Source organism: Telmatherina bonti (genome assembly GCF_933228915.1).
Source record: "Telmatherina bonti genome assembly, chromosome: 13".
NCBI classification, from domain to species: domain Eukaryota; kingdom Metazoa; phylum Chordata; class Actinopteri; order Atheriniformes; family Telmatherinidae; genus Telmatherina; species Telmatherina bonti.
The window spans coordinates 35931295-36003383 of NC_136611.1; the positions used below are offsets into that span (position 1 = coordinate 35931295).

General features: G+C 44.4%; 3 protein-coding genes across 5 annotated transcripts in view; all 3 read left to right on the forward strand.

Annotated features, from left to right (window-relative positions):
• The first annotated feature begins 1615 nt into the window (after positions 1–1615).
• LOC306764030 (far upstream element-binding protein 3-like) lies at positions 1616–37133 on the forward strand. Of its 3 annotated transcripts, XM_079251038.1 has the most exons (19): positions 1616–1741; positions 7790–7898; positions 9779–9812; positions 10022–10068; positions 11984–12055; positions 12158–12215; positions 12363–12525; positions 12627–12725; positions 12920–13021; positions 13094–13196; positions 13304–13404; positions 13505–13643; positions 26601–26761; positions 26858–26928; positions 27071–27156; positions 31758–31826; positions 31989–32060; positions 33303–33400; positions 33488–37133. In XM_079251038.1, the coding sequence occupies exons 1-19, from the start codon at positions 1652–1654 to the stop codon at positions 33494–33496; spliced, it is 1683 nt and encodes a 560-aa protein (XP_079107164.1). In that variant the 5' UTR covers positions 1616–1651; the 3' UTR covers positions 33497–37133. The 3 variants fall into 3 exon arrangements, with proteins under 3 accessions (XP_079107164.1, XP_079107165.1, XP_079107166.1); XM_079251039.1 differs by lacking the exon at positions 31758–31826; XM_079251040.1 differs by lacking the exon at positions 31758–31826 and having other exon boundaries at positions 9782–9812.
• A 13255-nt stretch (positions 37134–50388) lies between these two features.
• On the forward strand, positions 50389–59488 carry prdm12b (PR domain containing 12b; the record flags this gene model as incomplete). Its single annotated transcript, XM_079251576.1, has 6 exons — positions 50389–50623; positions 52005–52070; positions 52168–52292; positions 53983–54138; positions 56202–56316; positions 58995–59488. 6 exons carry the CDS (start codon positions 50389–50391, stop codon positions 59486–59488), a joined length of 1191 nt encoding a protein of 396 aa, XP_079107702.1.
• A 4050-nt stretch (positions 59489–63538) lies between these two features.
• The window catches only part of c5 (complement component 5), a gene marked incomplete at both ends in the record, with an annotated part of 64871 nt that continues 56320 nt past the window's right edge, over positions 63539–72089 (forward strand). The window contains one exon of the mRNA XM_079251745.1: positions 63539–63606. Within this exon, the coding sequence (XP_079107871.1) occupies positions 63539–63606 (68 nt within the window). The remainder of the gene's footprint in view (positions 63607–72089) is intronic.

A 72089-nucleotide genomic window follows, 5' to 3' on the forward strand; every position in this document is an offset into this window, starting at 1 on the left:
TTCAAACTATACAAATATGAAAAATATTGATTTTAACTTAATTATTTCTCTTTTTTAACTTTGTTTACAAATATTCACTTTTATTTTTAAATATCTTAGTGAGTTGTTTTAGATATTTTATTTTCTTTTTTTTTTTTTATTTGACCTTGTGGATATGGGAAAGCAGGAAGTTCCTGTCCTCCATGAGTTTGGGGGGAAAATAAAAAGAGATTCAAGATGGAAAATAGATCAAATCTCACAAAAATATAAAATAGAAAAATAGATGATAAATACATAAATCAAATTGCAGAAAATGTCTTTATTTTACTTTAGAAACATAATCTTAAAATTAAACAAATATTCAGAACATTTCATGTGTAATTGATTACTTAAATAAATTTATCTGCTTTATATTGATTAATTGTTTATTTACAGCTCTACATATTGATCAATATGCTTATTTTGAACAGAAAATGTTATTAACCCAGGGGAGCCTAACAAAGGTCAAAGGTCACTGACAAACAAACAAACATGGCGGAGGTCAGGAGCATAGACTGTATATAGAGATATATGTATACAGAGTATGTATTTATGGATATAGAGTATGTATATATGTCTATAGAGGTCAGGAGCCACTTCTTCTGCTCCAACTTCAGGTCCTCCACCTGTGGAGCTGGCCCAATCACGTGACTCAACGCGGAAGCGGAAACAGAGCAGCCAACAGCTGAACAGCGACAGAGATCCTCATTGACATGATGACTCACTCTGAGCTTCAACCTGCAACGCCATTTGATTTAAAACTAAAGTTGTGCTTTTATAAGAAATGTTTGTCTTTATTTTTACACTTTACCTGATTTATATTGTTATTTGTTAAACAATATGAAAACAAGTCATAAAGTAATTCAAGAATAAATTTCAAGAAATACAAACCAAAAAATGTTTAAGCTAAATTTGTTTAAAAAAAAAACAAAACAAAAAAAACACACACACACACAAAAAAAAATTTCTCATAACACATTAACCAGTTAATAAAGGATGTTCTATTTTAACTAAGGAACAACTTGTCTTTTGTTGAGATTTTAATAATTTTCTCAACAATTTGACCGATCTTTTACTTAATAACATTTTGCTCTGATAACGACAACAAATGTTTAATGTCATCAAATATAAAATATATCACTTTGTTTATGGTTTTGCTTGAAAACTGTTTTTATTTTTAACACTTTTTTTTTTTTTTTTTACAGTTTATCTTCAACATTTGATTACTTGGCTGTTTTCAGGTTTCCTTTCTGCTCTTTTCTCAGTGGGTCCATATTCATCCTTTAAGTGACTAGGCATGACCCTAATTTTGTTGCTTGAACTGAGCTCAGTATAGTTGTAATATCTGGGCCTTAAATCAGGCCCAGTTGTATTTTCTTTTAAACTGTGTTTGTTTTGCACCTTTCCTGTAACTAAACACATTTATACTGTTATTGTTAGTGTCATCGTTAAGATAAAATCTGTATTTTTATTTTCCCGTTCTACATCTGCCTGATCAGAGGGTAACACGTGTAAAAGCGACCGCTCAGCGTTGGTTTCCGGAGAAGCCATCGGAGTGAGACCTCTGTCCGTCAGCACAGCTTCAACAGTTAGCAGCGGAGCCGAAGCGGCTAGCGGCTAACGGCTAGCTGTGATGGCGGAGCTGGTGCAGGGACAGGCCTCGATCAACCAGCCGGGGCTGAAGTCAGACGGCCTGGCCGATGTTTTACAGAGGGCCCGCCAGGTAACAACTGCGACAGGGCTCAGCACACACCCGTTCCGGGCCGAGCCGGGCTGTTTAGATTAATTAAAAGCACTTTTTTGTGGATTCTCCGCGTTGTGCTGCTGCTGCTCTGAACTTCTGCGCTCCGTCAACTCAGCGCAGCAGCAGCGAGCTAACCCGCTCGGAAAGCGGTTCTTATCGGACTTCTGGCCGGTTCGGTCCACTTGGGCTGGCCTGACACGGTGCGGGGGGCAGTTTGGAGGGAGTTTGTGGAGCTGTCACCCGGAGGGGAGTGTGTGGGAACCGGGAGGAAAGTGAAGGGGGAGCAGGACACAAGTTTGGCCGCACGTGTCACCGAGGCAGCGGGCAACCTGTTGTGTCCGCGCGGCGGAAACACGGTGGAAAAGCCCGGATCAGGACCCGGGGTCACCGCTCTGTTCTGACCCGGGAACTGTCCCGCACAGGCCGGGAGGTTCCACCGTGTTCCTGCACTTCACATGAGAACAGGACCCCCCTTCCCCCCTCCCCGCAGCTGTTTACTGTAAGTTGGTTAGAAACTAGGCTGGCGTTACGCAACAGTCTGAGAGCCTCATGCAGCCAGCAGAGGTGGGTCCTGGGGGGGGGGGGGGGGGCTCTGCCACCTGTCCACACCCAGACTGCCTGGAGGGGGGGGGGCTCTGCCACCTGTCCACACCCAGACTGCCTGGGGGGGGGAGGGTCTGCCACCTGTACACACCCAGACTGCCTGGGGGGGGGGGGGAGGGTCTGCCACCTGTCCACACCCAGACTGCCTGGGGGGGGGGGGGGGGGGTCTGCCACCTGTACACACCCAGACTGCCTGGAGGGGGGGGAGGGTCTGCCACCTGTCCACACCCAGACTGCCTGGGGGGGGGGGGGGGTGGTCTGCCACCTGTACACACCCAGACTGCCTGGAGGGGGGGGGGGCTCTGCCACCTGTCCACACCCAGACTGCCTGGGGGGGGGGGGGGGAATGGTCTGCCACCTGTACACACCCAGACTGCCTGGGGGGGGGGAGGGTCTGCCACCTGTCCACACCCAGACTGCCTGGGGGGGGGGTCTGCCACCTGTCCACACCCAGACTGCCTGGGGGGGATGGTCTGCCACCTGTACACACCCAGACTGCCTGGAGGGGGGGGGGGGGGGGTCTGCCACCTGTCCACACCCAGACTGCCTGGAGGGGGGGGGGTCTGCCACCTGTCCACACCCAGACTGCCTGTGGGGGGGGGAGGGTCTGCCACCTGTCCACACCCAGACTGCCTGTGGGGGGGGGAGGGTCTGCCACCTGTCCACACCCAGACTGCCTGTGGGGGGGGGAGGGTCTGCCACCTGTCCACACCCAGACTGCCTGGGGGGGGGGGGGGTCTGCCACCTGTCCACACCCAGACTGCCTGGGGGGGGAGGGTCTGCCACCTGTCCACACCCAGACTGCCTGGGGGGGGAGGGTCTGCCACCTGTACACACCCAGACTGCCTGGGGGGCGGGGTCTGCCTTTAATTCCTGTTGTGCACCCACAGGCCAAGACCACTATGGTGACCTCAGGTGCAGATCCTGACCTCAAATCCATTTTAGGTTTAATAGGTCAGGTTTACCTTCATGACAACTGTGGGGGGAGTGATTTTTTTTTCTAACTCGCCCGTTTAAAAGTAATTTAATCTTGAAGTCTGACATATTTAAGGGCGTGTCCTTTTGATTGACAGGTACCCGATCTCCCGCTTCAAGTAAGAAGAACGTAGAACAACCGCGGTTTTTAGCCGGTTAACAACGTGACTTAGCTTTAGCCCGCTTACCTCCGTTAGCTGGTTAGCTCCTGTTATCTCCGTGTTTAGCTCGGTTAGCTCTTAGCTACAGAAAGCTCAGAGTTCGCTCGATGTCAGTCATCCACCATGACGCTCACAGCCCCCCTCTCAGCTCCACCTTTTTGCCCATATTTGTATTTTCCGGGCGAGACGACACGTATGACCCTGCCAAGATGGTGATGGTAGGAACCGCCCACCGAGCTTCAATTCAGCTCTTCAGAAACCTACGGAGACGTCACGGAGGCTCCGCCCACCTTTTATATACAGTCTATGTGTAGGAATTATGTCAAAACATGGTGGTGGATCAGATCTTAGCGGTCTGGGCTTGTTCAGGGTTCCATCAAAACATCTGGTTTAATTTACCCACAATTCCCTGGGTTGTGGTCCATTGCCCTTTTTAAGTTCACTTGAGGCAAACATCCGTCCATCTGTTCGTCCGTCTGTCTATAGTAGAAACACGTTTCCTGTATGGAGTTATTGCAGTAGTATATCTGCATCATGTCCTCAACAGCAACCCTTGCTGCACGGGATGGAAACTAGTCAGGTCCAGCGTCTGTTGGTTCAGCGATCAATCAGCTGACTGTAATACCTTCCAGGGTTCTGCTGGTTCACAATGAAGAACTCGTTCAAAGTTTGGTTTGACAAAGATTAACTTTAACTGAACCTGTTTATCTTCATTCTGCTGCTTTAAGAGCTCCTCATGTTTATCCTCTATATATAGATTATAAACCGGAACCTGGTCCTGCCTGTCTGGGGGGCGGACCCAGTCCAGCATTTACCTGTTTATCTATCTATTACAGAGATACTCAGAATGGACTGATAGTTATTGACCCGGCGGTTTAACATAAACCATCAGTTTAATGAGTGAGTTACATGAGCTGATGCAGGTGAGGATGGATTGGTCAGGCTGTAGCGAAATGTTGACACGAAATTTTGCAAAATAAGATAATGACAAAGTTAAATCGAAAATCACACAAAATAAAGATCACAATAAGGGTGCATTCACATCAGGATATTCCACTGGACTCGGTCCGCTTGGGGACTGGGCTCAGTTATAGGGGGGTGTATCCATGCGGACCGAGATCGTGCTCAGGCTGCACTTTGGTCAAACCAGCCAAACCATTAGAATAATATATCCCCATTCCCACCAGAGGTGGCGCTGCACACTGATATCATATATACGTAGACGACTCATTGAGCGCTTGAGAGTAAACCAGTGTCGCCGCCATATTGGATGGGTCTCTGCTTTCGACTCTTGCTGCAGAATCAACATAGTTTCCCCACATAACTGTTTTCTGTGGAACAAGGCGTATATATTACACACAAACAAAACACTTTTCTACATAACTGGTTTATAAATAATGTTAACACAGTGAATAATCTACTAAATGCAAATGATAAATTTTACTCCTATGAGGTGTTTATGGTAAAATATGATATTGATGTTTCACTCAGAGTTTTACATGGTAGCATAATTACCTCCACCAAGGAGGTTATGTTTTTACCGCTTTATCTGTTTGTCTGTTTGTGTTCAAGATAATTTGAAAAGTTCTGGATGGAGATTTATGAAATTTTCAGGACTTGTTGGAAACGTGAAAAGGAAGAACTGATTTAATTTTAGTGGTGATCCGGATCACCGTTTGGATCCAGGAACTTTTTAAAGGCCTTGGTGGAGGTTTATGTTCTGAGTGTTTTTCTGGGTAACTTCTGAATTGCACAGTTTTGATACAATACTTTATTTTCAGACTTTGTACAACTGTATCTCTATATTTATAAATTAATAAATGTTAATAAAAGTAAGAGTCCACCGTAGTCAAGAGAAAGCAGCAACTATTCCCATATTTTGTTCAGCATACAGTTGCAATAACCGGCAAAATATTGAAAGCAGATTGTGTGGAATTACATTTCACAATGTTGAATAAGAATTTATTTAACCAGATAAAAATAGATAAATCCAAATGTATCAATAAACAAAAGAACATGTTGGTATCAATTCATTTATACATTTATTTAAATTGTAGCTGCCTTATTAGCATTATAAAAATATTTTAGCATAAAAGCTCGTTTTTAATGTTTTACAGTGATCTTAATCATTACAATATATCTGTCTTTTGTAACAAACCAAACTGAGAAAAATCAAGTAAAAATTGGTGAAGTTGTTGTGATTGGGGCAATAAATGTATTGGAGGCGCATGGAGACCCATCCAAGAAGAGACATCAGCTTATACAGGCAGCGTGATGTTATGCGGCATCTATGTAGATATGTCTATGGCGCTGCACTAGTATTTAGCAGAAGAGAGGACCAGACCGGTGTGAAGAAGAAAACTCTGTTTCCTCCACCTGCCAGTTAAACATGGAGACCAAACTATGGCTGTTTTGGGTTTTTATTGTGTCTTATGCAAGTATCCTGCAGAAATCCACTGCAACAATGGACGCAGTATGAACACCAGACGAGGCAGAGGACCCTTAACGCCATCGCTATGGATTTACCCACAATGCAACGCTACGCCACATGCAGGAAAGGTAGTGGTCCAATGGGCTGAGACCTGTTTGTAGGCGGGCCGAGTCCACCCCTTTGGTCTGAATCAGAATTTGTTTGGTGCGTTCACTTTTATCCAAATGAAGCAACTTTCCGAGCAAACGGATCAGGATTTGAAACAAAATGGCTGAAGTGAACTTGCCCTAAAGTCCAGGCTGGGACTGAGAAGGGGGCCAACAGCCACATGTAAACAAACACAACCCCACCTGCTTGAACCAGTGGAAAACGGGCACACAGAAGCTTGACAGGACTGTTGCTGAAAACATTTTAAGTTTGCGTTTACTCTACAGTTTGTAGACAATAGCTGTCCGAGTTCAGAGCCTTGAATTAATGCAGTTATTCCATAATGTTAAAGTCTAATCCAATATTTATTTAACTCTCCAGTAAACCTCCATCATGACTCTGTAAAGATCTGAGACTGTACTACAGAGCGGGATTAACATAGTCCCGGGTGATACCTGGTTAACTTATCCAGATCCTGAATGTTAGCGGTTCTACAAAGCCGGGTATCAACTCCGTAATCCCACCCGGGTTTTCCATCCAGATCAGAGCGTGCTCACATAAAAGGGGCGGGGTTTGCGGCCCCTGATCAGTGGCGAACATGGAGAAACCCTGCAGCGTGTCCTACCTCCCCACGGAGGAGCTGATGTTCCGAAACATGAAGAATTTAAACATCATCCAGGGCAAAAGCAGCACTGTTACCGTAGCAACAGCCAGGAAGGATTGCCAAAGAACATGGCCGACTCTGTTGATGCCTAAATTCAACAGATGATATTAATTTATTGGACAACATAGATGGACAGTACTCTGATTACTTTGTTACAGCCCAGACGTTTCATCAGAACGTCCTCAGTTTCTTCTTTTATTAGCCCCCACCCCACCCCCCCTGTGAGCACATTTTGTGTTGGAGAAATAATTCCTGGCTGTGACGACAGGAGTCGCCGGTTGTTCCATGAACTCCTGGTCCTGCAGTTCTGAATTATTGTTATAAAGTTCATTATTCCAGACGCAGCCTGGTGGAGCTGGGCGTACTGGTAAGAAGTCAAGAAGAAGAAAATCATTCTTCAAATCTCTCTGGCAAGACTTTATTTCTTCATTAAAAGGATGTTTCTATACCTGAAAACTCTTTCTCTCCTGAACGTCCCTCTTACGATCTGCACACCGACGTCGTAAGAGACGGGCAATTTGGAAGAGAGCTGATTGGTCAGGAGGCGGGGCTGATGTCTTATCCAGAACATAACCTGGTCCGGAGCAGGTCAGCGTACGTTACCACGGTGATCTACTCCAGTGAGAGGTGAAGCAGCGTCGTACAGAAAACCATGAAGTTACCTCCATAAGAGGAAACCCAGCTTTGTAGTGACGGCCTCTGGTAGGAACCTTGATTCTGACTGGATGTTGGAGGCAAACTAGATCAGGTTTATGGGTTTGACTTGAACCATCATGGTGTGAGATGTATATATCATCATGGTGAGATATATATATAAAATATCCTCGTCTCTGTGTAAAGTATGACTTAGGACCTGCTGGCCTGGATCTGTCAGATCTGTATCCGCTTCAGAGATGAACTTGCTGAACGTCACTGACGGTGTTTCAGGCTGAGATGTTCGGTGCTCTGCTGATCAGGACTCATGGTTTCATTTGAACCTGTCTCTGAGGATCAGTTCCTGGTTTGTTGAGAGATCAGGATCTTAAAGCTGTTCTTCCTGTTTTCAGATGGTGGGTAAGATGGGCGGGGAAGCCATGTCCCACCTCAACAGCTCCTCAGGAAGCGTCGAGCCCTCACTGTACTATCCCGGACAGAAACGACCTGGAGAGGACGGAGGTGAGGACCAGAAATCTCTAAACTGATCAGGAGTTAGAACATTTTAAACTGAACTTAGACTGAAACTGGTCTGAGCTGCAGCTTCCTGATCCGGGACATGTTACCCTGTTTAAATTCACCCTGAACCACGTCTCCGACCTTTAAATATCAAGTTCTTTCCATGTAACTTCAACCGTCCTTCTGATCAGGAAGCTTTCAGTCTGACCTGGACCCAGTGATGGGAACCAGAACTTCACCAGACCCGGCATCTTCCAGACAAAAAGTCTGTACATCCGACCCGCTTTTAGACGTAACATTTACAGAAACATGTTCAACCTTACAACTGCTTCACCATCTTCAGCCCTGTTTCCACCAGCGGGCCCATCCCAGTATGGATCCTGGTCCAGGTGTCCAGTACCAGTCTGTACAGGAAGGATGCCAGGTTATTCCAACCAACCTCACTTTTCACACCCTAGAGGGTGGAGCTTGACTCTGCAGTCGTCTGATTGGTGGAAAGAATCATGATTTTTGTGACTCGGTTGTTGTTGGAGTATAAAGAAGATGTTACTCCACGATGACGTCATGCGGTTACGTACCGATGCATGGGGATGGGGGTACGCTTGGCTCTGGAAAAGAAACAGGGATTACTAATTTTCTACAGTCTGGGACTGTTTAGTTTGGTAAACTCGGATACCGGTCACATTTCCATAGCAACCATACCTTTGCCTGGTAGACGGTGTATTAGTCATGTACCCTACATCAGCTGCATAGTAGTGTGACATTTTAAGCTTGTAACATATCGCACAAGAAACAGGAAGATGCACAAGTGACGTATGAATAAATTTATAAGAGGTCTATTCACCTGGCGACCATGCCCACTTTAAATGTCCGACCAATCAGACACGGTTTCATGCAGCAACCAGAAGCAGCTTCTGCTGGGCGGATGCATCAAGATCAAGCTGTAAGATATCCCTAACTGGATCCACGTGGACAACATGATGTCATTTTGTTGCCTCAAGAAGAAGAAAATTAGTTCTGGCTTCTGGCAGCGTATGCAACAGGTGTGTAAGGCAGAATGACGTCTACCTGGACTTCTAAGGAAGAAGGAGACGCCCATCTAGAACCAATGGAGGACATCCAGCTAGTTGTTGTCTTTCTTCTTGGTGTTAAACAGTAAAATGTCTTCAGTCACACAGAAAGTCACGAATCTTTCCACCAATCAGAGAACAGCATCAGACCGGTAAGACTGGGACCCCAATGGAAAGGTCCCAGAAAAGTGGGATGTGTGGGATACTCTGGCCGAGCGATCCCGAGCTGGACCTGTTGGTGGAAATGAGACTTTACAGTTTTAGACTTCATATTCTTTATATCCAACCACAAAAACGTGAAAGTTTCCAGATCAGCTAAAACCCTCCGCCTGATCTGCGATTATCCAACGGAACCAGAAAAGCTTCTTTGTCTGAACTGGTCCGAGTGAGGGACCAGGATGTGTCGTCTCATAGCCATCTGAGTTAATCTGATCCAAATCATATCAAAGTGGGATGTGTGATTCAGTACTGTGATCAAAGTTCCTGCAGACCCAGAAAGTTCTGTTGGAGTTGGACCAGGTTCAGTAGGTCTGATCTTTACCAAACCCACAGTCCTGCCTCAGGTGGATCATATTCCTGAACCTCTCCTACAGCCTGCAGAATACTTGGGTTGATCCAAAACCTTGAATTCAGATCCTTTTGAGGTTGGTCAGAACCTTTCCTCACCTGGGCCGAGTTGTTTTCGTGGATCAGGTTCTGCATCTGATCAAGTGAACGGATCGAAAGTGGACTAGTTTGTGTTTAAGAAGACGCAGTCTGAGGTCAGCACCTCCACCAGGTCCGTTCTTTCTAATCCCTGTCTCCGTCTCCCAGTAGGTAACCAGCTTCCTGCCATGGGCCATCAGAGGTACGAGGAGCAGCTTGTATTGATTAACACACACACACACACACACGGTCAGCAGGGCTCAGCATGTTTGCAAATAGAGAACATGAGTGTTATAGATCTGTCCTCCTGCGTCTGCATCAACATAATCATTTATCGACTTCCAGACATCACACTGTGCAGGAGGTTGGTCATGTGATCGGGACGTTGATGTGTGTGTTGTGTGTCAACAGGGTAATCACAGAGGATTACAAGGTCCCTGACAGGATGGTGGGCTTCAGTGAGTATGCGTCTTCCTCTGATCCAGAACCCTCAACCCAACCACTTAATGATCCATGTGAAACAAGTCTGACTAAGGCTGCGTGGTGTTAGGAACACGTGATATTTTATATATGTATGCATTTTAAATTGGCTGATTCCAGTTTACTAATGACTTCCAAAGTAGAGTGATGTAATAAATGTCAGTAAATATCCACAGTTAAAATCTAGATTAACAGCTAAACTGTGATTGTCCTGGTGTTTGGTACCAGAAGCTCATGGCCCATCTCAAAGGTGTCAAAAGACAGCTTCCCTAGTTCCTTTAGTCTGCAACAGTGTATGACCTTCTGCATGCACGATCACTAATATACACTAGAACCTTTAATCTGAACTATACAATTTAATCTGCACTAGAACCTTAAATCTGCACTGGAACCTTAAATCTGCACTGGAACCTTAAATCTGCACTAGAACCTTAAATCTGCACTGGAACCTTAAATCTGCACTGGAACCTTAAATCTGCACTGGAACCTTTAATCTGCACTGGAACCTTTAATCTGCACTGGAACCTTAAATCTGCACTGGAACCTTAAATCTGCACTGGAACCTTAAATCTGCACTGGAACCTTTAATCTGCACTGGAACCTTTAATCTGCGCTGGAACCTTAAATCTGCACTGGAACCTTAAATCTGCACTGGAACCTTAAATCTGCACTGGAACCTTTAATCTGCACTGGAACCTTTAATCTGCACTGGAACATTCAATCTGAACTAGAACATGTCTAAACCACTACATTAAAATGGTCTAGAACATGTAATCTGCTCCATAATTTTTAATCTGCATAGAAACATTTAATCTGAATTAGAACATTTAATCGGCACTAGAACATTTAATCTACACTAGATCATATCGAAACTACATTAGAATGTTCTAGAAAATCTGCTTGAGAACAATAAATCTGCACTGGGTCCTTTAATATGAGCTAGAACCTTTAATCTGCCCTACAACCTTTAATCTGCACTAGAAACTGAAATCTGAACTAGAACATTTATTCTACCCTAGAACCTTTAATCTGACCTAGAACCATTAGCACTGGAACGTTTAATCTGAACTAGAACAATTTATCTACACCAGAACATTTTATCCACAGTAGAACATTAAATGTACACTAGATCATATCGAAACTACATTAGAATGCTCTAGAAAATCTGCTTGAGAACAATAACTCTGCACTGGGTCCTTTTAATCTGCATTAGAACCTTTAATCTGCCCTACAACCTTCAATCTGCCCTAGAACTTTTAATTTGAACTGCAGCCTTTAATCTGAACCACAGCTGTCTGAATTACAACATTAAAATGCTCTAGAACCTGTTGTCTGTACTAAACCTTTAATCTGAACTAGAACCTTTAATCTGCCCTAGAACTTTAAATCTAAACTAGAACATCTTATTCACACTAGAACATTTAATCTGCACCAGATCATATTGGAACTACAACATTAGATTGCTCTAGAAAATCTCATTGAGAACAATGCATCTGCACTACATCCTTTAATCTGCACTAGAACCTTTAGTCTGAATTACAACATTTATTCTGCCCAAGAACTTTTAATCTGAACTACAACCTTTAATCTGAACTAGAACATTTTATCAACACTATAACATTCAATCTACACTAGATCATATCAGAACTACAACATTAGAATGCTCTGTAAAATCTGCTCTTCTAAATCTTCATTTGGACCTTTAATCTGAATTAGAACATTTAATCTGAATTAGAACATTTAATCTGAAGTAGAACATTTAATCTACACTAGATCTTTATAAAATCTGTTATTTTCAGTTAGGTTAAAATGACCCTGAAAAAACGGACTTTACAGATGTGAAGAAGCTTCCTCAGATCATCTGTGTTCTCCTTCATCCCCTTTCTGTTCCAGTTATCGGTAGAGGAGGAGAGCAGATCACCAGGATCCAGCTGGAGTCAGGCTGTAAGATCCAGATTGCTGCAGGTAAGTGGTCTATAACGTGGTCTATAATGTGCTGGTTCCTCCATGTCTGGTTCTTATGTTCTTGCAGGAGTTGTGGAGGTGATGCTTGTGTTGTGTTTGCAGACAGTGGAGGTCTGATGGAGCGGCCATGTTCTCTGACAGGAACTCCAGAAAACATTGAGTGAGCTCTCAACTTTCTGCTCTACTTTGATGCTGCAGCTCAACGTTTAGAAGGATTCAGTTCGGATTTCACGTCGTGAAAAATTTTAAATCTCACATTTGGAACATTTGAGGTGGTTTTTTTCTAAAAACGTGCTGCTGTTTTCAGGCAGGCGAAGCGACTGCTGATCCAGATTGTGGATCGCTGTAGAAACGGCCCAGGTTTCCACGGCGACGGTGAAGGCGGGACCTCGGTCCAGGAGATGCTCATCCCGGCCAGCAAAGTGGGTTTGGTGATTGGCCGAGGAGGAGATACTATCAAACAACTGCAGGTTGGCTGGCTCAGATTCACCAGTCTGGTTGTGGCATAATGTTTGATTTCTGACTGGACAAACTCCACATGTGCATGTTCTTGTTTTGTTCTGTTTTCCAGGAGCGAGCAGGGGTGAAGATGATGATGATCCAGGATGGCCCGATGCCAACAGGAGCTGACAAACCTCTTCGCATCTCCGGAGACCCGTATAAAGTCCAGGTACTCAAGTTTTTCTCGGGTTCATGTGTCTTCCCAGCACCGATGCTTTTCTTCTGCCTCCAGTCCGAAACGACAACACCAGCATAAATTAAATATATCTTCACAACTAAAAGGGTTCTATCTAGAATCAGGGGGAGGGTGGGGATGGGGAGCGAGCGCCATTAAGCTGTTCTGGATTCTGATTGGTCCACCAGGCAGCGAGGGAGCTGGTCCTGGAGGTGATCAGGGAGAAGGACGGCGACTTCAGGCCAGGACGTAGCGATTTCGGCAGCCGGCTGGGAGGACCCAGTCTGGACGTAAGAACACATCGAACACGCTTCCGCTTTCAGGTTGTACGTCAGGGATTAACACGCAACGCCTCTACCCAGGTTCCGGTTCCCAGGTTCGCTGTTGGCATTGTGATCGGACGAAATGGAGAAATGATCAAGAAGATCCAGAATGATGCGGGGGTCCGAATCCAGTTCAAGACAGGTCTGTGTGCATCAGGTTCCAGATAAAACTAAAATCCATCATAAACCCAGTCCTACCAGTACAATCCAGTTTAAACCAGATTAGAGCTCTGACTTCCCTGCATCCAGATGATGGGATCAGTCCAGAGCGTGTCGCCATGGTGATGGGTCAGCCAGATCGCTGCCAGCACGCAGTCCACTTGATCAACGAGCTTATCCAGACTGCCCAGGTAACACACACACACACACACACACACACGTAGGCCTAAACCATGAACCGTGTCAGAGCCTTTAGATGGACCCTGATGGTGCTCGTTGGTCTGTTTTTAGGAACGTGATGGTTTTGGCTCATCCCTGCGTGGTGGCCGGGTCAGAGGTCGTGGTGATTGGACCGTGGGTTCTCCTGGTCCTCTACAGGAAGTCACCTACACCATCCCGGCTGACAAGTGCGGCCTGGTCATCGGCAAAGGTAGGACATGTTGGACCTCCTCAGAATAATGACTTCTCTGGTCTTGGGTGCATTGATTTTGTACTTGTTGCCATGGCAACAGAAAAGTATGTTTCACAGCACACTGTGAACATCCATGTATTTAATGATGGTGTTGTATGAGGAGAGGAACCTTGTGGGGGTCCCTGAGCTGGATTGGTTTCTGGTTTCTGGATGTTTGTGGACCCAGAAAAAGTTCACACCCACATCTGAGTAAATTTCATGTTTCCAGTTTCATTGTCATGTTTCCATCCATGTTTTCCTCATTGTGGGGATCATCATGTCCTACTGATGCCAGGATAAGCTAGCACAACCTCCTGAGGGAGTTAACCTCTCGCACATGAACTGATTTTTCTTTTTTTATCACAATGTTCTTGTCAACATGTAAAACCAAAGGATAAAAGTCAAACCCCTTCACCTAACCAATGTTAGACCATGTGCGCCCAAGTCCGGTCCTTGAGATCCACTGTCCTGCAGTTTTAACCCTCTGGGCACCTTTGGTACCAAACATGTACTCTTTTAAATATTAAATTGAATATCTCGTTCAATGTAAATGCTAATTCTATCAAACTTGGCAAGTTTGTTTTTTTTATATTATGTTGAAATAGGATCATTTTTTCAAGATGTATAGAGCAGGAGTTGCGCACAATGTAAGCGTTTGTGACCTTCAGGACCGATTTGGTCCCATTGGCTCCCATTATAACCACATATTTTGGATATACTGTTAACTTGACACGTGATTATGTTTTTGTCAAAAATACCTCATAAATCTACACTTTTAATCAAAATAGAGGGAAAACGTGTTGGGTCAGGTAAATAGATTGGCTCAAAATCTACTGCAGGAAGAGTGGATTGTATCAAGGCGGACCGAATGGTGCGGTATTTTACCCAGTCCAGTTGCATCCCCACCTTCTGTACAGTGAAACACAGCGCGTTTAAAGCTGAACCATTGGCCCATGTTACAAACCTCAGAGCTGAAGGTATTTAACGACGTAGTGCCAAAACTGTACAGCTGAGAAAGACTGCTGTGAATTAAAAAACTCACCAACTACTATGCATTTCTGATGGAGTCACACCATAGAGCCTTAAATCAGCCTCATGATTCATTGTATTACTGATGAGTAGAAACTGTCCGGTGTTATTTTTTATTTAAAAGATGCCCAGTGTACTGCAGGTGTTTCTCCCCAACATATCTGCAGCCGCAACTTTAGATATGAGGTGTTCAGTGACATTGTTCCACTACAGAACAAAAGCCTCTTCTGTGTACTTCAAATAGTTTTATTTTGAATATTTTATTTTCATCTTCTGTAAGACCTAAAAGGTTTAGTGTTTAGTAACTTTTGCAGTATTTTGGATTACATAACCTTTTCACTGTTTCTGTTATTTGTCTTATAAAAAATTATCTTGCTGATTATAATCACTTTTTTCTACTATTGAAAAGTTGGGAAATAGTTTTATATTGTTGAAACAGTTTGCAAAATTTTGCACCAAAAATACAGGGTTTTATTATAAGTGATGCTTTCTGCAAATATGTTTTAGCTCTAAACATAGACAATATATATACTGTTACTGTGAAGGGATTCAATATATACCAAAATAGGAATTTAAAATCATTAAAATGTGGCTGTAGCATGATTATAGCAAGACTTTAAAGTGGTTGTAGTGTGTCTGTAACATAGCTATAATGTGGCTGTTACGTGGTTGTAGTGTGTCTGTAACATAGCTATAATGTGGCTGTTACGTGGTTGTAGTGTGGCTGTAACATAGCTATAATGTGGCTGTTACGTGGTTGTAGTGTGGCTGTAACATGGCTATAATGTGGCTGTTACATGGTTAAAGTGTGGCTGTAACATGGCTATAATGTGGCTGTAACATGGCTATAATGTGGCTGTTATGTGGCTATAGTATGGCTGTACCATGGCTATAAAGTTGCTGTTACATGGCTATAGTGTGGCTGTATCATGGCTATAAAGCTGCTGTTATGTGGCTATAGTGTGGCTGTAACATGGCTATAATGTGGCTGTAACGTGGTTATAGTGTGGCTGTAACATGGCTATAGTGTGACTGTAACATGGCTATAGTGTGGCTGTTACATGGCTATAGTGTGGGTGTAACATGGCCATAATGTGGCTGTAACATGACTATAATGTGGCTGTTACATGACTATAATGTGGCTGTTACATGACTATAATGTGGCTGTTACATGGCTATAATGTGGCTGTTACATGGCTATAATGTGGCTGTTACATGGCTATAATGTGGCTGTTACATGGCTATAGTGTGGCTGTAACATGGCTATAGTGTGGCTGTTACATGACTATAATGTGGCTGTTACATGACTATAATGTGGCTGTTACATGGCTATAATGTGGCTGTTACATGGCTATAGTGTGGCTGTAACATGGCTATAATGTGGCTGTTACGTGGTTATAGTGTGTCTGTAACATGGCTATAATGTGGCTGTTACATGACTATAATGTGGCTGTTACATGGCTATAATGTGGCTGTTACATGGCTATAGTGTCGCTGTAACATGGCTATAAAGTTGCTGTTACATGTCTATAGTTTGGCTGTAACATTGCTATAGTGTGGCTGTAACATGGCTATAATGTGGCTATTACATGGCTATAATGTGGCTGTTACATGGCTATAGTGTGGCTGTAACATGGCTATAATGTGGCTGTTACGTGGTTATAGTGTGTCTGTAACATGGCTATAATGTGGCTGTTACGTGGTTGTAGTGTGGCTGTAACATGGCTATAAAGTTGCTGTTACATGTCTATAGTTTGGCTGTTACATGGCCATAGTTTGGCTGTGACATGGTTATAATGTGGCTGTTATATGCCTATAGTGTGTCTGTAACATGGCTACATTGTGGCTGTTACATGGCTATAGTGTCGCTGTAACATGGCTATAAAGTTGCTGTTACATGTCTATAGTTTGGCTGTAACATTGCTATAGTGTGGCTGTAACATGGCTATAATGTGGCTATTACATGGCTATAATGTGGCTGTAACATGGCTATTATGTGGCTGTCAAGTGGTTGTAGTGTGTCTGTAACATGGCTATAATGTGGCTGTTAGATGGCTATAATTTGGCTGTAATGTGGCTATAAAGTTGCTGTTACATGGCTATAGTGTGGATATTACATGACTATAGTGTGGGTGTAACATGGCTATAATGTGGCTGTTACATGGCTATAGTGTGGGTGTAACATGGCTATAAAGTTGCTGTTACATGGCTTGAGTGTAACTTTAACATGGCTATAATGTGGCTGTAACATGGCTATTATGTGGCTGTCTCGTGGTTGTAGTGTGTCTGTAACATGGCTATAATGTGGCTGTTACATGGCTATAATTTGGCTGTAATGTGGATATAAAGTTGCTGTTACATGGCTATAGTGTGGCTATTACATGACTATAGTGTGGGTGTAACATGGCTATAATGTGGCTGTTACATGGCTATAGTGTGGGTGTTACATGGCTCTAAAGTTGCTGTTAGATGGCTTGAGTGTAACTTTAACATGGCTATAATGTGGCTGTAACATGGCTATTATGTGGCTGTTACGTGGTTGTAGTGTGTCTGTAACATGGCTATAATGTGGCTGTTACATGGCTATAATTTGGCTGTAATGTGCCTATAAAGTTGCTGTTACATGGCTATAGTGTGGCTGTAACATGGCTATAATGTGGGTGTAACATGGCTATAATGTGGCTGTTACATGGCTATAGTGTGGGTGTAACATGGCTATAAAGTTGCTGTTACACATTATAGCCATGGCTGTAACATGGCTATAATGTGGCTCTTACATGGTTGTAGTGTGGCTGTAACATGGTTATAGTGTATCTGTAACATGGCTATAATGTGGCTTTTACGTGGTTGTAGTTTGGCTATAATGTGGCTGTTACATGGCTATAATGTGGCTGTTACATGGCTATAATGTGGCTGTTACATGGCTATAGTGTGGCTGTAACACGGCTTGAGAGTGGCTTTAACATGGCTATAATGTGGCTGTAACATGGCTATAATGTGGCTGTAACATGGCTATTATGTGGCTTTTACGTGGTTGTAGTGTGTCTGAAACATGGCTATAATGTGGCTGTTACATGGCTATAGTTTGGCTGTAACATGGCTATAAAGTTGCCGTTACATGGCTATAGTGTGGCTGTAACATGGCTATTATGTGGCTGTCACGTGGTTGTAGTGTGTCTGTAACATGGCTATAATGTGGCTGTTACATGGCTATAATTTGGCTGTAATGTGGCTATAAAGTTGCTGTTACATGGCTATAGTGTGGCTATTACATGATTATAGTGTGGGTGTAACATGGCTATAATGTGGCTGTTACATGGCTATAATTTGGCTGTAATGTGGCTATAAAGTTGCTGTTACATGGCTATAGTGTGGCTATTACATGATTATAGTGTGGGTGTAACATGGCTATAATGTGGCTGTTACATGGCTATAATTTGGCTGTTACATGGCTATAGTGTGGCTGTAACATGGCTTGAGAGTGGCTTTAACATGGCTATAGTGTGGCTGTAACATGGCTTGAGTGTGGCTGCAACATGGCTTGAGTGTTGCTGTAACATGGCTATAATGTGGCTGTAACATGGCTATAATGTGGCTGTAACTTGGCTATAATGTGGCTGTAACATGGCTATAATGTGGCTGTTACATGGTTGTAGTGTGTCTGTAACATGGCTATAATGTGGCAGTTACATGGCTATAGTGTGGCTGTAACATGGCTATAAAGTTGCTTTTACATGGCTTGAGTGTGGGTGTAACATAGCTATAGTGTGGCTGTAACATGGCTTGAGTGTGGCTGCAACATGGCTATAATGTGGCTGTAACATGGCTATAATGTGGCTGTAACATGGCTATAATGTGGCTGTTATGTGGTTGTAGTGTGGCTGTAACATGGCTATAATGTGGCTGTAACATGGCTATAGTGTGGCTGTTATGTGGTTGTAGTGTGGCTGTAACATGGCTATATTGTGGCTGTTACATGGCTATAGTATGGCTGTACCATGGCTGTAAAGTTGCTGTTACATGGTTATAGTGTGGCTGTAACATGGCTATAATGTGGCTCTTACGTGGTTGTAGTGTGGCTGTAACATGGCTATAATGTGGCTGTAACGTGGTTATAGTGTGGCTGTAACATGGTTATAGTGTGGCTGTAACATGGCTATAATGTGGCTGTTACGTGGTTGTAGTGTGGCTGTAACATGGCTATAATGTGGCTGTTACGTGGTTGTAGTGTGGCTGTAACATGGCTATAATGAAGCTGTTATGTGGTTGTAGTGTGTCTGTAACATGGCTATAATGTGGCTGTTACATGGCTATAGTATGGCTGTACCATGGCTATGAAGTTGCTGTTACATGGCTATAGTGTGGCTGTAAGATGGCTATAAAGTTGCTGTTACGTGGCTATAGTGTGGCTGTAACATGGCTATAATGTGGCTGTTACATGGCTATAGTATGGCTGTACCATTGCTCTAAAGTTGCTGTTACATGGCTATAGTGTGGCTGTGAGATGGCTATAAAGTTGCTGTTACGTGGTTATAGTATGGCTGTAACATGGTTATAGTGTGTCTGTAACATGGCTATAATGTGGCTGTTACGTGGTTGTAGTGTGGCATTAACATGGCCATAATGTGGCTGTAACATGGCTATAGTGTGGCTGTAACATGGCTTGAGTGTGGCTGTAACATGGCTATAATGTGGCTGTAACGTGGTTATAGTGTGTCTTTAACATGGCTATAATGTGGCTGTTACGTGGTTGTAGTGTGGCTGTAACATGGCCATAATGTGGCTGTTACATGGCTATAATGTGGCTGTTATATGGCTATAGTGTGGCTGTTAAATGGCTATAATGTGGCTGTTACGTGGTTATAGTTTGTCTGTGACATGGCTATAATGTGGCTGTTACGTGGTTGTAGTGTGGCCATAACATGGCTATAATGTGGCTGTTACATGGCTATAGTGTGGCTGTAACATGGCTATAATGTGGCTGTAACATGGCTATAATGTGGCTGTTACATGGCTTGAGTGTAACTTTAACATGGCTATTATGTGGATGTAACATGGCAATAATGTGTCTGTTAATGGCTATAATTTGGCTGTAATGTGGCTATAAAGTTGCTGTTACATGGCTATAGTGTGGCTGTAACATGGCTATAATGTGGCTGTTACATGGCTATAGTGTGGGTGTAACATGGCTATAAAGTTGCTGTTACACATTATAGCCATGGCTGTAACATGGCTATAATGTGGCTCTTACATGGTTGTAGTGTGGCTGTAACATGGCTATAATGTGGCTGTCACGTGGTTATAGTGTATCTGTAACATGGCTATAATGTGGCTTTTACGTGGTTGTAGTTTGGCTATAATGTGGCTTTTACATGGCTATAGTGTGGCTGTAACACGGCTTGAGAGTGGCTTTAACATGGCTATAATGTGGCTGTAACATGGCTATAATGTGGCTGTAACATGGCTATTATGTGGCTTTTACGTGGTTGTAGTGTGTCTGAAACATGGCTATAATGTGGCTGTTACATGGCTATAGTTTGGCTGTAACATGGCTATAATGTGGCTGTTACATGGCTATAGTTTGGCTGTAACATGGCTATAAAGTTGCCGTTACATGGCTATAGTGTGGCTGTAACATGGCTATAATGTGGCTGTTACATGGCTATAGTGTGGCTGTAACATGGCTATAAAGTTGCCGTTACATGGCTATAGTGTGGCTGTAACATGGCTATAATGTGGCTGTTACATGGCTATAGTGTGGCTGTAACATGGCTATAAAGTTGCCGTTACATGGCTATAGTGTGGCTGTAACATGGCTATAATGTGGCTGTTACATGGCTATAGTGTGGCTGTAACATGGCTATAAAGTTGCCGTTACATGGCTATAGTGTGGCTGTAACATGGCTATAATGTGGCTGTTACATGGCTATAGTGTGGCTGTAACATGGCTATAAAGTTGCCGTTACATGGCTATAGTGTGGCTGTAACATGGCTATAATGTGGCTGTTACATGGCTATAGTGTGGCTGTAACATGGCTATAAAGTTGCTGTTACATGGCCATAGTGTGGCTGTAACATGGCTATAATGTGGCGGTTACATGGTTGCAGTGTGGTGGTAGTGTGGCTATAATGTGGTTGTAGTGTGGCTGTGATATGGCTATAATGTAGGGCTGCTCGATTATGACAAAAATTATGATCACGTTACTTTTTTTTTTTTTTTTAACTAAAATTGAGATCTGGATTATTTAACACAATTGTCCAGTAATTCTAAACAACGCTGCGCGTCGTGGTGTTCTAGACTCCGTGTCGTGCATTTTAACCGTCTAATGTACGGTTCTGAGTTGTTTAATCCGCTTTTACCACTTATATAGGAACTATTTTACGTTGGCCTGGATGTACGTTTTATACCAAACAACCGCTGTCAGGCTGCAGCGCGTTTCTCTCATTCACCTGTTAAAAGACGGCTGATCTGAACCAGCTGGTTAACGCGTTGCTATGGTAACGCCCCGTAACGGAGGTATATTACAGTGTTTAACTGGCCAAACTATGTATAGGAAAATAATGCAGCCATTTGTCACTGACAATGGTATAAACTATGTTTAGGTGAACTTCCACAACCTACTGCAGTTATTCTACATTGACCTGCAGCCGGAGCCGACTGAGACCGGCCGCCTGGGAGTGCTTTAGGACGGGAGAGGCTCCCGCTGCTCCTTCCTTACAGTAACTGCAGAACAATATGTGCCTTCAAGTCAGTCGCCAAAACACCTGTAAAGGTTCTAATAACTCCAGTAAAAGCTGCTAGATTTGTTGCTTTTAACAAAAAAAATCTCCAGATTTAGCGAGAAAGTCTCCAAGTTGGCAACAGTGTCTGAATGAAAGCAAAGCGGCTGTGGGAGGAGTTTACAGCACAGCGCTGCAACGCCAGAGACGCTCGATTAGCAGCTGAAGACAGCAGGAGAGGAAACTGCAGAGAGGAAAATAATCACACCCTTTTAGTTTTATCATCGTTGGAAACCCAGATCGTACTGAGATTAAAATCTGAGTAATCACCCAGGCCTACTGCCTGTGTGGCTGTTACATGGTTGTAGTGTGGTTGTAACATGACTATAATGTGGCTTTAACATGGTTGTAGCGTGACTGTAACTTTCTGGTTTGACAAAGAATTTGACATAATGTGTCTGAATCTTAATGCAGGATGTGAATACTTATACGTTAAATCTGAACAATGAGCTCTTACCAGAAGTTTTGAAGATTTTGTGACATTAACACCAAAGCAGTTTGAATTTTAGGCCACGTTCACATTGCAGCTCAATTCCTGTTGTTTTACGTATGTGTGATTTCATGTTGGATTTTTTAACAGTCTGAGCTGCATAAATCTGTTTTTGTGTTTTGTATGTGGTCCAACATAGATACATTTCCAATCTAATGTCACCTCAGTCTGAACAGAAATACTGCATTTTACATGACAGAAGTGAGACAAACGTCATAATTCTGCACAAGTGGAAGCAGAATGCAGCAAGATCTGATCATTTCATTCATCATTTTGGTATAGTTCTGTGAGTCCTGTCTGTGCACACATGAAACATCCATTTCATCTTCTGTAAATACTTTAACACTGTGCGACAGGGTGTTTTTCTCTGCACGTGTGTCACTTCGGGGCCATGTACGGTTCACACGGTACGGTGTGATGAAGGTCACGTCCAATAATAAGAACCATGCATTAAAATAGCTTTTGGTAAAAGAAAAAAAAATCTGATTTGAGCATTAAGACCTTCAGTGTGAATATAGATCATCAGTATAAACCAGATATTTATTTAATTAGAGGTGCACGTTTCTGGGTTCTAGTTTCTTATTCAGCCTCTTTCTTAGCAGATCCTGCACGGAAACATTTAAAGTTGGAAGAAAACAAACAATTAGAGGCTGAATCATCGAACATGAACAACAAACATGAAGCGCTTAGAGGACCAGAGCTCCAGCAGCCCAATTCCCTTTCTAAAAAGCCCTTAAAAAGCCATTAACCATTCAGCAGGCTGAGTGCGTGAAGGTCAAGAGGGTCGAGCAGCAGCAGCTCCCCAAATAAAAGAAGTAGGAAAAAAGAAATGTCAAGTAGTCTGTTTAGACACCATATGGCCTGTTTGTGTGAGAGTGGTGCTCTGCTGCTGGTCCGGACTCACACATAATGAGCTTTTGCCTGAATTCAGAGGACATCGCCGCTGGGTTTCCGTCCACATCAAGAGGAACGTCGTGTTTTCATTTTAACTGTCTAAAATAACATAAACAGACATGTTTACCTCCAACCTCACATGATCATGTGTGTCAGGATCATTGTGAAGAGCTGTATCTGTCCCTGATGTTCCCACTGGAATGAATTCGGTCTCAGTGTGGTCCAGTCGGAGTCCAGACTTCATCCTGACTGCAGGAACCAGACGGGCCGGTACAGGTGTCCAATCTTAGGTTCCTTAATATACTATTTCAATCAAGGTGCTACGATTCAATAATTAAACTATTGTAAGGATTTTGATGCATCTTTTTTTTAAAGTATTTTGTGTAGTCGCTCAGTGGCTCGCCTCATACAACTTTATACTCCATGCTCCATCCATTTAACCCAGTAAACAAAAAATGATCTCCATTGTCTCATTTATAAAGAGCCATGAATAAATCCAGCACATATCAAACATAATCATCATATTATCTTTAAACTTTTCCCTGAAATCTTCAAGAAAAATGTGTTGGTAATGACAAATCAAATCAGATTTATTTACAAAGCTCTTTACGTGTTGAAACAGTCCTTTATGCATTTAACTTGTTAAACCCCAAGGTTTTTAGAGATGTAGTACGCATAAACGGACCTACCCATATTAAATACATAATATTTATCAGGTTAATTTGCATATTCATGGGTCTCAATATATGGATATCTAGGACCTCACAGAATACAAGTCCAGTGTCAGAAAGACTCTGAATGTTTATGTGCGTCAGCAAACTGCAATAATCCTAAGATTTTATGCTTGCCTGTATGTTTGTTTAGAAATTCATCATGATGCCATGATTCAGTTGCCTGCATTCAGCACAGGAGTAGCTCAAAGCTCATAGATTTTATGAAGGTTTCATAGTTGCCACTAAGCAGAAAACTGCGTATAGAGTTCACCACTTGCCCCTGGCTTTTAGCTACTATATCATCAGTTTCTACCACTGAACCCAGTATAAAAGCAATTAGTAGGCCTGTCACAGTAATAAATTCTGCTCTGCGATTAATTGTCTCAGAAACTATTGGGATAAACGATTATATTGCACTAATCGATTATTGTTGACATTTTGAAACCATTTTCAACTAAAATAACAATCATGCCATTATAATGCGAGTTACACCGTTTCAGAGATCAACGTACTTAAAGTTGTGGAATTGCTGTTTGTAAATGTATGTTCATCTAGGCAATTCATACTGGCTGCAAGATTTTTGCAACAATTTTCAAAATGTCGCCTTTTTAACAACATTAAAGGGCAGCGTTGCTTTACCAACCCCGCTGTCTGAGTGCACACCATGTTGCACTGTCCTGTTGGTATTTAATCCGTCAGTTAAACACCTCAGTGATGGTGGACTGTTGGGAAGATGGAGATAAGCTGGTTGTTAAGGTCTTTTTTCCCAGCTGGGAAAACTGCAGATGATTGCTTTTAAGTGCAGATGGAAGCTTGTTATAATACAGTGTTCAGTTAATACTGTCTTACAACAAAGCAGAAAGCCGATTAAAAGTTACTCCGTCTGGCAAACTTATTGCATACATTTTTTCTCACCGTGCGATTAAAGGACTTATTGCTTACTGCGGCAGGCCTGGCAATAAGTACAAATTCAGACTCACTTAGCATTAGAATCGCTGCTAACTTCAGAACGTGAATAAACTATCTCTATATGATTCTACGATGGTGTGTTTAGTTTGTTGAGGTTTCTTACACGTGCATGACTTTTAGCCTTCATTGTAACAGAGTAAAGTTTCTAAATCAGTCATGAAATAATTTCCATCCTATATCTGTGCTGTTTGCATCCATGTGTCAAAGATCTTCTGTTGTTCTGATGCTCTTGCAATAATGTTCAAAGATATGTACTTGGTGAATGAAGGCTTGTTCAAGTGTAAGATATTGTCCGAAAGGTCATGCGATGTATAATGTCAACAAACTTTATTTACACTGAAGACCCACAACAACTCAACAAGATGGCCTTAAATGGCAACATATGAAAAGCTGGCGCATGACACAGTATGACTGCTACTGAATTGCTAATTTTGGTTGAAGAATAATTTGGATAGACTGAGAATGACCAGGAATGGTAAGGAAGGTAAATATATCGCTTTTGGGAAGAATAGTTTTGGGATTTGGTGAAATATTGTTTGATATGTAAGTAATCGGATGTCAACTGTAGAGTTTGGCTTTGTGTTTGTTTTGATACTAACGTGAGGTGGTCGGCCCAGATAAGGTGATGTTTGGTATCGCCTGAAAGAGCAGCTTTTTCTAGTTTCACATGATACCTGCCATGTTGCGGTGAACGGGTCACAAGTTGTGTTGCATTTTGTTGCGCATGTTGCTGGCACTGTTGCTGTGTATGAATTTGAAAGTTGTTGTAAAATAATATTTTGTTGACTAAATGCACTTTTATTGTTGATTTAGTGGCATTAAAGCTTTGTCTTCAAGAAACACGAGAAGGAAAATATTTTCACATAACTTCAATAACTTTTTTACACACATGAACCGATGCATGCAGCTACAGGACCCGGTACCACCAGGTTCCACTCCCCGCTCAGACACACATGTAGACACACTCATAGATGTACACACCCACACACTTTGTGTACACAACCTATAAAAACTTGAAAATAAAAACCCGAGGATGAATACAAACGATTCCGAGTCAGGAAACATCTCCAGGTGTCGCCCGCACCAGGTGTCTCCTGCGGCCCATGTCCACAGTCAAGCCTGTTCCATCCTCCACGAGAAGCGAGAACGTCCTTCTTGTTCTCGAGGCTCCGAGAAGAAAATGACGTCATTTTGTTCTCGCGGACGCGTTTGAAGACACACCGGACTGCAGAAACTTTTTCTTGCGGGGCTCCGAGAAGTTTCGTGTGATTGGTCGGACATTTGAGGTGGGCGTGGTTAACACGGAGAAAGCATGAAGCGGAGCTGCTGCTTCCACGTTTTTACTATTGCAGGTAAAACGGATTGTTTTGATAAAACAGCTGATCGAGGTGGTGAGAAATTACCGACATTTTTGGCGTTAAAACACTCGGATCCAGCTGCGTGCACGACCCGCCCCGCTGCGGACGAAGTTGGTCGTTAAATATGAAACTAGAAACTCGGAGAGCGGAAACCTCCACCAAGCACGATGTTAAAGAATCCTTTTAAAACATTCCTGGATCCAAACGGTGATCCGGATCACCACCAGAATTTAATCACTTCTTCATTTTTACATTTGCAACAACTCTGGAAATGTTTATAAAAATCCCTCCGTAACCTTTTGAGTTATCTTGAGCACAAAGACGGCTGGAAAAACATGACCTCCTTGGTGGAGGTAACAACCGGGTTCATGGGACATAAAGCAGACATCGCCCCCCGCAGTGACCCCTCCCCGCTGCAGACCTGCTTCTGGAGGATGGATGGACCTGACGAAAAATCAGTTTTTTCTTGTTCTTGCAGTAAAATATTCCCACGTTTCTGCTGCAATTTATCTGTAACAAATCCTGAGTATTTCCACATTTTAGGTGGAGAACATCTCACCTTGCTGTGGGTTTCCTTTGTTTTCTCTTCCTGCAGTTTGTCTAGTTTTTGTCATTCTGTGTTGAAGCAGCAGAAACTTCAGCAGTTACGACAGAAACTGGCACCAGAACAGGATCTGATGGGCTAATGATGCTGTGTGTGCAGGTGGAGAGACCATCAAGAGTATTAACCAGCAGTCTGGAGCTCATGTGGAGCTGCAGAGGAACCCGCCCCCCTCTACAGACCCCAACACCCGGGTCTTCACCATCAGAGGCACCGCCCAGCAGATGGATGTGGCCCGCCAGCTCATTGATGACAAGATAGGGGTACTTGGACCAAAACCGCCTCCTGAGATGGATGAAGTCAGTTTAATGCAGAAGGTTGGACAAACTTGTCCTCATGCTGAGTTTCTCTCTCTGCAGGGTTCAGGGATTATCAGTAATGGAGGTTTTGGCTTCAGTCCCTTCACACAGGGTCCTGCAGCCCACCAGAAGTAAGTCTCTCACTGCAGCACGCACCTGTAGCCTGTTTATAAACAGCTGCAGTGCATCATGGGAACAGTTCAGATGGATGGGTGGGTGGGTCAGTTGGTATGTAGGGAGGCAAATGATGGTAACCAGGTGTGTTCTCTGCAGCTGTGGCAGTGGTCAGACCTTCCTGACTGGCGTTTGGGGAAACACCTACCAGACCAGCTGGCAGAACCCTGGACAACAGGACCCTGGTAACACACATGCACACATTCACGTGCACGCATGCATGAGTAAATCAGAAGCTCAGGTGATTTAAAAATAACTTGTTAAAGTCGTGTATGTGATGAGAATCTGTGTGTCTGAGGTTAAAAACAATGGGACTGATTCGCCAACAGTACATACAAATTTATTCTTAAACGCTACTCAAACGTTTTACAAAAATTGCGGCATTCACCAAAATCATCGTATCTTGGATTTATTCTTCGGTTGAAAACAAATCTTACAAACTCTCGGCCCTCTTAAGGAATATCTTGGTGCCAACACATTCAAACAAAATCAACGTTTGTGACGTTTTCTGCTGTTCAGTTCATTGAAATATAATAGTTACAGCAATGTAATTACATTGGGTAATTTGCATCCAAATGTTAGAAATTTGACTGTTTTTCATCCATTTGTTTCATCCTTAAATTTATTTTACCAACTGTAGGAAGTACAGTGAGCCATGTAATGATAATTTATGTTGCGGCCAACAACTTTCCTTTTAGCCACGACCAAAGGTGCATAAAGTAGAAGTCCTGCCATGTTTTTGGATCTAGTGATGCATTTAGAACAGGTGTTTTCACTAACAGGCTGGTCTACCGGCAGTGGAGCTGAGCTGATTACATTCACCTGGTTTAGTGACTGGTTGGAAAGAGCTGCCAGACAGGATTCTACTTTCTACGTCTACTTTATGCACCTCTGGCCACAACACTGAAAGGATGGGCACCTCATGGCACCAGACTGCAGGCGGCTTTCAAGTTGAGGAGACATTAATGAGTAGTTTGAACATAAGGCCAATTTTATACTATTTGAAGCTCATCGTCTGGTTATTTGTAACTAACACTTTAAAATTAGGAGAATCAAGCTCTGCCGCACAACGTTATTAGTTTTTGTTCTCATTTGCTTTTTTCTCGTTATGCTTGTTATTTCTCCTTGTTAGTTTCACCGATGGCTGCATCTGTTTGATGCCCCATGTCTCATGACTTTTTATGGGCATTTTCTGGCTGTTTGCAAAGTAGAGTGAGCTGGTCGGTGCTTTCAAGTTAAGAGAGATTGGTATTCACGGATTTAAGGAGAAAGGTACAATTTAGTGGTCTACAAACCCATTTATGAATCTTACGGAGGGGTTTTGTAAAAGACTTTTGAAGGACAACTTGAGAACAAATTTAAGAAGATTTGTAAGAACATGTGGGGGAATGATGCTCAATGCTGCTTTCTGCTTCTGTTCAACAACATCATGTACAAAGACACATCTCCTGGTCATGGAAACAGTGTTGGTTTGTTTAAGAAGGGTCGGATCATCTGCATCAAGAAAAGAAAACACTCAAGAAGATAGGGCTGGGCGATATGACCAAAATCTCATATCCTGATATAGCTCATTTTACATCACTATAACGACATACACTGCTCAAAAAAAATTAAGGGAAGACCCAAACAACACAATGTAACTCGCTGTTGCATCGTTTGCGTCTGGAGTTCATTATGAGCTTTCGCCTCCACTTGATGCTGCTTCTGTGACTTTTGCCCATTGACTCTATTTGTGTCAGAGTCAAAGACCCCTATTATGACAACGACCACGGGCAGAAATGTTCCCTTGCCCGGACGCGGGTCACTGGGGCCCCCCTCTTAAGCCAGGTCCGGGGGCGGGGAACGAGAGCGAGCCCCCTGGGCCTTCGCCCATGGGGCCCGGTCGGGCTCAGCCCGAAAGGGTTACATGGGCCCCACCTCCCGTGGGCTCACCATCTGCAGGAGGAGCTTTAGGGGTTGGGTGCAATGTGAGCTGGGGCTGCAAGAGGTGGAGACCATGGCGGTCCGACTGGCTCTAGGGACGTGGAACGTCACCTCTCTGGTGGGGAACGAGCCTGAGCTTGTGCGCGAGGTTGAGCGGTTCCGACTAGATATAGTTGGACTCACCTCGACGCATGGCTTGGGCTCTGGAACCAGTACCCTCGAGAGGGGCTGGACTTTCTTCCACTCTGGAGTTGCTCATGGTGAGAGGCGCCGAGCAGGTGTGGGCATTCTCATCAGCCCCCAGCTTGGTGCCTGCACGTTGGGGTTTACCTCGGTGGATTTTCCCTCCACCTCCGAGTGGGGGGACGGGTCCTGACTATTGTCTGTTCTTATGCACCGAACAGCAGTTCAGAGTACCCACCCTTTCTGGAGTCCTTGGAGGGAGTGCTGGAGGGTGCTCCTTCTGGGGACTCCATAGTTTTGCTGGGGGACTTCAATGCGCACGTGGGCAATGACAGTGAGAGCTGGAGGGGAGTGATTGGGAGGCGTGGTATCCAAATGGTGTTTTGTTGTTGGACTTCTGTGCTCGTCATGGATTGTCTATAACGAACACCATGTTCCAGCATAAGAGTGTCCATATGTACACCTGGCATCAGGATTCCCTGGGCCGCAGTTCGATGATCGATTTTGTAGTCGTGTCGTCGGACCTGCGGCCACGTGCCTTGGACACTCGGGTGAAGAGGGGGGCGGAGCTTCAACTGATCACCACCTGGTGGTGAGTTGGCTCAGATGGTGGGGGAGGAAGCCGGTCAGATCTGGCAGGCCCAAACGTGTTGTCAGGGTCTGCTGGGAACGTCTGGCTGAGTCCCCCGTCAGAGCGAGCTTCAACTCCCACCTTCAGCAGAGCTTCGAACATGTCCCGAGTGAGGCGGGGGACATTGAGTCCGAATGGGCCTCTATTGCTGAGGCGGCCAGCCGGAGCTGTGGCCGTAGGGTCGTTGGTGCCTGTTGTGGCGGTAATCCCAGAATTCGTTGGTGGACACCAGCAGTGAGGGATGCCGTCAAGCTGAAGAAGGAGTCCTATCGGGCCTTCTTGGCCTGTGGGACTCTGGAGGCAGCTGATGGGTACCGACAGGCTAAGCGGCATGTGGCGTCGGCTGTCGCCAAGGAAAAAACTCGGCCATGGGAGGAGTTTGGCGAGGCCATGGAGAAAGACTTCTGGAAGGCTTCGAGGCGATTCTGGTCCACCATCCGGCGGCTCAGGTGGGGGAAGCAGTGCTCCATCAACACTGTGTACAGTGGAGGCGGGGAGCTGCTGACCTCAACTCGGGACGTTGTGGGTCGGTGGCGGGAATACTTCGAAGACCTCCTCAATCCTACCAACACGTCTTCCGATGAGGGAGCAGAGCTGGGGGACTCAGGGGTGGACTCTCCTATCTCTGGGGCTGAAGTCGCTGAGGTGGTTAAAAAGCTCCTTGGTGGCAAGGCCCCGGGGGTGGATGAGATCCGCCCGGAGTTCCTTAAGGCTCTGGATGCTGTGGGACTGTCCTGGCTCACATGCGTCTGCAGCATCGCGTGGACATTGGGGGCAGTATTGGCAGACTGGGGTGGTGGTCCCCCTTTTTAAGAAGGGGGACCGGAGGATGTGTTCCAATTACAGGGGAATCACATTTCTCAGCCTCCTTGGTAAGGTCTATTCATGGCTCCTGGAGAGGAGGGTCCGCCGGATAGTTGAATCTCGGATTGAAGAGGAGCAGTGTGGTTTTCGTCCTGGTCTGGAAACAGTGGCCCAGCTCTATACCCTCTTTGGGGGTCCTGGAGGGGGCATGGGAGTTTGCCCAACCAGTCTACATGTGCTTTGTGGACCTGTCTACAAGGTTTTGTTGGCTGGTCATCATTTAGTGAATGATCCAGCTCTGAAACACGTCTGCTACCATCTGTCTCCATGTTTGTTTTTATAATGCAGCGTGCATGCCGTAAAATGCATCTTGACGTAAAATACTGCAGTGAAACACTTTATTGCAAACGTAAAACAAGCCTTATATGAAACGATAGACAATTTCCATTGTCTAAAGGGACTGAACGTCTGTGAAGCCCGAAGAAAACCATTGATAATTAAGGAGAACTAGAGAAAAAGGCTTCAGTTTGCCAGGGATCATAAAGGCTGGAGTCTGGAGCAATGAAAAGTCATGTGATCTAATGAATCCAGATTTACCCTGTCCCTGGTCAGTTGTGCAGCATTAAGGTAAGAAGAGATAAAGCCTCTTGATTACTGTACAAGCCTGTAGGAGGCAGTCTATGACCTGGATTGTAGGGTCAGGTTGGGTTCAGGTCCAGGTTGAGCAACATTATATCCATTTAAACAGAGAGGCCAACATGGAGCCTAGAGGAGCTCCACATGCTCTATACATACAAATACACACATATAAATATATAATGGGAGGCACATTTACATGCAATAGCCTTAAGTCTAATGATTTTAATAAGTTTAGTTCGTTTCTTTGGGGGAAAAAAAAAAATCTTTAAAGAAATCTGGTATTTAGGTCGTATTGTCCAGCTGCCTTTGTAGAGGGAACAATCCGGACTCATGTCGTGTCAGGATGTGTGTAAATCTGCAGTGATGGCGATCTCAGGATCACTGTGAGAACCTGCTTGGGTTTTGACCTGGTAGACAGGTGGAGGAACATGTCTTCATGTTGGTTCTTCCCTCCTACGGACCTGGAAGTGCCACCGTCAGGTAGAAACGTCAGATGTCTCCTCCTGACGTTGAGGCAGGTTTTTAGCTGTAAACTGTAAAAAGCCAGAACGGCTTAATCATGGCTGCTCAGAAACACACTGCAGTTAAAACTGTCTGTGTTTGCAGGTCACAGTATGGCTCAGACAGGCCAGATGGACTACTCTAAAGCATGGGAGCAGTACTATAAGAAGCTAGGCAAGTCCGCACTCTCACCAGCAGCCATGTTCAACCCTCCTCAGCTCTCTGCAGGGAAGAACTTCTGCTTTTAAACGCCAGGAATCAGCAGAAACATGACTTCTTGTTGCAGACGTTCAGCTTGCGAAGCAGCTGTTCATGAGTGTGTTCATGTGTGTTCAGGTCAGCAGAACCAGCCCCAGAGCTTGATGACGGACTACAGTAAGGCCTGGGAGGACTACTACAAGAAACAGAGTACGTTGGCTGAGTATTCCCCAGATCCACTTTCATGGTTTCTACGTCCAGCGTTTTTCTGATGGAGACAAAAACTTCAAAGTCAGACTGAATCTCACCAACGCAACTAAAACCAGACAGACCTGTAACTCCATTCCTCCTACATCCATACATCCATTTTTAACACTACTCGCATTAACAAATGTTCAGTTCAGTATGTAAAACATCCTGATCCAGTTCTTACTGTATCTCCATGACTACAGGAAGCAGCTACGGAGATCAACTGAAACATGTTCATTATATATCTATTATCTGAATCAGAACCACTGGGTCCAATTCTAGGGATCAGAGAGTCATTATCTCCACCATCATGAGACCTGTTGAGGTCCAGGATCTGCAGAGGATCCATCAGACCCATTGAGGTTCGGTTTCTGGAGAGCCAACGTCCCTATGTCAGACCAGTTTCCACTGATCTTTAGTCCAGTTCTTTGGTCATGTGACCTCAGTCTTTCTGGCTTCTTGACAGCCATGTTTCCATGGAGACCATTTTTGATGAGGCAACTGTAGATGGATCAGCTGATGGTTCAGATGCATCTGTCAGGTCTAAAACCCTGTTTTCTGTCTGTCAGATCCAGCTGAACTGTTGGTCTGGACCCTGCTGTTGGGGTTCCAGTCTTACTGATATGACCCTAAAGGCTGGAGCTGGATACACTGCAGTCCTCTGATTGGTGGAAAGAATTCCGACTTCCTATGTGACAATCAGAACAAATCAGGAACATCATGTTTAAATATACACTGGATTTATGTTGTTGCAAACCAGAAGACACCCTGCTGGATGTCCACTGTCGTTCTTCTCTTTCGATTCCGGGCCACTACTTGAGAATTCCATGAAAACCAGGAAGACGTTGTGCCACTAAGACATTTTATACCCCAAGTCCTCCAGCTGTCTCAGCTTTGGATGCCTCCTGCTGCAGCACACCTGAAGAACTTAACAAGCTGTTGAACCACTTCACTGAAGTGTGTTGAAGCAAGGAAACGTGTAAAACCTGTGTTCCTCTGGGACTAGAGTTGTCCGTCCCCGCACTACACAGTTGATGCAGCCATCGCTATCCGGCTGTTCCACCTACCAGGTAAGGGACGTATGCTGGAGCGGTGGGTGGAATCGGAGCTAAAGTGACTAAACAGGCACCGAGGAACTGGTTGCTGGGGTGATTCCTCCCTTTTTGGATGTTTTTGTTGACGTGACGACTTTTATTTTTGCAGGTCAGTCTTCCCAGCAGAGTTCGGTGCCAGACTACACTGCAGCATTAGCAGAATACTACAGACAGCAGCCCTACCTGTGGAACCCTGCTCAGATACAGGTGAGACAGGAAGCTCCATTTTCACCTGGACTCAACCGGCTGCTGGTTAAACACACCCAACAATGATGTCAATTCCTGTTTCTTCAGGATCACTAGAGGCTCTTCCCTCACCGGCTCAAGGCTTCAGATGGTCGTCTCCAGCAGCCAAATCGGGGTTTCCAAGCAATGCTCTGCCGCTTCCTCCTTCCTTTTTGTAGAGAAAACTAAGGATTAACTGAAATCATGAACTCTTTTCTTTCTGTTTTTTAACCTTATAAAGTTGACATTTTGTCAGGCAGATTTTTTTGGACTAGCCTCTGGTCTCTCCACAGCGTTGACCTGGTTTTTCTTTCTTTTTTTTCTTTTTTTTTATCAAACTTGAACTTAAAGATGTATCTGTGTGGCTTTGAACAAAACAAATCCAGTATAATCTATATTTTGTCTAGTTTTATTTTCCGATAAGAAAACGGTAAAAGGCTTAGCAGTCTTGAGTAAGAAAATCAGATATTATTTTTGTTTATGATAATGTTTTAAAGCATGCGTCAAGATTGTGTGTTGACTCTCAGTTATTATTTTTTATTTTGGCATAGATATATTTTAATAGCGTTGGATGGAAATAAGATGTTTTACCGTCAGAGACGAAACTATTTTGTACTAAATCTGTGCTCGCTGGGTCCGTTCTCAATCTAATTTTATCTGTTTAGTCGCCATCTTGGAGGTGCAATGACGCGTTTATTGTATTTTTGTTTGATGATGCATAGTTTTTATTCATGTATCCCTATAGTGATCTCTTTAGGTTTTAAGATGCAAGATGAATAAATGACAATTATATTGCATTGTCTAAAGCCAGATCTCTCTGTGGTCAGAACCTCAAGCCGACACCTTGCTTCCCCCACCTCCACCTTTTGTTGCAAAAAGTGGGGATTTACTGCTTTCTACAGAGGAAATTGTAGTTGTCAGTTTTGTATTTTTATTTTGCTGTGATGTTGTTGGGCAGTGTTCGGAGCTGAATTAAGATGACATTGATTCTATTAGCAATGTATTAGCTGAACAAGCACATAAGCAGAAAAGTGTTACCTCAGCTGTGTGTTGGCCAAATTAATGTTTGTTTGTTGGCTGAATGTTAATGGAGAATTTGAGCGTTCTGAGTATTACATTGGTATTTGTTTCTTGGTATTTTTTTTTTTGTGAACAGGTGTCACATATGTGGGAAATAAAGTGGTTTTTAGCTGTAAGCTAAATGTGTGTTGGCATAAGTTGTCATTATGCCACACTCATGACGTATCACACGGTAAAAGGTGGAAAAACCAAACATTTATGTCAGTTTAAACGTTAGAACTTTGTATTAAAAATCCAGTATATATTAATATCTGAGTATTATCATTTACACAGTTAAGTATACTAATAGGTTATTTTGACTCGCTGGCCACTGACAAAATTCTTATGTTTTTAGCCCTTTATCTGTTTGCAACACTGAGGTATCATCAAGCAATGCATTAGCATCAGGGGATTTAGCAGATCACCTAACAGAAACAAAGCGCATTAGCTCGGCTTTGCACTAATGCTTTTCTGCATCACCTGAACTATTAGCATGCAATAGACAAGTTTGCACATTTTCATCACGTTAATTTTGTGTTCTACGCTCATGTTGGCCTCCCAAAACTGAAGTGTGACTTTCATATTACCAAGATGGCCAACTCTGTGTTAAAGAGAAAATTAGCAAAGTCAAAATGCTTCCAAGAAACACTTCTCTTGTGATAACCTTCAATTGTTAGCATTGTTATACAAAGCAGGTAAATAATACATTTAGATTTACTAGGAAAGTGTGGAAAAACGGCTTTTTAGGGTTTATGGTAATATTTTTTTTTCTTTTCAAACCACAGGGCTAGCATTGAAAAATGAGTTAGCATTTGCAATTTTTCATCAGCTAACGGGAAACAACTTTGGATTATAAGACTCACAAAAGTAAAACCGTGTTAGCCATCCAAAATGTGAATTTGATATTAAACAGATATCCAAGTATTTGATTAAGAAATAGAAAGGTGGCTAACTTTGAGAAAAGAAGTCACAATGGCTTCATATTGTTAGCATCTATATAATGGCACTTCCATCAAAACGTATTCCATTTTTATCCTCTACTCGAAAAACTACGTTAGCATAACAGCCTTCTGTTTGTTTTAACCACATGGCTAACGTATGAAAAGTCTGTTTTGGTGAATCCAACTTTAATTGTAATTTTAGTAGCTAACAGAAAACATTAGCTCCGCCATATCTAGCTCACTGGGGCTCAATGTTTATTCAAGTTAGCTGGTAGTTGTGTGTTAGCTAACGGTAACAATTAACTCTACCATAACTAGCTCAGTGGGGCTCAACATGTTGTTGCCAAGTTAGCATGTGGTTGTGTGTCAGCTAACAGGAAACATACTGCTTTGTAGGGATTAAAGTTTGTTCACCCAGTTAGCTGTATCTTATGTGTTAGCTGCATGTTATTTTTCAGCTGGATTTTTCTTCTCAGATATGAAGTTGTTGCTATAACTTACTTGCAAAATGTAATTGTATTTTTTGTTTTCCTCTCAAGAGCCCAGCAGAGCTTTGGATCTACTGATTAGCTTATTTAATGTACCTTTGTTAAATTTAAAGACTTTCTCTTGTTTTTTTTGTTCCTTAAGCCCTGTGGTTATCAATAGCATCTTTTATAAATTCTAATACCTTCATTTGCATTTTTGTATGATTCCATCTTTGTTTGTTGGCATGCATGTTAACTTTGTATTTGTTACCTGTACGGTGTGTGCGTGTGTGTGTGTGTTAAGGTCAAAAGATGCTAGCTTGCTGAGATTTGTCAGATATCTTCATTTTTCTGTAAATAGACACATTTCCGTTGGGTGTATTTCCAGCCCAAGCAGTGTAATATGTTTGCTTGTGTATGTTATCTAAACTTCGTATGCTAGCAAAATGTGTGTCGGACCACAGAGAGGTTTGTCTTGTTAAGGGTGATCTGCCTGTTGAATTAAATATTGAGTCAGTGGTTCTGCTTTCTGTACGTCTGATGATGAAACATGACGAAATGTTCTCCTGTTCAGGGGTCTATTTAAATTTTATGACTATTCAGTTTGTTGAGATACTCTGGTTTTTGTAAATTTCCACTCTGGCGGGTGCTCTCCATTTAAAAATGTTTTTCTTTGTACTGTTAAAATTATATGGTTTAATTTACATGTTTTGTTTAACCAATTTGCAACGACAAGCTGAGTGTGTAATAATCTCAAGACTGCTAGGCTGACTGTCTTCACCTCGTCTATCTGGGCGCTGCCGCATTTAGCAGCTGCCAGGGTCTGTAACAGGACCAGATGTGTGGCGTGTTTGAGTCCTGCTCCTGGGCTTTGTGGCAGTTCTGAGGCAAGGAGCGCTGTAGTGAATTATTAAAACTGTTGGAGTGGACTTGGCCCGGTCACCGGTTCTGATTCCAGATCTGCTGTAGACTGTTAGCACCATCACGGCCCCACCTGGATTTCCCAGACTCAGATAAGACCACGCTGGTCCACTTCGGCATCGAGCTTCCCAATGGGCGGGAGGGGCTTCTGGTTCCATTGTTTCTGTTTTTCTAACGGACAGATGTCCTAACTGTAACCTGCAGATTTTCTATTAGATTCTATTGACAGAGTTGTCTATGAACCCGAGCCACGTGACTGTCGGTGGCCGAGTAAGATCAACATGATGATGATGATGATTAATGAGGGCTAATAAACAAGCTCATCCTTTCTGACTCTGCTCGTGTGTAAACAATGATTTACGAAATTATATGAAAATCTTCAACACTGTAAAGTCTGTTTCACTCAAACATGTCTTCTCAACATGATGAGGAGAGATTCAGATTATTAACCTTTATTTTAACTCCCTTCTCGCTGAGGTTTCCCTCATTCACGGGGACGACCAGTTTGCAACAACACAGTCATAAACTTTAAAAAAAAAATAAACTCAGAACAATTATAATTTACCAAAAAACAAAACAACATAACTTTACATGAATGAAATATAATTAAAAGTTTAGAATCAATAACATGGTAGTATAAATACTATAAAAACAGTTACATGACTAATATAAAAAACCAGACACTAGATGCTTAAAATCCATAAAAGATGGGATGATCTCCAGTCCCAAAGTTTGCTGAAGAGTACCATGTTTCTGGAGCATTAAAAGAAAAGGCCAAACTCTAAGGTAACAAACTGACTTTAAACGTAATTAAGCTGCTGGAAGAAGTAGGACAAAATCCAGAGCGCCTCTCTAGTGTCGAAATGTATGGGGGCAGTTTTCCAGTAAGAGCCTTGCAAATGAAAAGATTAGTTTTTCTTGGGTCTATTACTGACAAAGGACCAGGCAACCTTTTGATATAAGATACAGTGGTTGATGTCATAGCCATCCCCAATAATAAATGTAATTGCTAAGTGATGAGAGTCCAGAGGTTTAAGGGCTGTTGCAGGTCTATAGATGATGTCGATGAACTGATAAAAAAGACAGATTCAGCTATTTTCTTTCTGCTAGTTAGCGGTAAGTATGATTTGTTCCGATACAGGAAGCCAACCTTCTGTTGGAAAGGGAAAACAAAAAGCATTGACATGGTACGGTTAATTTCTCATCTAGCCAGAGGCCAAGATTTATATTTAGTGACTGGTAGATGTGATTTCTTGCTGCTAACCACGTTTCTGAATCAGTAAAATAGCTAATGTAGCCTTTTTTTTTTATTATTTAAAGCCAGTTTTCAGCTGATAAGAGACTCCTGAAGAATATTAAAAGAAAGTTTCTCTGTGGCTAACTGTATTGAGTCAGCAGTACAATACAAGATAGTGTCATCTGCATACAAGTGGGCATGACGATAAGAGAAGAGAGAATATGGTTCATATAAATGGTGAAAAGGACAGGACTCAGTACAGGTCCCCGAGGCACACCTGGTAGGATGCCAGCATCGAAATTGCCAGACTTTACACTTTGACATGTAGGTGATAAGTAGTCAAAGAACTAATTGCAGGTATGTAAACCAGTACAGGTGGTTTCGGTTTACAAATGAGTTCTGTTCCTCAAAGTCGGATCTTTATTCTTAAATACCCTCTAAATGCCCCTTTGATCATTAAATAACTATCTAAATACACATATTATCCATCATCATGGAAAAACAGTACAGGCAATAAAAATATACATTTCAATTAAAGGAAAATAAATATGTATGCACTGAGGTGTCGTCTCAGCTGCTGTGTCAGACATCGTAAGAGCTTATTTGGAACCTTATATCTTTGAATCATTGGGTTTTTTTAATTTACATTTATTTAATCAGCGTTGTCAAGTAAAAAAATACGTAAGTCGAGAACCACGTAACCCAAGGACCGCCTGTATTGTGCTATCTATTCAGTAGAATTTTATGATCCACTGTGTCAATTAGTTTTGATACAATAAATAAATCATCACAATATTATCTGTCACCACCTTTGTACAAAGGAGTCACATGGGCATATTTCCAAACAGGCACATTTTCCAGTGGAAATGGAAAGATTAAACATATAAGTAAGGGGCTCAGCAAAGAGAGGAGCTGCTAGCTTAATAATAAAAAAAAATGGTATAGGTTATCTTCTCCTGTTGAACATCTATGATTGATTAACAGTGCCTGGCCAAGTACATCTTGTTGGGAGACCAGCTTGAAAGGGTTCAGAAGATAAACTGTCAGTGCTGCTAAATGGTGATTGGTTGGCTTCAAATGATAAACACACCTGCTAAGATTTCCTGTATCTGGATCAGAGGAGGTCCTGCTGGGAGGTCCTAAGGTTCTGTAAATTTGCTTCAATAGAAATTATTTAAACATATTTTTGTTTTTTACAACAAATTTAATCCAGATTAACTTGAACCCAAGGTTTTGTAGTAAACAGATAAACTGAAATGATCTTTTTTTTTTAACTAAATACAACCAGAACTAGCTGGAAACCAGTTCACACTTAGCAGGAAAACCATTATGGACCAGTACCTTTAAGCCTCTGTTGATTCCATAGACCACTGTTTTTCAAATGGGTGCACTTTAAGGCATTCGAGGGGGTATGTGAAGTTTTTTGAAAGCATATATCATTTTGTTTTCTTTAAAACATCGTTAAATAAAATTATATAAATATATGTCAATAAATATAAGTGTACATTCATAAACTGAATTTACATTTAGATTTACACCATTTAATTCCTCCCAAATTCCCACATTCCAGTGTAAATTGAACCCCACCTGTTACAACCTAAATCATATCCGTCAGCCACTGCTGCCTTGACAACGCAAAATATAGAGTCCTGTTAGAAGCGTAGTAGAGATGTGCAAAACATTTGCATTATTTTGCACGGTTAAAGTTTAATAAACCAAACACAAATTTTAAAAAATGCTGTATTTCATTTTTTTTTCTTAACCACAATATTTGCAGTGGTTATGGGGTACTAACCATTGCAAGGGTACTTGAAAAGATACCTGTCAATCAAAAGGACACGCACCTAATCATGCTAAATTTCTTGATTATATTATAAACGGAGGAGTTATTTAAAAAATAACTCCCCAGGAGTTGTCATGAAGGTAAACCTAAAATGTTTTTGTACGAGGTGCTAATCATTCTATGGGGATATTTCTTTTTTATTTTGTTTCACAAAATTTCTCTATACTCCTAGATTTGCATTACAATATCAGCAGAAGGCTGAGGCCCTCTATGGGACTTTGGCAAATGCATCCAGATTATGACTGGATGTCCCTAAACGTTCTTCAGTTAAATAAAAACAAAACTGTCTTTGGAGCCATAGAGAAGTGATTAAAGGTCACCACAGAGCTTAATTCTATACATTGAAAAACCACAAACTGGGACAGACATCTGGGAATGGCAACAATCTTTGACATGAACACAACCAACCGGGCAAGAAACGTGGCTGTAATGACGGACCCTGCCCTAAAAATGACCAACCAGGCCAGGAATCTGGGCATAGCAATGGATTTGGACCTAAAATGATATTAAGTCCTGTTGCTGATTTATAAATTTCTGAATGGCTTAGGACAGAGTATGAACCTACCAGTATTCTCAGGTCATTTGGATCCAGTCTTTAATCGGTTCTCAGAACAGACATGGAGAAGCTGCATTCAGCTTCTATGATCCACATGTCTGGAACAAACTCCCAGAAAGATCAGCATCAACATCCAAGGTTAAGAGTCACCTGTTCCCATAGTTTTTACCTTAAAGGTCAGTCTGAAATGTTCTGTTAAACTTCATCATCCATCCATCCATCCATCCATCCATCTTCTGCCGCTTATCCGGGGTCGGGTCGCGGGGGCAGCAGCCTAAGCAGGGAAGCCCAGACTTCCCTCTCCCCAGCCACATTTGCCAACTCTGCGGGGGGATCCCGAGGCGTTCCCAGGCCAGCCGAGAGATATAATCCCTCCAGCGTGTCCTGGGTCTTCCCCGGGGTCTCCTCCCAGAGGGACATGCCTGGAACACCTCACCAGGGAGGCGTCCAGGAGGCATCCTGACCAGATGCCCGAGCCACCTCAACTGGTTCCTCTCCTCTGAGCCCCTCCCGGATGACCGAGCTCCTCACCCTATCTCTAAGGGAGATCCCGGCCACCCTGCGGAGGAAACCCATTTCAGCCGCCTGTATACGAGATCTCGTTCTTTCGGTCACGACCCCGGCTGAGTCCCCCGTCAGAGCGAGCTTCAACTCCCACCTTCAGCAGAGCTTCAACCATGTCCCGAGTGAGGCGGGGGACATTGAGTCCGAATGGGCTGTATTCGGTGCCTCTATTGCTGAGGCGGCTGGCCGGAGCTGTGGCTGTAAGGTCGTTGGTGCCTGTCGTGGCGGTAATCCCAGGACTCGTTGGTGGACACCAGCAGTGAGGGATGCTGTCAAGCTGAAGAAGGAGTCCTATCGGGCCTTCTTGGCCTGTGGGACTCTGGAGGCAGCTGATGGGTACCAGCGGGCTAAGCGGCATGCGGCTTCGACTGTTGCCGAGGCAAAAACTCGGGCATGGGAGGAGTTCGGCGAGGCCATGGAGAAAGACTTCTTCTCTTCTTCTCTCAACTTGGGACGTAGTGGGTCGGTGGAAGGAATACTTCGAAGACCTCCTCAATCCTACCAACACGTCTTCCAATGAGAAAGCAGAGCTGGGGGACTCAGGGGTGGACTCTCCTATCTCTGGGGCTGAAGTCGCTGAGGTGGTCAAAAAGCTCCTTGGCGGCAAGGCCCCGGGGGTGGATGAGATCCGCCCGGAGTTCCTTAAGGCTCTGGATGCTGTGGGGCTGTCCTGGCTGACACACCTCTGCAGCATTGCGTGGACATCGGGGGCAGTACCGCTGGATTGGCAGACTGGGGTGGTGGTCCCCCTTTTTAAGAAGGGGGACCGGAGGGTGTGTTCCAATTACAGGGGAATCACACTCCTCAGCCTCCCTGGTAAGGTCTATTCAGGGGTCCTGGAGAGGAGGGTCCGCCGGATAGTCGAATCCCGGATTGAGGAGGAGCAGTGTGGTTTTCATTCTGGTCGCGGAACAGTGGACCAGCTCTATACCCTCTTTGGGGTCCTGGAGGGGGCATGGGAGTTTGCCCAACCAGTCTACATGTGTTTTGTGGACCTGGAGAAGGCATTCGACCGTGTCCCCTGGGGGCTCCTGTGGGGGGTACTCCGGGAGTATGGGGTACCGGACCCCCTTGTAAGGGCTGTCCGGTCCCTGTACGACAGGTGTCAGAGCTTGGTTCGCATTGCCGGTAGTAAGTCGGATTCGTTTCCGGTGAGGGTTGGACTCCGCCAAGGCTGCCCTTTATCACCGATTCTGTTCATAACTTATATGGACAGAATTTCTAGGCGCAGCCGAGGTGTTGAGGGGATCCGACTTGGTGGCCTCAGGATTGGGTCCCTGCTTTTTGCAGATGACGTGGTCCTGTTGGCTTCATCTGGTCGTGATCTCCAGCTCTCGCTTGAGCGATTTGCGGCCGAGTGTGAAGCGGCTGGGATGCGAATCAGCACCTCCAAATCTGAGACCATGGTCCTCAGCCGGAATAGGGTGGATTGCCCTCTCCGGGTCGGGAGTGAGGTCCTGCCTCAAGTGGAGGAGTTTAAATATCTCGGGGTAAACTTCATCATGTTTTTGCCAAATCTTCTTTTTTTTGTTTTCTCTCGTTTTTCATTTTAAAATGATACTTCTGAACTCCTCTCTAAAACACACTGAACCCCACTGTTGTGGAACTGTGCCATACAGATAAACCTGACTTTGGTGCCACACTGTCCTCGTGCAGACTGGTTCTTGATCAGCAATGTGAACTGCCATCACAGCAGCTCCCTGTTCTGACATGAAAAGTGGGATTTATTATTTATTCATGCTCCCAGAGTGCAGACAGATGGCTGGCCAACAGTGATATCATCCTATTTAAGACGTTACTGTAATCACACAGCTGACCTCAGAGCATCAATGAAGGCCTGCAGCCCCTCTTTTGCATGTTTAGGTTTATTAGTCATGAGCCAAGAGGCCTGTATGTGCTCCAAGCCCATCTTTCCAAGCAGAGACAATATGCACCATAGCAGCTCTCACAGGGCCAAAGCCGGCCTGCAGAGGATCCAGTCTGGCCTGTGGGATGAAGTTAGTAAATATGAAAATAACAGAGGGTGTTAAATTTATTTTAATTTATCAAAGTAGCTGGTATCCCTCCTCACATGATTTTTCTATGTTTAAATGTAAAACATTTGCAAGGCAGCAAGAGACAGTGACAGTGGTAGAGCTGCTTGTCTTGTGACCTGGAGGTCTGTGGTTCGAGACCATAAGGGGACACGGTTGTTCCCTGAGAGTAGTGTCAGGAACGACATCCAGTGTAAAATTATTCACTGTGGTGACTGAAAGGTAAATAGTAATAAATATGTAAATAAATAATGTTCTAAACTGAGGAAATAAATAGCTGAAACTTGACATCTTGTTCTTCATACTAAATAATGTTTGTGTTATTTACAGGTCAGCATGCCGCCAGTTCATCTGTTCAGCCCACTTGAGATCACGGTGGCCCCTGATCTGCGGTGACATCTAGAAAGTTATGGTTGGAAGTGGTTTCAGGTTCTGTTCAGGGACCCGGGTCCTCGTAATGCATGATGCGGAGGACGGTCCCCGTGGATTGATAAGAACAAGGATGAGTGTGTGCTGCGGTGCAGTTCAGTGGTTGTAAAGTACAGGAAGGAGCTCTGTAAGTACAGATGAACTGTAGACCTGATTAAACATTAAAGTGATGGTGATCTGGACTGAGGCCAAACATTTCTCTGCAGCTCAGGGACCAGCAGCGGCCATAAACTATCTGCCTGCTTCAATCCACCAGACTACACACATGTGGAGCCCAGATTATTAATGATCATTTCTGGTTCTGATGGAGGTGTAGAACTGCATTCTTGTGTCTGTGAGGGACTTCAGACATCTTGATTGTAAATTGAATCTGTGTAAATAAAGCTGAATTGAATGGAAAGTTCTGGTGGTTTCTGTCCAGTCTGCAGAAAAGTTTTATCTGGTTTATAAAAACGTCTTCAGTCTGAAAATTGTTTCTGTTTCATGTTTAATAAAAGACTTTAAGACGTTTTGTTCTGCAGAGGAACTAAAATAACTTTACAAAGAAAATAAAAATATAAATAAATTATTTAATCTTTTATCAAAGTCTCCATAAGGATCTTTTTTGTTCTTAAATTTAAGAAAAAACAGGAAAAGATGTTCATCAATAAGATGCAGAAAATCCCTGCAAATGGAGACTAAACCTTCACAAAGCGGTTTTGTTTGGTCTATTTTTCCTGCAAGGGGTCTCTAAGCTGCCTTAAGTGGCCCTCTGGGTTCCTCCGGAACAGTGTGAGGATGAGGAGCAGAAGAGGAGCAGTGTGAGATGAGTAGGTGGATGAAGACCAGGTAAAGGAGGAGATGTGTGAGGATGAGGAGCAGCAGGAGGAGATGTGTGAGGATGAGGAGCAGAAGGACCAGTGTGAGGATGAGGAGGAGGAGGAGGATGTAGACCAGATAAAGGAGGAGTAGGAGTAGATGATGAGGAGCTGCAGCAGGAGGAGCAGTAAGATGAAACTGATGATGATGGCGGAGATAATGAGCACAGGAAGGAAGATTAAGATGATGATGAGGAGCAGCAGGAGGAGCATCCATCTATCTTCATGCCGCTTATCCGGGGTCGGGTCGCGGGGGCAGCAGCCTAAGCAGGGAAGCCCAGACTTCCCTCTCCCCAGCCACATTTGCCAACTCTGCGGGGGGATCCCGAGGCGTTCCCAGGCCAGCTGAGAGATATAATCCCTCCAGTGTGTCCTGGGTCTTCCCCGGGGTCTCCTCCCAGAGGGACGTGCCTGGAACACCTCACCAGGGAGGTCCAGGAGGCATCCTGACCAGATGCCCGAGCCACCTCAACTGGTTCCTCTCAATGCGGGGGAGCAGCGGCTCTACTCTGATCTCCTCCCGGATGACCGAGCTCCTCACCCTATCTCTAAGGGAGAGCCCGGCCACCCTGCAGAGGAAACCCATTTCAGCCGCCTGTACACGAGATCTTGTTCTTTTGGTCACGACCCACAGCTCATGACCATAGGTGAGGGTAGGAACGTAGATCGACTGGTAAAATGAGGAGCTTCGCCTTCTGGCTCAGCTCCTTCTTCACCACGACAGACTGGTGGAGAGTTCGCATTACTGCAGACGCCGCACCGATCCGTCTGTCAAGCTCCATCCTTCCCTCACTCGTGAACAAGACCCCGATATTTAAACTCCTCCACTTGAGGCAGGACCTGACTCCCGACCCGGAGAGGGAAATCCACCCTATTCCAGCTGAGGACCATGGTGTCAGATTTGGAGGTGCTGATTCTCATCCCAGCCGCTTCACACTCGGCCGCAAATCGCTCAAGCGAGAGCTGGAGATCACGATCAGATGAAGCCAACAGGACCACGTCATCCGCAAAAAGCAGGGACCCAATCCTGAGGCCCCCAAGTCGGATCCCCTCAACACCTCGACTGCACCTAGAAATTCTGTCCATATAAATTATGAACAGAATCGGTGATAAAGGGCAGCCTTGGCGGAGTCCAACCCTCACTGGAAATGAATCTGACTTACTATCGGCAATGTGGACCAAGCTCTGACACCTGTCGTACAGGGACTGGACAGCTTGTACAAGGGGGTCTGGTACCCCATACTCCCGGAGTACCCCCCACAAGAGCCCCCGGGGGACACGGTCGAATGCCCTATCCAGGTCCACAAAGCACATGTAGACTGGTTGGGCAAACTCCCATGCCCCCTCCAGGACCTCAGAGAGGGTATAGAGCTGGTCCACTGTTCCGCGACCAGGACGAAAACCACACTGCTCCTCCTCAATCCGAGATTCGACTATCCGGCGGACCCTCCTCTCCAGGACCCCTGAATAGACCTTACCAGGGAGGCTGAGGAGTGTGATCCCCCTGTAATTGGAACACACCCTCCGGTCCCCCTTCTTAAAAAGGGGGACCACCACCCCAGTCCGCCAATACTGCCCCCAATGTCCACGCGATGCTGCACAGGCGTGTCAGCCAGGACAGCCCCACAGCATCCAGAGCCTTAAGGAACTCCGGGCGGATCTCATCCACCCCCGGGGCCTTGCCGCCAAGGAGCTTTTAGACCACCTCAGCGACTTCAGCCCCAGAGATAGGAGAGTCCACCCCTGAGTCCACCAGCTCTGCTTCCTCATCGGAAGACGTGTTGGTAGGATTGAGGAGGTCTTCGAAGTATTCCTTCCACCGACCCACTACTTCCCGAGTTGAGGTCAGCAGCTCCCCACCTCCACTGTACACAGTATTGACGGAGCACTGCTTCCCCCTCCTGAGCCGCTGGATGGTGGACCAGAATCTCCTCGAAGCCGTCCGGAAGTCTTTCTCCATGGCCTCGCCAAACTCCTCCCATGCCCGAGTTTTTGCCTCGGCAACAGCCGAAGCCGCATGCCGCTTAGCCCGCCGGTACCCATCAGCTGCCTCCAGAGTCCCACAGGCCAAGAAGGCCCGATAGGACTCCTTCTTCAGCTTGACGGCATCCCTCACTGCTGGTGTCCACAAACGAGTCCTGGGATTACCGCCACGACAGGCACCAACGACCTTACAGCCACAGCTCCGGCCGGCCGCCTCAGCAATAGAGGCACGGAACACAGCCCATTCGGACTCAATGTCCCCCGCCTCACTCGGGACATGTTCGAAGCTCTGCTGAAGGTGGGAGTTGAAGCTTGCTCTGACAGGGGACTCAGCCAGATGTTCCCAGCAGACCCTCACAACACGTTTGGGCCTGCCAGGTCTGACCGGCCTCCTCCCCCACCACCTGAGCCAACTCACCACCAGGTGATGATCAGTTGACAGCTCCGCCCCCCTCTTCACCCGAGTGTCCAAGGCATGTGGCCGCAGGTCCGACGATACGACTACAAAATCGATCATCGAACTGCGGCCCAGGGAATCCTGATGCCAGGTGTACATATGGACACTCTTATGTTGGAACATGGTGTTCGTTATGGACAATCCATGACGAGCACAGAAGTCCAATAACAAAACACCATTTGGGTTCAGAGGGGGGGGACCATGCCTCCCAATCACTCCTCTCCAGGTCTCACTGTCATTGCCCACATGAGCATTGAAGTCCCCCAGCAGAACAATGGAGTCCCCAGAAGGAGCACCCTCCAGCACTCCCTCCAAGGACTCCAGAAAGGGTGGGTACTCTGAACTGCTGTTCGGCGCACAGACAACAGTCAGGACCCGTCCCCCCACTCGGAGGCGGAGGGAAACTCCCCTTTCATCCACCGGGGTAAACCCCAACGTGCAGCCACCAAGCTGGGGGCTGATGAGAATGCCCACTCCTGCTCGGCGCCTCTCACCGTGAGCAACTCCAGAGTGGAAGAAAGTCCAGCCCCTCTCGAGGGTTCTGGTTCCAGAGCCCAAGCCATGCGTCGAGGTGAGTCCAACTATATCTAGCCGGAACCGCCCAACCTCGCGCACAAGCTCAGGCTCCTTCCCCACCAGAGAGGTGACGTTCCACGTCCCTAGAGCCAGCTTCTGCAGCCGGGGATCGGACCGCCAGGGTCCCCGCCTCTTGCTGCCGCCCAGCTCACATTGCACCCGACCCCTACGGCTCCTTCCGCAGATGGTGAGCCCACGGGAGGCGGGGCCCATGTAACCCTTTTGGGCTGAGCCCGACCGGGCCCCATGGGCGAAGGCCCGGCCACCAGACGCTCGCTCTCGTACCCCACCTCCAGGCCTGGCTCCAGAGGGGGGTCCCACTGACCCGCGTCCGGGCAAGGGAACATTTATGCCCATGGTTTGTGTTTATCATAGAGGTATATGAGCCGTACTTGGTCTGGTCCCTCCCCTAGACACCTGTTTGCCATGGGTGACCCTACCAGGGGGATAAAGCCCCAGACAACATAGCTGCTAGGCTCTTTGGGACGCACAAACCCCTCCACCACGATAAGGTGACGGCTCAGGAAGGGGGCAGGAGGAGCAGTAAGGTGAAAATGATTATGATGGCGGAGATAAAGAGCGCAGGGAGGAAGATGATGAGGGGCAGGAGGAGCGTTTGATTCGGACTCCTGCAGCTGACGGAGTCTGCTGATGGTTATTAAAAGGCTTTTAAAGGAGGATTATTAGTCGCGCGCGCTGCGTCTGTCCGCCCGCATGAATACTAATGAGCCGTAGCGCCGCTTAATCACATTAGCGGAACAATATTATTGCGCCATTTGGGCTCATTCCCACCACCTCCTCCTTTATGGAGTCCTCCGTCTTCTCATCCTCCGCTTATGTCCTCCTCTTGTGCTCTTGTCTTTGCGCGTGCCAGTCACCTGCCGCCCCCCCTGACTTCCCGTCGTCTCGCTGGGTCAGGTGCTCTCTGATTGGACAGCGGGGCGCGCTCGCTGGGAGCTTTTTGTTGCACAAAGCTCATTAAAGCGTGTCCTCCTCTCGCGCAGACGCGCCTCCTGCGCCGCTTCGCGTGCGAGGCGGAGCCGCCAAACTCTCCTCCAGAAGAAAGAAAACTAAATCCAGCTTCATTGAGTCAAATCAATTGAAAAAACATTTGCAAATCTGCCATTATTCTCGGATTTTCTCTCCTTTAGTTCTCCTCAGCCTGGCGGGACAAAGGCGCGCGGCCCTGCGCGGATCCGTTACGCACGGAGGCCGCGGAGGGCCATGCGCGAGCTCTCAGCTGCTCCACGGGAGGATTCATGCCTCAGAGATTAGTTTATTTATTTATTTATTTGTTTATTTATTTATAGTTTTAATTGCTGAACAGGTGGGTTGTGACGTCAGCAGGTTTCTGATTTTTTTAAAAACTTTAAAATAAAATTATTTTATTTATTTTGATTTTGTTTCTGTCATCTAATCTTTTCTATTTAGTCTCGTTTTAAAAGGTCTGTTTTTATTATTTTACGACATTGAAACTTTTTCCAGTCAAATTACATGAAATGAATTCTGCCGTGCGCGTGAGCCTGTGTGCACGCGCTAAGGGGAGGGGGGGCAATAAATGTTTAAAAGCTCATAAATACAGATAAGATTGAAAGAGGGAATAATAATCCTGTTGAGAGACGACGGGAGGAGGAGGAGGAGGAACGCAGCTGTTGTCTTGGTGATCTGCTTCCTCTCTCCTCCTCTTCCTCACATTCCGCTGCTCCGCCTCGTTTCCTCCAAAAACATTTTCCTTCTTTAACTTTTATTTTTCTATTATTTTTTATTATTTTCTATATATATATTTTTTTAACAGGTTTTATTTGGATCGTTTTATGTTTCAGACTGAAACGGAATAAAAACGGTTTACGGCGGGACGGAACCGAACCAGCAACCTGACGCCGTGTCGCAACCAGCTCCCCACGGAGACCTGGGTCCACGGGACAGCGGGGAGCCTGTGGGACGCGCTGTGGACATGTTGGTCACGTGACGGGAAAGTGTTTTAGGAAAATAAAAACAAAGTTTAATGAAAAACACTCGGAACCTGCACACGGCCTTCAGAAAGTTTTAGATCCAAACGGTGATCCGGATCCGCACCAGCATGAAACCAGTTCTTCTTTTTCACATTTCAAGTCCTGAAGATTTAATTATCCATAACTTTCTGAGTTATGTTGAACACAAACAAACAAACAAACATGTAAACAAACAAACAGGTAAACAAACAAACAGGTAAACGCGGGTAAAACCGGGACCTCCTTGGCGGAATCTGATCCAGATCTACTGGAATGTAGGAACAAACAACAGAGCAGGAGCATCTAGAACAGATCCAGACCCCTGGAAGGGTTTGGATCGGGGTTCTGAACTGGTTTTCTACCTGGAAGGTTAACCTGCAGATCTGGAAGGATCCAGCATTGGAAACTGGACTGGACCGGGTCTGAGATGCAGGATTTGATGAACTGGATTAAACTTCAGTTCTGGTTCTGATCCAGTCTACCAGACTGGGTTTGGTGGTCTGAGCCTGGTCCTGGTTCCAGTCTCATGTGGAAAGTCCACGTCGTGATGAAGAGCTGCTAAGTCCTCTGACCCGATCCGGGTGGTTTTACTGTAGACCAGAAACCTGGACCGGTCTGACAGCAAGTCCAGGGGTGTGTGTATATGTGTGTGTGTGTATATGTGTGTGTGTGTGTGTGTGTGTGAGAGAGAGAGAGAGAGAGAGAGAGAGAGAAAAGGGAGGTGGTCTAACTGTTCTCCAGGTCTTTCTGTCTTAATGGAGCTGTAAATGGAGCCAATAACAGCGCGTGCACCCCCCCTTCCCACAGGAACGTGAGCGGAGGAGAGGTATATAGACCCCCCCGCCCCCACCACCGCAGCCCCTGCGCACCATTCACTGCGGCTCCGCGCGACCTGTTAACACCTTTAACTGCATGTGAAACTTGTGTGCAGGAACAACCTGCGGCTCGCGCGCTCTGTTCCAGCTCAACAACCCAGACTTTTCATCCCGCAAAGCTCGCGCGGACGCCCTGAACTGGACCCCTTACCTGAAGTCCTCTAGCTGATCCCACCGCGCCATGGGCTCCGTGCTGCCCGGCTCCTCGCTCGGGCTCAAGCCGGCCTTCAAGCCGCAGCAGCCGCTCTGCCTCGCGGACATCATCACGTCGGACATCCTGCACAGCTTCCTGTACGGCCGCTGGAGGCACGTGCTGGGAGACCAGCAGCACCAGCTGCACGAGGAGCGCACCGGGCCGAGCGCGAGCCCGAAGACCGCGTTCACCGCCGAGGTGCTCGCGCAGTCCTTCTCTGGAGGTCAGTGACGCTCCGGGACCGGGTCTTTAGCTGATCAATAACTTATCAATCAGTAAAGATATCTGTGAAAGTTTTACTTTAAAAGGTTGAAAATAGTAGAAAAAAAAGAAGAAGAAAAAAAGAAAATCAGGTTCAACGTTTATTAATAATAATGATCAGCTGGAAAACCTTTAAATCTAAGTTATTGATTAGGTCGCATTTAAAATCATAAACTTATTTAAATAAAGTTAAAAGTTATAAAAAATATATAATATATAATAAAAATATTTATTTATTGATTACATTAAAGAATTAATTCCGGTTTAAATGAATGAACCTGAATGGGAATAAAATGTTTCTAAATGTAAAAATCATTTTCAGGGAAGAAAAAAATTATTCTTAATCCGAGTTTTAGAATTTTTATTTTACAATTGTGTATTTTATTATTCTTTTATTTATTGGTTATTCAGACAATCAGACTGATCAGCTAATCAATAGTTTTATCTCCATCAGTAACTTTAAAATATTCATTTTATTTTAATTAACTAATTATTTCTCCTCCACTGATTAATTAATAATCAGTTTAGTTGTCGCTTATTGATTCCTGAAAACCCCCCGACATGTTTTTATGAAATAAAACTAACAAAGATTTTCGGTGATTCCGCTGCTGCGCGTGCGGCCCGCTGCGCGTGCGGCCCACTGCGCGTGCGGCCCGCTACGCTTTACGCTTCTTCTTTTTAAAAAAATATTTTTATATCGTTTGGATTAAAAGTTCGTTTCTGTTTCTGGTAAAATTCGTTAGAGATAATTCCAGACTAGCTGTTCTAGTGGGAGTGGAGAGTCCAGGTCATCAGGAGGAATTTCTGCACCCCTGTTTAGTTTCCATCTTTTCTCTCCTCTCTCGCGCAGGAATTTCGCCGCGTCTGAACTGAATTTCTGTCTCTGCTCGTGGCATTTAGGAGTTGTTTTCTTTTTTATTCCTTTATTCAGGTTTTTAACCCGGATAATCTCCCAGAAGTTTTTTTCTTGCTTTAATCTCTTTTCTCCTTTATGTCGCTGCGTGTTTCACGCTGCGGGCTGAGCGTGAAACCCGCAGCGTGAAACCCGCAGCGACACTGAGGAGAACTCTCTCAGTTGACTTTTCTGCTGCTTTCTGACTAACTGTGAAATGGATGTTTCTCCCTCTTTTTTTTTTTTTTAAATTTTTTTTTTTTTTATAAAACTCTATATCTTCATCCTAAACCCTCTGAGGGGTCTGGATGCCTCAACAGGTCATCCAGCTGCTCGTGGCGACTTTCAGCTTCAGGAACATCGTGATCTTTGTGCCGGCGTGTGCGCGTGAACAGGTTAACATGTGGAGCAGATGTGTTTTATGAGGAATTAACTACATGTTTGTGTCCAGAGGTGCAAAAGTTGTCCAGCCTGGTTCTACCCAGCGAGGTGATCATCGCCCAGAGTTCCGTTCCAGGTAAAGTAGTCCTCCCCGCGTGCGTGTTGCTGGAAATAAACAGAATATTGATGATGGCGGCACCTGGATGATGATGATGATGGTGTCTGTTCCGCAGGAGAAGGTCTGGGCATTTTCTCTAAAACATGGATCAAGGCGGGGACGGAGATGGGGCCGTTCACCGGACGCCTGGTCTCACCTGAACACATCGACCTGTACAGGAACAACAACCTGATGTGGGAGGTGAGAGTGACGTCACGAGACACCTATCTGATGAGCCAGTTACTGAAGTTTCATCTGCCTGGGGGCTGGTTCTGGTTCTGGTTCTGGCCTTTTAAAGTCCAGTCTTCTGTTACTGATCAGCTGCAGAAACCTGATCAGATTCACCTCCTTCTCCGCTAAAATTAATTATTTCCCTGTAAAACTATAATTATATAAAATCAATAAATTAAAACATTTCCCAGAAAACTCTTAAAGGTCATTAAGGAGCCCCACGATGCTGCTTTTCTTCTTTATACTCATATTTAAGCAGTTTAAAAGGATGTTTTATAAATAAAAGTCTGTGTCTTTCTGACATTTTCTGTTTGTAAAACAGCATTTTCTCCCTTTGGTCAGAGACCTTCAGAAACAGGAGAAAAATGGACTGAATAAGGTCTGCAGAGTGAAAGGATTTTCTTCCAATATTACCAACAATCACAATAATCAATCAATAATGATCATTTTACCATATGGAAACTGGAAGTCCACTAAATTACTAATAGGCTAGCTTTAGCTAGTTAGCTAGTTAGCTAGTTAGCGTTAGCTATTTTAGTAGCTAACATTTAACTCACTGACTAGTTGCTTTTCTGATGTGAGGATATTGACTGACTAGCTGGCTAATATTTAGCATGCTGACTCCATGTTGGCCATGATTCCTCAGCTAGCTGTTGTGGTTTAACGGTTAGCTTGTTAGCAACTACCTCAAACTGACAGAATGCTAACACTGTAACTTCTACCGGTGGGAGAAAAAACTCGATTCACATAAAAATCGGCATTTTTTTGTTTTACGGTTTTTAAATTTTTTCCTTTTTGGTCAAAAATAGATTTTTTTCCCCCCCATTTTAAATGTTTATGTTTCAATGCCGGATACAGAAGACGTTGCTGCTTTTGTCCAGCAGAGGGGGATAAATCCTCCACCGTCACATTTTAAGTCCAAAGTCTGGACACATTTTGGATTTTTACCTTTGAAGGAAAAAGCAGAGCTGGACATGTGGAAAGCTGTTTGTAAACTGGAATAAACATGTGGCGTACAGCGGTAACACGACTAACGTTACTGCCAACCTAGCCAGACGCCATCCTGATGTAAATGCAGCGCTAGCAGCCAAACGCAGCGTAGCAGCAAGACAACAGACGCTCAAACCAGAACTTTTACATGCTGTTCAAGCTTCTGAAACAAGATGAGAATTTCAAACAGCTGGTTCAGATAAATTACTGCTTAATTAATCTTAAAAGCTGACACAAAGTAGATGTTTTTATTTGGTAAATCTGGCTCGTCATATAGTCTGTTAACGTGGTCATCATGCAACTTTTTCAAATGGTTACAAAACAAACTAAAAATCTGCAACACTTAGGAACCGACATTTAAACTGAATCGGCACCCAAATCAAATCGTTAAAATTCAAAGAGTGAGAAAAGCATATCGTCTCAACCCTACTAACGTCCATAGCTCCTCTTGTTAGCACCTCCAACTTAAAGGATGCTTCATTTACCAACTTCCACACAGCCATGATAGCTAACCAGCATACTAACTGATCCAACAGCTGCCATAAGGCCAGACTTTCTGAGCTGGTGATGTTATGCAGCTGGTTTCTAGTAACCAACTGTTAACAAGCGACACTAACGTCTCCAGTTAAAGTGTGCATGCCTGACATCCACGTCTTTTTCACCTGGACAGGTGTTCAACGAGGACGGGACCGTCAGGTATTTCATAGATGCCAGTCAGGAGGACCAGAGGAGCTGGATGACCTACATTAAGTGTGCCAGGAATGAGCAGGAGCAGAACCTGGAGGTGGTCCAGATCGGTAGCAGCATCTTCTACAAGGCTGTGGAGGTCAGTGACGCCATCAATATCCAGCACATGCCAAACAGAGGGTCATATCATACAAACATGTGCTTCAAGTCATGTTTTCATCAGGACGAGTTCAGTCAGAGAGCTGCTAAACATCCGGAGAACGGAGATGAGTTCTGTTTTACAGAAAAACATAAATGTTTATATTGTTTCCAGTTTAATTTAGATTTCAGCATCTGACTCAATTGTCAGCACGTATGTCAGAGTTTAATCTTCATCTTCAGCTCACGCCTCAAATTAAATCATTTCATCACATTAGTTTGTAAATGATCTCCTTTTCTTAAAATTTCTGACAATTACTTCATAAAATTAATTTTTTAAAAAATTAAATAAATAATAAAATGAGAAAATGAGACAGAAGAAGACAGATTGAGATGATCTACATGTATACATACATACATACATACATATATATACATACATACATACATACATACATACATACATATATATACATACATACATATATATATATATATATATATATATATATATATATATATATATATATATATATACATATATACATACATATATATATATATATATATACATACATATATATATATATATATATATATATATATATATATATATATATATATATATATATATATATATATATATATATATATATATGCTATTTTGCATTTTATTCTTCTTAAATTACTCAGTTTAATTAATAAAAGTATAACAGAAGAACCAGAGAAGCAGAGAAAATCTGAGACGGTTCAGTTTTTATGATCTGAAAATGGAGATTAGCTTTTTTCTGTGTCATTTTTTACTTTTGAAGCTGTTTCTGTTTCTGATGTTTAATAATGAAGCAGTAAAAGCAAACATGCAGGTTATTTAGTGACACTACGGACTTGAAAGTCCAAACCCATCCGTCATCTGGGGTCATGTCACGCTGACCTCCAGGCGAGCAGCGCCCTCTGCTGGCAGCAACATGGAACACTGGAATCCCCACATTTCCATTAAAGACAAATTCACAATAGTTACTCAAATAACTGGAGACTGAAAAAGGTAATGACAACTGAAAATATTCTAAATTATTATTTAGTGATATAAGACATTGCTTTTTCAAATTTAATTGAGTTATAAATAAAATAAAAACCTAAACTGTCCTGGATAAATCAGAGAGTATCGCCGGTGGACCGGAACAGCTGAAAACAGCTGCAGGAGGCTGATGAGAATTTTTACATGAAGGACAATTTGTTAGTTCACAGGACATGTAAACTGTATTGGTTTATCATGTTTGTTTGCTTGTTTTTTTAAACATTGATCTTGAATCAGAATAAAAAAAACGTTTCACAATTTTTTTTTTTTTTAATCATTATTTTTGTCAATTTCTTCTTATTTCTGTAACATCAGTTTTTTTCCTTAATGGAGAATATAAATAAACCTGAGGATGACTGTAGATATTCATGATAACTTGAAAGCTTCCAGACTCTTAGCCCATCAGCATCCTTTAACTTTATCAGGTTATTAATAATTATTCCCAATATTCTCATCCAGAAATCCATGTACAGCAGCAGAGTATTCTTTTGGTATTACTGATCTGAGTGATAATCATTAACTATTTGACATTAATATGTCATAGTTATGACATTCTAATCACATAAAAAAAACATTTAAATTTTTGTTATTTTTTTAAATCCTTAATATGTTTGTTATTCACATTTTTAATTACCAGAGTGACATTTTAAAATGCAGTTTAATTTAATTTAATTTAATTTAATTTAATTTAATTTAATTTATTACAAATTACTGTTATTTTCAATTAAAATATTCAAGCTGCTTGATTTAATCATGTAATTAAAGTAAAAATTAAATGTTCTGTCTCATCAAACATTAATTTTTTTCTTTGTTTTATATAATAAAATTTATTTTGTTGCTTTCACAGTTTAAAGATTTTGCTGTCACAATGGACAGTTCATATTTTAATATTTTCTATTTAATATTATTTTTCATAATCTGTTGTCCCGATTATTGTTTAATTCAATTCAGTTCAGTTCAACTGGCCTCTGTGCTTCTCCTCTCTGCAGACGATCCCTCCGGACCAGGAGCTACTGGTCTGGTATGGAAACTCTCACAACACCTTCCTGGGAATTCCTGGAATTCCAGGAGGAGACGACGAGCAGAGCAAGAAGACCAAAAGCGGTGAGGCTCAGTGATTATTGATTGGATTTATGTATAAAAACGCTGCAGTAAAATATCCAGAATCAGAGATTTAAAGAGCGATTTTATCAACGTGACGTGAAAAAAACATTTTATGATCAGATTCAGTCGACATGACGGAAAATACTGACACTGATCAGAGATCATTAATAGAATGGACATTTTCTGTTTGGTGGAAATAAAAACAGCATCGATCTTCGTGTGTCCACACGGAGTCCGGCTCCGGTCTGCAGGGCCACACCCCGGCAGTTTTTCCATGTATCCCTGCTCCAACACACCTGACTCAAACGAATGAGTCATTCTGCAGAACTTTGTAGGCTGCAGGATCCAATCAGGTGTGTCAACCTGCAGGACAGCGAGGGCCGGCTTTGGACACGAGGAACAACGTTCCAGATGTTCTCATGCTGCTGCATGTCTGGCCGATAAGACGTTTATTAGATCCAGCTGGAATTAATCTTTTTAGACATTTTCTCACCTGAATCCACCGCAAAGACGAGATACTTCCTGTTCAAACTGAGAAACTTTACTGCTTTTTGTAAATATTCAGCTATTTGGAAGTTGATGCAAAACGTTCCAGTAAATCTGGGACAGAATTACAGAGAAACTGGGAAAGCTGAGGAATGCTCAAAAACACCCATTTGGGTCATTCAGCAGGTAAACAGGTGGGTGCCATGATTGGGTATAAAAGAAGCATCACTGAAAGGCTCAGATGTTCACAACCGAGGAAGTTTCAGAGTGATTCTCAACATACAAATACAGGAAATTCAGGATTTCATCATCTAAATGTCATCAAAAGAGGCAGAGATTCTGAAGAAATCTCTGTATGTACACAGCAAGTCCAAAGACCAACACTGGCTGCCAGTGACCTCTGAATGGTCCTGCATTACAAAACACACATCATCGTGTGAAGGGTATCACCACGGGGCTGAGGAAGAGTTCAGAAAACCATTGTCAGCTCACACAGCGTGTCTCCACGTCTATCCAGTGTCCTCTGGGACAAAGACAGAAAGGACCATCCAGATTTGATCAAGACAAAGTTAAAAATCCAGCATGTGTGGTGGTGTGGGGGGTGGAAGTGGGTAACCTGCACATCTGAAAAGCTCCTTGCAGGGAGCAACATGATGCATCCAAGCAACGTCTTCCAGGGACGTCCTGCAGCTGTTCCACCAGCGTGGTCGTAGTACGGGAAGCAGGTACTACGCTGAACCACCTGCAGTCCAGACCGGTCCCACACTGATGATGTCATTATGTCAAACATGACGACGTAACCCCGGGGAGCAGCTGAAGGAGTAAAGCAGGCTAGAATGGGACAGAATTCCATTCAACAAGCCAGCTGCTGAACGCTGAGTGTTAAAAGGAAACACAGAAACATAACCCTGTCCCAGCTTTACTGGAACCTGTCGCAACCATCAGGTTCACGACTCTAAATTCATTCATCATCCTAAGCGCTCAGTCCGATGAAGGGTCGCGGGGGAGCTGGAGCCTATCCCAGCAATCTGTGGGCGAAAGGCAGGGTACACCCTGGACAGCTCGGCAGTCAATCACAGGATTCTAAATTTGTTTTAACAAATAAAAAAGCAATAAAGTTTATCAGTTTGAACCAAGCGGCAACCTCCGACGGTTAAAAGTGAAGCCGAACTGGAAGTGTATAAAACTGCAGTTCCCCCTTCATCCACTAGGGGCTGCAAAACAGAGCAAATCCCCATAGACTCCCATGTTAAAAAGACCAACTTCACAACAGAAATAAACATGTTTACAGCCTGGTTCAAAAATCCATTTTAGGTTTAATAGGTCAGGTTTACCTTCATGACAACTGTAGGGGGGGGTGAATTTTTTTCTAACTCGCCCGTTTAAAAGTAATTTAATCTCAAAGTTCGGCATATTTAGGGGCGTGTCCTTTTGATTGACAGGTACCAATCTCCGTCTTCAAGTCAGAAGAACGTAGAACAACCGCGGTTTTTAGCCGGTTAACAAGGTGACTTAGCTTTAGCTCGCTTTCCTCCGTTAGCTGGTTAGCTCCCCTTATCTCGGGGTTAGCTTGGATAGCTTTTAGCTACAGAAAGCTCAGACTTCGCTCGATGTCAATCATCCACCATGACGCTCACAGCCCCCCTGTCAGCTCCACCTCATTTTTGTATTTTCCGGACGAGACGACCCGCATGCCCCTGCCAAGATGGCGATGGTAGGAACCGCCCACCGAGCTTCAATACAGCCCTTCAGAAACCTATTGGTGACGTCACGGAGGCTCCGCCCATCTTTTATATACAGTCTATGTGTACAAGTGAAACTTTAAAAGCACCATAGAAAAAGACAGTCGGTCCTCCAGGGCTGCTGTCCTGCACCTTTTCCATGTGTCCCTGCTCCAACACACCTGGCTTCCATCAAATGGAGCCAACAGACAATGAAGTTCTGCACAACGACTGAACAGTTTAGGTCAGGTGTGTTGGAGCAGGGATACATCGAAAACCCTCAGGATTGTGGCCCTTTAGGACCGGAGCTGGACACCCCTCCTGTAGTGCATCATGGCCGCATCCGAAGATCCACTCACACGTAAAAACATCTTTATGTCCTCTGACGGCCACCGTATGTTCATTGCTCTGCTTTCCCCATCTTTACCACTAGATGGCGATGACTCTACCTCTACTCTGATCTCTTTACAGACGACTTCCACACCTGTGAAAGCTCCTCCTCCTCCTCCTCCTCTTCCTCCTCCTCCTCCTCCTCATCCTCCTCCTCATCCTCCTCTGGTCTGGGCCGCATGCGGTGCGTGATCTGTCACCGCGGCTTCAACTCCCGCAGCAACCTGCGCTCGCACATGCGCATCCACACGCTGGACAAGCCGTTCGTCTGCCGCTTCTGCAACCGCCGCTTCAGCCAGTCGTCCACGCTGAGGAACCACGTGCGTCTGCACACCGGCGAGCGGCCCTACAAGTGTCACGTCTGCCAGTCCGCCTACTCGCAGCTGGCTGGCCTGCGCGCACACCAGAAGAGCGCCCGGCACCGGCCTACCGGAGACGGCACGGCCCCCGTGGGGGGCGTGGTGGTGGTGGGAGGAGGAGGCGTGCACTCGCCTCCCCCACCTCACCCACCCCAGCTGACCGCCGTGCCTCACCCAGCCTCACTAGTCCATCACATACCCACCATGGTGCTGTGATAACACAAACACACATCATCACCCCAGGTGTGGTGTTACCTAGGTAACCAACCCCAGTCACATTTCTGCACTTACACACCTAACTGGGAATGTGTTCAGTTCCAGTTCACAAGACATCACTGACCAGTTAACCTCTCACTGCTTCATGTAGATAACTGGTGGGCCGGGAAGGAACCAGCCTCACAACCAATCAGACACATTCACTGCTTTTTCCACAACCAATCAGACACATTCACTGCTTTTTTCACAACCAATCAGACACATTCACTGCTTTTTTCCACAACCAATCAGACATATTCACTTCTTTTTTTTTCACAACCAATCAGACACATTCACTGCTTTTTTTCACAACCAATCAGACACATTCACTGCTTTTTTTCCACAGCCAATCAGACACATTCACTGCTTTTTTCACAGCCAATCAGATGCATTCACTGCTTATTTCACAACCAATCAGATGGATTTAGTACTTTTTTCACAACGAATCAGACGCATTCACTGCTTTTTTCACAACGAATCAGACACATTCACTGCTTTTTCCACAACCAATCAGACACATTCACTGCTTTTTTCACAACCAATCAGATGCATTGACTGCTTTATTCACAACCAATCAGACACATTCACTGCTTTTTTCACAACGAATCAGACACATTCACTGCTTTTTTCCACAACCAATCAGACATATTCACTTCTTTTTTTCCACAACCAATCAGACACATTCACTACTTTTTTTCACAACCAATCAGACACATTCACTGCTTTTTTCACAACCAATCAGACACATTCACTGCTTTTTTCCACAACCAATCAGACACATTCACTGCTTTTTTCCACAACCAATCAGACACATTCACTACTTTTTTTCACAACCAATCAGACACATTCACTGCTTTTTTCACAACCAATCAGACGCACTCACTCTGTTTTTTACAACTGCATGACAACACGTGTTAGCCCATCCTGTCAGTATAAACAATGTTGTGTTTTGGTTTGCATGCACCTTATTCTCAATTAAGGTTTTAATATGCGTGTTTATTCAGGGAGACACTACCGTCTGAGCTCTGCTGCTCCTTCAGAGGAAACACTGAGTTTCTGGTTGCTACGCTAACAGGTTAGCATGCAGCTGCTGCATGATTGTAGCTGAGAATCTGGTACTATTCCATCCCATTATGGACCAGTGTCATTTCATGACTGTGTTCAGATTCTCCAGTTACTTATCACACAACACAGATATGTTCACATTATTAAGCTCCAGCAGAATAAAACATTAAAGTCACATGGTGGCAATGTGACATCATGAGATTACATCAGAAGTAAGCATATTGCATGCTCCGGTTATTGATCATAACATATGGGTAGGAAGGTGTCTAGTGAAAGTAATCAGATTACTTTTTAAAATCTGATCAGACGCGTCTACACTCAGGAAGGAGATATTAGGAAGCTCTACATTTTCCACTCTATCGTCAGCTTTCTTTCACAGTACGTATGCTGTGATGTCACTTCCTAGTATTTTCAAAACATCCATTTGGTGAAATAAACAGAACCAACAATCTACCTGTTTTTTAGCTGTGGATATGTCAGCTGTGGATATGTTTTTAGCTGTTAATGTGTGAGGCCGCGGTCTTAGTATTTGATGCTACTATAAAAGTCAGTGGTCTTATTGTTACACTTAGTTTGCACTTAGCCATAGCTGCTAATGTACATGCCCATGGTCTTAGCATTAGCAGCTAATATGGTAGCATGCTGTCTCATTGTTAGGTCCTAATATGGGAGCCTGCGGTCTTACTACTAGCGGCTAAAATGTGAGTGCCCAGTCTGAGCTTTACCTGCTAATGTGCAAGTCTGTGGTCTTGTTAGCAGTTAATGTGGGAATCCATGTTCTTAGCCTTAGCTGCTAATGAGGAACCCCTCAGTTTTAACGTGGGTTGCTAATGTAGCAGCCTGCACTTTTAGCATGTGATGCTAATGAGGGAGTCAGAGATCTTAGTTTTACTTGTTCATTTGAAAGCTCATAGTGTTAGCATTACGTGCTAATGAGCCTGTTGGGAGCCTGTTGTCTTAGCGTTAGCAGCTAATGTGGAACCCTGAAGTTTGCTAATCATCTGTCATGTGTAACTGGAGAACTGTCTTTTAGGTCTGCATACTAAAAGGGTAGCTAAACGCTCTGAAAACTCAGTTGTTTCCTGTGAAGAAGTTCATGACTTATTAAAAAAAAAAAAAAGCAGATCCTAAAGTGAAAGTTTTTATTGGTATTTCTCTCATTAATATGAGAATGTATTTGATGGTTTATGTTTGTAGTTTTTGATCATTGGATAAAGTTGTACTGGACAGCATGTGTTAAAAGATATAAAATGTCTGTTAATATTTCACTGTAAGTTTTTCCCAGAGGACTGATTTCTATGTGAAAATGGGCAGGAGACTATCTGACAGCCGACTGTCCAACTTTCTTCTCCTGGAATGTAAATATGCTTCAATCTGTCAAAGAAAACTACATGAATATAAACATGAGATGTGTGTAATGCTCAGAATATAACTCTACTGTCACTTTATCTCTATATGTATAAGGCTTGTACCACTATGTAAGTTATGCTGTTATAAAGATCACTGTAATCGAGTCTATATAGTCTTAATAAAATATTCCCATACGTCACACTCTGTCTAGAGTTGTTTTATACAGTTTGCTTTTACACATAAAGATGTTTTCATGTATGAGTGGATCCAGTGGCCTCATAAGATCCCACCGTCTAAAGATTAAGAGAATTAGAAGGAATCTCTGTATGCTTGGGACAAGGTTGGACGCTGGTGATCCTCTGCAGTAAAATCAGAAACGTTTCTCTACTACTCTGACTTTAGACACAAGTTTTCCATTTTCCGACAATGAGTTTTATAAAGAAGCTGGTTTTACCTTTTTACCTTCGACATGTTCAAACACGTCCCAGAAACATCATCTGACGTCTGACATGATGTATCTTTATCAGCTAGAGATGGAACCCTGGTAGATTTCGGGGGACGCGACTCGCTGGGTAATCTTAATGTTACAGAGTAAAAGAAATGACCACATGATGGATTGTAGCGACAAAAAACTCTTCAGATCAGAGAGCAACAAGGACTGAGGAGACAGTAGAAATCTGAGAAATTCCAGTAACACCATCAACCACGACAAGGTGGTCTTCATGCAGTCCCACACATGGTCCTCTCTTTGTGGGAGATTTAAACCAGTAAAAGCTCCTGGATGTTTTCCAGCCTTTTGTTGCTCCTGTTCCATGTACAGATGTGTTTCTGCCGTCAGATTCACAATTAGCTGATATTTTCCCTCAAATAGTAAAATGTCTCAGTTTCATCATCTGATAAGTTGTTTATCTTCTACTGGGAATAAAGTATGACCTGATGGGATTTCATTTCAGAAGTCTGGCTTGTAAACATGAAGTTTAGGTTTAGCTGTGTTAAAATGAAGCTCAGTAATCTGCAACGGGTCCTGCACATCCTCAGGCTGCCCTGGAGACCTCCTGTTCTGCTCGTGTCTGCTGTAAAACGCCTCATTTGCATGAACAGGTCATTAAAAGCTTCACGTAGAAGCTTCATTTGGAGCAAGCATGCATGACAGTGCTCCCGTCTGGGTCTGACAGGAGATAAAACAGACTTGTGTTGGTCTTGAATGCAACGCTGTAGGAAGCTCTGGATCTGATGTTGGCTGAATTGTGACGCTGGACTTTTTTATTTCAAATCCCTCTTTAGATGAACGTGAACATACCTGCTGGTTGTATCAGACAGTAACTTTACCCTATCTGGATGCAGAGACAACGAGCTGATGTGGACTTTAGCAGTGTGGTTACGGGAAGCTTCAGCATTACGGGACGGTGGACGGCGTTGGGTAAGACCAGAAAACACAGGCTGTGTAAACTATCTACAGGGACACACTCAGCCCTAAATAAACAGATAAGTCAGGTAAATAAAGAGATTGTGGTGATGTTCAGGCATGAGGCAATCCTCAGGTTTTTACTGTGTGCTGTGTCTGCAGAGATCAGTGTGTCTTCTCTCACCTTCAGGATGAAGGTGTGTGTCCTCCTGCTGTGTCTCTGCTGTCTCTACTGGAGAACAGAAGCCGTTTCCAGAACGTGAGTCAACTTTCTTCATCGTTTCGTTTCTCCCCCCACCAGTAGACCCACTTTGTTGGAATGAACTGATGTATGTCTGAGTTTGTGTCGGGTATGAGGTGGTGGTGGGACGCCACCTCCACCTCCATCTCCACCTCCACCTCCACCTCCATCTCCACCTCCACCTCCAGCTCCAGCTCCAGCTCAAAATAAAGAGCTTTTTAATCTTCTTGACTTGAGTGTAAGGAGCCAGCCTGCACAAGACAGCAGATTCTGACCCAGGATTCTGGTCTCTGAGGGTTTGATAACTGTTAGATTGTGCAGGCTTCTGATAGGTCGACTAAGTTCGTATTTTTTACCTTAATTAGTCGTTTGGTTTCTGATGACGGTGCAGCTTCAGATGAAATCCTCTGCTGGATGGAGCAGCTACAAAGTCCAGGTTGTTCCCCTCTGCTGAGTGCAGGTACACAGTTCGATCAATACTGAGCTGCAGGGGGGGGGGGGGGGGGGGGGGGTGTTCAATTCAGCTTTATTTGTAAATCACACTTCACAACAACGTCATCTCAGGACTCATCAAGTCGAGCCTGTTAGTCATAAATATCCTCGTCAAGGAAAACCAACAGATAGCATTGAATCTTGACTCGGATCCAGTCCTCCATCCTGAGCTGGACGAGGCGACAGTGGGAAGTAAAAACCTCCAGCAGAACCAGTTCAGGGAGGGCAGCCATCTACCTGGACTGGTTGGGGTGGAGAGGGCTGGAATGAGAGCCCACCATGTGTCACACGGTAGCGTGGAGATTCTTTAAAATACCAGCAGGGGAGCATTTTAAAAAAGAAGCCCCAACAGAGCAGCTTTTATATTTTATTAACAACATTGTTAAAAAACATTAAAATCTAAAAACATAAAAGTAATAATATAATAAGTCCCCAATTCCAAAATGAACAGAAGTGGGAGACTAAAACCATAAAACCTCTGTCCTCAACTGGGGACGAGCAAGATCCCACTAAATGTCTCAGAGTACAGGACTCGCTCTCTCCAATCTACCTGCTCTGCAGGTGTTATCTTCACCTGACCGACCATCATCCAATCATTTGAGTCATTCATTTTACAGACCACCGGCTTCAGAAGCCTCCTGCAATCACTTCGGAAAAAATAGTTCAGTTTATCTGAAACCCTGGTGGTCCCACAGCTGCATAAGGTCAAAAATACCAGTATGTCCGAGAGGGTCTTGGCTGCAGACTGGAGAAGGAGGCGGGGCTTGATGTCCAACCCCGCCCCCTGAACATTTTGATTAGATTAGCCCTAACTGTTGTAGAAATTTTATGTTCTGATTTAGATGTTCAAATAATTCATATATGGGCTTTCTGAAAAGGTCATGATGAACTTAAGAACTTAAGTTTAGTTCCACAGTGTCTGCTTATTCCCCTTTACAGAAATAGCAATGTGTAGAGGCCCTGAGATGTCTGCATTCAGACATATGGGATCTGATCAATCAGAACACTCTCTTTCTTTTAAGAGTGTTACAGCTCATAACAGACCATTCTTGTTTAGAATAACATAGATTCAGGGCTAACAATTGACGCCCTTATACAAGGGTAAAAGGATATCTATTTTTATCTATTTTGATGTAAATTGTTTTATAATGTAAAGCACTTTGTATTGTTTTTTTTTTAAGCACGAAAAGTGCTATACAAATAAAGTTTGATTTGATTTGATTTGATTTGATGGTTCAGTCCGGAACTCAGTTAGAGCATTCCAGACTTCAGTCCTGTCAGACCTCTGGACTGTCTCTCCAAATTGCAATTTGTATTCCGTTCTTTCTTTTTTTCTGTTCAATAAACTTTATAATCTTTTCACTTCAGAACCTGATTCCTCAGACTTTTTTCCACAACACTAACTCTAAGCCCACGCCCATTTAAGATCCAACTCCACCCATTTAACAACCAGCTCCGCCCACTTCACATCCAACTCCGCCCAATATCCAGCCCCGCCCCATTCTCCAGGCTGCAGCCGGGGGTTACCAGAACGTCCTGCTTCAGCTTACAATGACAAACCAGGAGAAATCTAGTGGAATCCTGTAAAAATGTCAACAGGGCTATTTTACTTCCAAATGAAATTCTGACATTAAAAAATGTTTAAACCACAATAAATGTTAGAATAAAAACTGTTTTTTTGACGGAAGACTTTTGACCACGAAGGTCACAAGAGCTTGTTTGTGATACAACTTCAAATACAATTATATCAAATAACTGTTGCTGTTAATCTTTGACTGTCTGATTATGGGATGGAGCCAAGAGGAAAAATTCCTAATTAAAGTTGTTGCTGACACATTCTTATTATTTATCTCACTTTTCTCATATTTAGCACATTTTTTCTACATTTTAGAAAAATTACACACTTTCAAAGACGCATATGTCAAATATAATATATGATATGAATATTAAATGTCTAAATGTTTTATCTTAAATCTAAATATTTAATACATGCATAAATGTTTAATCTGAGTTCAGATTGAGTGGTTACAGCAGGTGTAAGAGTTTCACAACCACTCACACAACTGACCATAAGATATATACAGTTTATTCTGACTTTTCAAACTAAACTGTGGGGATATTTACTGTTAGCGAGCTAGCTTCTTAGCTATATATTCATTTTGCAAAGGTACTTTGAGTCCTGTGCATAGCACCTGTGATGTGATTTATATATAATTTCAGAGAGGAAATGATTATTGTAACGTACATAAGAAACAACACAATAATACAACAATACAATAATACAACCCTGTTACCCTGTAGTCGAGGCAAAGGGTTAGCATGTTAGCATCAATGTGATCAACTCACAGACTGTAAATATAAGAAGGGCGGAACATCTGTGACGTCACCCGTAGGTTTCTGAAGAGCTGAATTAATGTTCATTAGGTGGTTCTTACCATCACCATCTTGCCAGCGTGATGTCTCTCCTGGAAAATACAAAAATGGACAAAGAGGTGGAGCTGAGAGGGGGGCTGTGAGCATGGGGTGAATGATTGACATCTATCAATCTACAACCTGCCTGTAGCTGAGAAATATCTGAGCAAACCCGAAGCTAACAGGAGCTAACTGCTAATCAGCTAATGGAGGTAAGCAGGCTAAAGCTAAATCATTCTGTTAGCTGGCTGAAAACCGCGGTTGTTCTATATTCCTCCACCTTTAAAGCTGGATATCACGTACCTGTCATTCAAAAGGACACACCCCTAAATATGCTGAATTTCAAGATGAAATTACTTCTGAACAGAAAATTCACTACACCCACTGTTGTCATGTAAGCCTGAACCTTATATGACCATTATATGACCTATTAAACCTAAAACAGATTTTTGTAGCAGGCTCTAAACATGTTTATTTCTGTTGTAAACTACTTTATTTCTGCTGTAAACATGTTAATTTCTGCTGTGAAGTTGGTCTTTTTAACATGGGAGTCTATTGGGAGGGCTGCACGGTGGCGCAGTGGTTAGCACTGTGGCCTCACAGCAAGAAGGTCGCTGGTTTGGTCAGTGGCCTTTCTCTGTGGAGTTTGCATGTTCTCCCCGTGTATGCGTGGGTTCTCTCCAGGTACTCCGGCTTCCTCCCACCATCCAAAGACATGCATGATAGGTTAATTGGTCACTCTAAATTGCCCCTAGGAGTGAGCGTGAGTGTGGTTGTTCATCTCTCTGTGTGGCCCTGCAATGGACTGGCAAGCTGTCCAGGGTGTACCCTGCCTGTCGCCCAAAGCCGGCTGGGATAGGCTCCAGCTTCCCCGCGACCCTGAATTGGAATAAGCGGTTCAGAAAATTAATGAATGAGTCTATTGGGATATGCTCTGTTTTGCAGCCCCTAGTGGATGAAGGGGGAACTGCAGTTTTATGCCTAGGCTTCACTTTTACCCACTGGAGGTTGATGCTTGGATCAACTCCAGCAAAAGTTTATCCTGTCAAGGTGAAGATCTGTGTGTGTGTGTGTGTGTGTGCGTGCGTGCGTGTGTGTGCGGTGCATCAATCAATCAATCAAGAATACTATATCCATCCTCAAGGGGAAATTCAAGGTTTACGAACAACTCATCCAAGATTTTAACAGACAAAAATTGAACATTGTAACCCAGACCACAGATCCGAGCAGCCTTAGGCCTCGCAGCCAGCTTTGTCCGGCGCCGCCTTACAACAGATAAGAACAGGGGTACATTGGGATCAAAGGTAGAGGGCAAAACACAGGAACCACAACACTGTGCCTCATGGGGGCGCAGTCTGGAGAGAAAAAATAAACACCATTGACACATAAGCACAAATTCAGTCGATAGACAACACAAGGTCCAGAAGGCAGTGAGTCAAGGGTAAGTGTAGACCACGGCCAGGTACCACAGTCCATGTGACGAGGAAGAGGGTTTGGTCAGAGTATCAGTGAACATCACATTCCTTTCTCAGGGGGTTGCGCCGGCCTTAAGGCCTTTGGGTAAGCCACATCCAGGTATACGCGCCTGAGTGTGTCTCAGCTTCCTTATTGGTCGAGGTTACAAGGGGAGTGGTCAATAAGCATATAGTTGAAACATTTAGGTTCAACATTTAAGATTTACATGTAACATTTAACGTTTAGATACGTATTAAATATTTAGATTTAAGATATAACATTGAGATTTAGATTAAATCTATAGTTTTGGAAAATAACATATTGACACATAACATTAATATTTGACATCTAAATATGTGTCTGTGTGTATATATATTTAAAATGTGGGGAAAATGTGCTCGATATGAGAAAAGTGAGATAAATAATGAAAATGTGGCAGCAACTATTTTAATGCTGAATTTTTATACCTGACCCCAGATATCTAATCACCACCAGAGGCCCATCTATCTGATATTTATTACATAAATATAAGTGGTTTTTTTTAATGACTAATTAAACGGGCATTTAAAGGTTAACCACATCAGGATCTGGTCTACCCCCACCAGACACTAGACCTGATCCCCCTACTACCACATCAGGATCTGGTCTACCCCCACCAGACACTAGACCTGATCCCCCTACTACCACATCAGGATCTGGTCTACCCCCACCAGACACTAGACCTGATCCCCCTACTACCACATCAGGATCTGGTCTACCCCCACCAGACACTAGACCTGATCCCCCTACTACCACATCAGGATCTGGTCTACCCCCACCAGACACTAGACCTGATCCCCCTACTACCACATCAGGATCTGGTCTACCCCCCACCAGACACTAGACCTGATCCCCCTACTACCACATCAGGATCTGGTCTACCCCCACCAGACACTAGACCTGATCCCCCTACTACCACATCAGGATCTGGTCTACCCCCACCAGACACTAGACCTGATCCCCCTACTACCACATCAGGATCTGGTCTACCCCCACCAGACACTAGACCTGATCCCCCTACTACCACACCAGGATCTGGTCTACCCCCACCAGACACTAGACCTGATCCCCCTACTACCACATCAGGATCTGGTCTACCCCCACCAGACACTAGACCTGATCCCCCTACTACCACATCAGGATCTGGTCTACCCCCACCAGACAATAGACCTGATCCCCCTACTACCACATCAGGATCTGGTCTACCCCCACCAGACACTAGACCTGATCCCCCTACTACCACATCAGGATCTGGTCTACCCCCACCAGACACTAGACCTGATCCCCCTACTACCACATCAGGATCTGGTCTACCCCCACCAGACACTAGACCTGATCCCCCTACTACCACATCAGGATCTGGTCTACCCCCACCAGACACTAGACCTGATCCCCCTACTACCACATCAGGATCTGGTCTACCCCCCACCAGACACTAGACCTGATCCCCCTACTACCACATCAGGATCTGGTCTACCCCCACCAGACACTAGACCTGATCCCCCTACTACCACACCAGGATCTGGTCTACCCCCACCAGACACTAGACCTGATCCCCCTACTACCACACCAGGATCTGGTCTACCCCCACCAGACACTAGACCTGATCCCCCTACTACCACATCAGGATCTGGTCTACCCCCCACCAGACACTAGACCTGATCCCCCTACTACCACACCAGGATCTGGTCTACCCCCACCAGACACTAGACCTGATCCCCCTACTACCACACCAGGATCTGGTCTACCCCCACCAGACACTAGACCTGATCCCCCTACTACCACATCAGGATCTGGTCTACCCCCACCAGACACTAGACCTGATCCCCCTACTACCACATCAGGATCTGGTCTACCCCCACCAGACACTAGACCTGATCCCCCTACTACCACATCAGGATCTGGTCAACCCCCACCAGACACTAGACCTGATCCCCCTACTACCACATCAGGATCTGGTCTACCCCCACCAGACACTAGACCTGATCCCCCTACTACCACATCAGGATCTGGTCAACCCCCACCAGACACTAGACCTGATCCCCCCTACTACCACATCAGGATCTGGTCAACCCCCACCAGACACTAGACCTGATCCCCTACTACCACATCAGGATCTGGTCTACCCCCACCAGACAGTAGACCTGATCCCCCTACTACCACATCAGGATCTGGTCTACCCCCACCAGACACTAGACCTGATCCCCCTACTACCACATCAGGATCTGGTCTACCCCCACCAGACACTAGACCTGATCCCCCTACTACCACATCAGGATCTGGTCTACCCCCACCAGACAGTAGACCTGATCCCCCTACTACCACATCAGGATCTGGTCTACCCCCACCAGACACTAGACCTGATCCCCCTACTACCACATCAGGATCTGGTCTACCCCCACCAGACACTAGACCTGATCCCCCTACTACCACATAGGGATCTGGTCTACCCCCACCAGACACTAGACCTGATCCCCCTACTACCACATAGGGATCTGGTCTACCCCCACCAGACACTAGACCTGATCCCCCTACTACCACATCAGGATCTGGTCTACCCCCACCAGACAGTAGACCTGATCCCCCTACTACCACATCAGGATCTGGTCTACCCCCACCAGACACTAGACCTGATCCCCCTACTACCACACCAGGATCTGGTCTACCCCCACCAGACGCTAGACGTGATCCCCCTACTACCACATCAGGATCTGGTCTACCCCCACCAGACACTAGACCTGATCCCCCTACTACCACATCAGGATCTGGTCTACCCCCACCCCACAGTAGACCTGATCCCCCTACTACCACATCAGGATCTGGTCTACCCCCACCAGACACTATACCTGATCCCCCTACTACCACATCAGGATCTGGTCTACCTCCACCAGACAGTAGACCTGATCCCCCTACTACCACATCAGGATCTGGTCTACCCCCACCAGACACTAGACCTGATCCCCCTACTACAACATCAGGATCTGGTCTACCCCCACCAGACACTAGACCTGATCCCCCTACTACCACATCAGGATCTGGTCTACCCCCACCAGACACTAGACCTGATCCCCCTACTACCACATCAGGATCTGGTCTACCCCCACCAGACACTATACCTGATCCCCCTACTACCACATCAGGATCTGGTCTACCCCCACCAGACACTAGACCTGATCCCCCTACTACCACATCAGGATCTGGTCTACCCCCACCAGACACTAGACCTGATCCCCCTACTACCACATCAGGATCTGGTCTACCCCCACCAGACACTAGACCTGATCCCCCTACTACCACATCAGGATCTGGTCTACCCCCACCAGACACTAGACCTGATCCCCCTACTACCACATCAGGATCTGGTCTACCCCCACCAGACACTAGACCTGATCCCCCTACTACCACATCAGGATCTGGTCTACCCCCACCAGACACTAGACCTGATCCCCCTACTACCACATCAGGATCTGGTCTACCCCCACCAGACACTAGACCTGATCCCCCTACTACCACACCAGGATCTGGTCTACCCCCACCAGACACTAGACCTGATCCCCCTACTACCACATCAGGATCTGGTCTACCCCCACCAGACACTAGACCTGATCCCCATACTACCACACCAGGATCTGGTCTACCCCCACCAGACACTAGACCTGATCCCCCTACTACCACATCAGGATCTGGTCTACCCCCACCAGACACTATACCTGATCCCCCTACTACCACATCAGGATCTGGTCTACCCCCACCAGACACTAGACCTGATCCCCCTACTACCACATCAGGATCTGGTCTACCCCCACCAGACACTAGACCTGATCCCCCTACTACCACATCAGGATCTGGTCTACCCCCACCAGACACTAGACCTGATCCCCCTACTACCACATCAGGATCTGGTCTACCCCCACCAGACACTAGACCTGATCCCCCTACTACCACACCAGGATCTGGTCTACCCCCACCAGACACTAGACGTGATCCCCCTACTACCACATCAGGATCTGGTCTACCCCCACCAGACACTAGACCTGATCCCCCGCCTACCACATCAGGATCTGGTCTACCCCCACCACACACTAGACCAGATCCACCTACTA

Bases quoted from the DNA above. Each gene is read 5' to 3' on its own strand.
- LOC306764030 (XM_079251038.1), top strand. From the start codon at position 1,652: ATGGCGGAGCTGGTGCAGGGACAGGCCTCGATCAACCAGCCGGGGCTG. The intron at 13,022-13,093 runs GTAAGAACACAT...GCCTCTACCCAG, and splicing joins TGGGAGGACCCAGTCTGGAC to GTTCCGGTTCCCAGGTTCGC. The intron at 26,929-27,070 runs GTAAGTCTCTCA...TGTTCTCTGCAG, and splicing joins GGTCCTGCAGCCCACCAGAA to CTGTGGCAGTGGTCAGACCT.